The sequence below is a fragment of the Arachis hypogaea genome, chromosome 2 (assembly GCF_003086295.3).
Source record: "Arachis hypogaea cultivar Tifrunner chromosome 2, arahy.Tifrunner.gnm2.J5K5, whole genome shotgun sequence".
Taxonomy (NCBI): Eukaryota; Viridiplantae; Streptophyta; class Magnoliopsida; order Fabales; family Fabaceae; genus Arachis; species Arachis hypogaea.
Window position 1 is genome coordinate 3073481 of NC_092037.1, and position 60948 is coordinate 3134428.

Genomic DNA, 60948 nt, shown 5'->3' on the forward strand with positions numbered 1-60948 from the left:
TTAATAAATATAAAACTAAATATGCTAAGATATGTTGCTAATAGTGTGTATTTTAAGAATGGCATAAAGATTTAGTGTGTGTTTGGATTTCAGTTTGTAAACAGGAGTTTGCATAAAATTGATTTTGATGAAAAGTAAATTTATGTTTGGTAATCTTTATATCAAAATAGATTATAGTAAAGTAAATATTGTTTGGATTACACTACTCAAAATTACTTTTAGATAAAAAATTACTAAAATAGACGTCAACTTAAATAAATTTTTTATATTATTCTATCATTTTAATTTAGATATTTAAATAGATATTATTAATTAATTTTATAATAAAATTAATATTTACTTACTAAAATAAAAATAAAATATAAAAATTGACAAAATATATTTTTATATCAAAAGCAAAAATAATAATGAAAAATATATCAAAATATATTTTATTAAATTATATTACTTATAATTTTTTTAATACTCTCAATACTCTTTTATTTAATATTATTTTAAACTATAAATTTTAATTATTCATGACTTTATTTCTAGTTATAATTAGTTTTTTATTTATTTTGTTCTTTTTAATGGGATCAATAATTTATATTATAACAAAATTATAATAATAAATTAATATATAAGAATTACACTTACAAGTTTTAACAAAGCTAAACAAAAATATTTTTTCATATAAAATCAAAAGTAAAAATTTAATAAAAAAATATAATTATATATTTAAAATATTTGAATACTAAAGAGACTACAAACAAGGAAATAAAAGGTAGAATTGATAAAACAAAATAAATTCAATTCAAACGTGATTTTCTAAATGCGAAAACTACAATTTCTAAGTTCTTATATTTATCTTTATCTTTATAGTAATACAAATAGGGAGCCAATTTGCTGACGTGGCGCTCATACGTTAAGTCTGGGAGTTTATTTGCTTACGTGTCGTGACTAGAAACTTTTAGATTTATATTTATAAATTATAAATTATTATTTACTTAAGTTGTTATTTTCAAATTTTAAGTTTGGGTTGTTTTACATAGGTTGTTATTTTTTAAATTTTAAATTATTTTATTTGTTTGGGTTGTTTTAGTTAGGTTGTTATTTTTTAAATTTCAAATTATTTTATTTAAATTGTTATTTTTTTAATTTTATTTAGATTTTACTTAGGTTGTTCTTTTTTATATTATAACACTATTTTTTAAATATCTGTTAATTCTTTTTAGCATTATTTTTTAAAATTTTAATTTTTTTTTAAATTGCAGCTACATAAATTTTTTTAAAGAAATTTAGAGTTTTAAAAAAATTTACGTTAATTATTCTTCGATTGTTACGTACTAATATTATTATATTATTATATTATTATAAAAATTATTATATTATTATATTATTATAAAAATTTACGTTATGTTAGAATTTTTAAATTATAATTTGTTTAAGTTGTTATTTTTAAAATTTAAGTTTTGGTTGTTTTATTTAGTTTGTTATTTTTTAAATTTTAAATTAAAGTCAACCAAATTTAAAAAATATTAGTTATGATGCAACTATAAAAGTATAAGTTACGAGAGATGTAAAGCACCACAATTTAAAGTACATCAATCCCTTTCTTTACATATATCTAAAATCTCTCTATTTATTCTAATGGCTGGTATTCACAAAATTGCTGACATCAATCCTACAATCGACAATTTGTGTGTACGTATACGAGTGATACGGTTATGGACACTGCCAAGTTACGGAAATTCTCCATTGCCATACTCAATTGAGATGGTTTGGCTCGATGAAGACGTGAGTTTTCTACTAATGTTTTTTCTATTTTATTTAAAATTTATATTATTTATATTTTAAATTTATTTGTTTATTCCCATCTAATCGTTTTTTTGTTCATTAATTCTAGGGAGGAAAAATACACGCCTCAGTTAAGAAGGCTTTTGTGTCTCGATTCGTGAATTTGCTGGAGGAAGGAATATCTTACCAAATAAGATATTTTGGTGTTGGACTCAATAAGGGTTACTTCAAGACTACACATCATGAATACGTGGTTAATTTAAACCAACGTACTGATGTGCACAGACTTCCAGAATCGTCGAGTATCCCACGATATGGATTTAAGTTTGTGAGTTTTGACACTCTCAATGCTCCTGGGTATGATTGCACCTATTTAGTTGGTAAGTTTATTATTTTAGAAAAAGTATAATTATTTATTTTATTGATAATTTATTCTGCGTTTTTTTTTTAACAAATTTATTGACAATAATTTTTTTTATTTTAAATCATTTCAGATGTTGTTGGATATTTTGCTGGAATTGGGAATGAGAAGACTCTTGAAAAGGATGGCAAATCTACCAAATATACTGTTATCGAATTAGAGATTGATGATGGGTAATTATCTATTTATTTTTATAAATATACAAATTTTGCTAATCTCATCTTTTTAAATTATTATTTTAACTTATTTTATTATAAATATTTTTATTAATATTAATAAGTAACAAATGTATCTTAACTAACATTAAGCTTAGTTAAAATGTTTTAGATTCAAAGCCACCGTTTTTAAACGTCTAATTATTTAAATTTAAATTTTTTTAAAAAAAATCACTTCGGATTGATTTAAAAAAAAGATTCAAATTTAAAAAAATAATAATAAAAAGCATTCTTTCCGCGGTTTATTTGTTACAAATTTAATATAATTAATTAATTATTAATTTTTTAAATTGTATTTGATATTTTAATTTTATTATTAAATTTTAAATTTTAAAAATATAAAATATATATAATTTGATATTATTTTATTGGTAGTTACTTTTTTAACACTAAACATTCTATTTGATATAGAAAAATAATGGAGTGAGCACTTTTTGGCAACTATGCACATGAATTAAATGCTTTTCTGAGATCTGGCAATAAGGATGGAGCTGTTGTCGTCTTACAGTTTGTTAGAGTGAAGTTATTTAACGGTAATATTTATCCATATTTTTTTAACAATATATTTTTATATGTGAGCTTTTACTTATTGTTTATGTGAATTTTTACTCATTTTGTATTAAAATAAATTTTTCAGAAAAGATTGTTTTACAAAATTCCATGTATGGCACAAAGATGTTCTTCAATCTTGAAGATACAACTGTCATCCAATCTAAAAATAGGTGGGTATTTTCTTTTTAATTCTTTAGTTCCATACTATGTGTGTGTTATCTAACATAATTTTTTTTTAACTTTATTTATCAAGCTTTGTAAGATTTGAAGAATCTAGAGGTAACATCGGCGGAATTCCAAATGAGGCTGCATTCTTAAAAATTTATCAAGGCAAAACCATCGAGCAGTTAAAAGAATTCGAAACGGTAATTTTTTTTTTTAAAAAATGGAGAAAAAAATAATTGAAATCCGTTGTACATAGATTATTTTTATTTATTCATCTTATTTATTTAAAAAATTCACCAAATTTAGGGAATTTAAATCATTATTTTTTTTTCAGAATTCTATTTGTATTGTCTTGGCTACTATAAGTCATATTATGGATACTCCAGACTGGTGGTACGGCCAATGTGAATGCAACAGGTCCACATATGCTTTTACAAAAACTTTCAAATGTTCAAGTTGTGGCCGTCTCCTTTTATCCATAACTCCAAGGTTATTTATTTATTTTTTTTAAATTAAAGTATATGCACATTGGATTAGATATTGAATAAGTCTATATTTAACTTTTTTTTATGTTATTTTTTTTAAGCAGATATCGAATAAAGCTTGGTGTCATTGATGATTCTGACTGTGCATGTTTTGTAGTCTTTGACAAGGAGGCAAAACAAGTTTTGGAAAAGAGCTGTGTAGAGATACTTGATCCACTCCTATTGGTAAGATCTAACCAATATTTATTTCTAAAAATATTAGTAAAGATATTTTTATTGGTAATTTTTATATTATTTATTATTAATATATTATGTAATACCCTGCAGAAAGGAGATCTATCGGATACACCTACACTTTTGCTCAACCTAATTGATAAGACCTTTCTCTTCATCGTTGAAGTTCAAATATCTGATAATCCACATTTTTCACCTTCTTATAAAGTTTAGAAGATGACTGATAATGTGGACCTCATAAATAAATTCAAAGAGGCTCACCCTGTTCAAATTGTGAGTATAATTATAAGTGTATTTTCTATTAAAAATTAATTTATTTTTTGCTTCCTTGGTCATTAGTAGTATCTAATTTATAATTAATAATTAATTATAATTTTAGGATGTTGACTACACCGGTGGTTTGCTTCCAATTTCAAAAACATCCTCAATCATTGAAGGGGAGAAAGTAAAAGGTGCTAAGGTATTTGTTCAAAAAATAATTTTTTTTTGTTTGTTCTCTCAAAATTAGAAATTAATTTTTTTATAATTAATAATTAATTATAAAATCAAAGGTTAGAAAGAAGTCTTTAATTTAACGTGGTATTTTGTACAGAATTTGTTGCTTGAATTCTCCAATGAAGTTGCTGCCAATGATGAATCCGAATTGTTGGAAAATGCTATTACACCAACTAAGCGATTATGCTCGGAGTCGGAAGAATCGAAGGTAGAAGGTGATACCTCAACTTCCAAGAAGATCAAGATTGAGAAAGAAACTTGAGAATTTGGATGCACATGTTTTGGAATCCCTTTTAGAGTCTATCTTATAGAATAATGTCAAGCATATGTTTGTTTTGGTGGAAACATTATCTTTTCTTGAGTTGTTATTTTTCTTTTGGTTCTTTTCTATTTTTATGTTTGGAATTTAGAATTTTTTTAAATATAAATTGAAGTTATTTGGTTATTACTTGTGGTTTTATTTTTAATTTGATTTTCACCGTTGATATTCTGATAATATCTAATTTAATATTTAATGTCATAAAGTTATAAATTTTTTCTTTGAATTATTGTTGATACAATTAAGTTAGTTATTAATTTTTAATGTGTATTTATTTTTTAAAAAAAATCTAATTATAATTTTTAATTAAAGTATTATGTTTAGAATTTTAAATTTAAATTCAAATATACTTTTTTTTTGAATTTTTACGTAAGCAATTTGACAATATTTTTTAAGAATTTATATAATTTATAAGTTATTATGCTAATTACAAAGGAGTATAATAAAGTAAATAGAATTATCAGTCTTATTAAGACGTGAAATTATTTATACTATTTAAAAAAATGTAATACTGTTTAAATTTTAGAAAAAGTATAATAAAGTTAATACTGTTTATGATGAAACTAAAAAAAAATTATTTTTAAATTAACAAATTTCTATATTCCTAATAGACAACGGACGTTTGATTAGAAAATTTTATTTAAAAATTTAAAATTTATATTAGCTAATTAGAAAATTCTATTTAAAAATTTTAAATTTGAATTTCTAATACTAATTTCTAATTAAGTAAGTTCTTAACCATTTCAATATTTAAATTTAAATTTTTTTACTTGCCATATTTATAAATTTTTATTATTATCTTTTAGATTATTTCTCCACAATAGAAGTACTTTCATCTTTTTCTCTCTTTTTAAATATTTTTTTCTAAATTTACGATATTTATAAGGTTATTAATTTTTAGATTATATTTAATTTTATTATTTTTATCGATAAATAATAGGATTAATACTATTTATGACAAAACTAATAAAAATTATTTGTAAATTAACAAATTTCTATATTCTTAATAAACAACAAACGTTTAATTAAGAAAGTTTATTTAAAAATTTTTAAATAAACTAGCTAATTAGGAAACTCTATTTAAAAATTTGAAATTTAAAATTCTAATACTAATTCCTAATTAAGTGACTTCTTAACCGTTTTGATTTTTAAATTTAAATTTTTTTGATTTGTCACATTTATAAATTTCTCTGTTTACTTCGTTTACATTGTTATTTTTTATATTATCTCAGCACAACAATAGAGGTACTTTCATCTTTTTCTCTCTTTTTACTTATAAATTATTCATTTTCAATCTCTTTATTTAAGGAAATAAAAAAAAAAAGATTTTAACTGTAAGTTGAATTTATTGATCGTGAGATTAAACTTATATTTATTTGAAAAAAGATACTTTTGAAAAAAAATATATATTATTTTCCATAAAATATGTTTAAATCCATACATTATTATTTTCCATAAAAATATATATTATTTTCCATAAAATATGTTTAAATCCATACCATGTCTTTCATCATTTTTGTCTCAGTATTCAAGCACTATACATGTATTCCTATGTACTCCCGTATCTATGTTTTGATCGATATGTATACCAAAAACAAACGCCGCCATATGTGTACTCCTGTGTACTTTATTTTTTTTTAATAATATAAAAAAATTGATAATAAAAATGTATTAGGTATAAGGTATATATATTTTTAATTAGTTAAAAAAATTATTTATTTGGTATTTCCAGGTATATATTGAAAGATGCAAGAAGTCCAAAGAGAAGCAAGATCGAAGAGAAAATTGATATTAAAAGACAAAGAAAATACAAAGCGGACCACAATTCAAGGTAGACTTCATACAAAAAATAACTAACATGTCATGAGTATTTTGGACGAATGAAAGCCCGTAAAATACAATATTTTCTATATATTATTTAGCTATTGACAAGTAATAAATTATTAATTTACATTGTTTTTGTAATATGTTACTAAATTTGTTTATGAAAAAATTACAGGAAATTCGAGTGATGGTTCCAATGATGTGCATTTTCAATCGGTGTTGTCGAACATTACAAATGGACTCAATACAGGTTAATTTTTGGATGATTTTTTTTGGAACTTACTTATGTGAATGTACATGCACTTTATGTATTTTGATTTTCCTACTATTTATTCAATTATAAACTTTAACAAAAAATATGTTCAAAAAACTAATATCTCGAGTTATCTTATTAGATAATAACCCAACACCATATCGATCAAGGTCTCCAACTACTAATCTACACTCTGTAGGTGAAAAGGAACGATGTTCCAATATTAGTGATATTAGTAATTCAGGTATCACATGCGAAGCATATGATAGCCCATGTCATCAGACAAATCAACAACAGCTTCAACAAACATCAAACAATATCGACCAGTTGCAAAGCCAGCGTATGTTAATATATGCTTTTATTACTTAAAGACCAAACATTTAACTTTTCAATTGGTCTCTTGAAAACAATCTTTGATATATGCTAAATAATTATTATAGATTCGTTGGAGTACTCAAATCGAATTAGATTGCAAAGGGATGCAAGACTGAATAGAAAGACTATGCTACTTCAAAAGAGACATGGTAAGATAAGCATGATAGATTGTAATTATCATAAAGCTAAAATTCTACTTCTTTTATCTTTAATACTACTTTCATAATATATATTCATAACTCAGCTGATTCAAACATTTAATATATATTCATTTTTCTTTTTTTTATAATATAAAGTGCTTGATTTACTATCTCTAATGATTACAGGAGCAAGTACATCTAATTCAAATTTAGATACTAAAGAATTAGAAGAAGTGTGCATAGCTGAAAAAGGAAGACACCTGAGACAAAGAAAAACATTCTTGAAGGAATTGGCTATAAATCTTTCAAAAATTTTTGAAGAAGTTGAGGATATTACTGAAAACACGACTATATTAGATGATTCTGTGCAAATTGAATACCCAGCCATATTCGATGTTGCTGAGAATACAGGTAATCTAAGAAGTAGCAATATCAGCAGTTTATTATTTACTATTGTTATGCTTTTTATAAACAAAAAATTATCGTTTAGTGTTCAAGTTTTTAAAATTCAAACTAAGATATGGTTATATATTATGATTTTTGTATTTGAACATTGATATATTGTAATTCTTATTGTTTGATTAGTGTGCATATAAAACTTAAACCTTGAGGTTGGCACAAAAAAATTGTATTATATGATCTCATCTTTTTAATCTATAAATTGCAGTATTCGGTAATCTTTTATAAATATTATTTTTATACCTAACATGGTGAAAGAAAGATATATTTTTATATAAAGTATTTTTTTCAGATATAACTGAAACATAATTTATTATCTTGGTGATTATTAGATGTGATAGATATTGGTGACCCATAATTTTTTTGTCGGCATTGCGACGCCATGATGTGGTATGAGGAGAGATCAGAAAAGTCTAAAACAGGATCCAATATTGAGTTCTCAATATGTTGTATGCGAGGGAAGGTACAATTGCCGTTTTTGCAACGTCCACCTCAGCTCTTGCAAGGTTTATTATCTGGAGCAGACCAGAGAAGCAAACACTTTAAGGATAATATAAGAACTTATAATAGCATGTTTTGCTTCACGTCCCTCGGAGGTAAAATAGAGACCTCTATCAATGATGGGACAGGTCCTCCCCAGTTCATTGTGAGTGGACAAAACTACCACAGAATTGGAAGCTTGGTACCAATTGAGGGACAAAGACCAAAATTTGCGCAGTTATATATTTATGATACAGAAAATGAGGTCTCAAACAGGATAGAGATTTTCAGGTTTGTATCATGCATTCCAAACTGATTAAAAAATTATTTAGGTAGTTCGTACTTTGATTTTGGTTAATTATGAATACTAATATTTTTCAATTGATGTTTTATACAGTTCAAGAACAAACAACAACAACATTGACCAGTCCTTAGTTCTAGATCTCAAGGACATGATCGATCAACATAATGTTCTTGCTCACACATTTAGGATAGTGAGAAACTACCTGAATCAAGGAGATATCGCAAATATAAGACTACGGTTGTACCGAAAAAGATCAAAGGATGCAAGAGTCTACAATTTACCATCTTCTAACGAGGTCGCAGCTCTAATAGTAGGAGATTTTGATTCTGGAGATGCAGGGCGTGATATTATAGTTCAATTAAAGTCTGGACATCTGCAAAGGATTCATGAGACACACACCGCATTTATTCCTCTTCAGTACCCTATGATGTTTCCTTACGGTGAAGATGGCTACCAAGAAGACATTCCTTTGCGAGAATCTCATAGGGCTGATGAAAATAGAAAGAGACAGCGTGTGAGTTTAAGGGAGTTCATAGCATTTAGAATACAAGAGAGAAAGGTCGAGTATGCAACCAATGTCAATGGTGGAAGATTATTTCAGCAGTTCTTGGTTGATTGCTTTTCTATGATTGAAGCACAAAGGTTGACCTACTACCGAAACAACCAAACCAAGGTGAGGAGTGATATATACAAAGGGATTCAAGATGCAGTTGTTAGGGGTGAGACACGTGCTTCTAAAGCAGGTAAGCGTATCATCCTACCTGCGTCCTTCACTGGTGGCATGAGATACATGTTTAATAATTGTCAAGATGCTATGGCAATTTGTAAGAAATATGGATATCCAGACCTCTTCATCACAATGACATGTAACTCAAGTTGGCAAGAGATTGGCAGGGTTAACAATCCAAGGAACTTAAAGGTTGAAGACCGGCCGGATATATCGTGTAGAGTATTCAAAATTAAGCTTGACATGATAATCTCGGATCTTAAGCAAGGAATTCCATTTGGAGTGCTAGATGCAGGTATTGCTCATCATCCGACCTTATTTTTAGAGAAATATTCATTTAGATTGTTATAAAATAAATGGCAAAATATTTTCTTACTTAACGTATTGTTGATTTTTTATTATCACCCTTAATTTATCAAAGCACATACATAAAATAGATAGTTTAAATATAACATATAAATTTTTTTTGTCTTTTTGGTATAAGGGATGTATACGGTGGAATTCCAAAAAAGAGGTCTACCACATGCTCACATTCTTTTGTGGTTAAGTGGAGACCATAAGATAACAACGACAACTCAAATTGATCAATTAATATCTTCAGAGTTGCCAGATCCTGCTCAGCATCCAAAATTGTTTAGAGCTGTATCTACATATATGATTCATGGACCATGTGGTAGAGCATTCTCAAAATCTCCCTGCATGAAAGATGGGTACTGCACCAAATATTATCCCAAGACATTCAGTAAAACCACAGTTATCGATGATAGTGGATACCCATCATATAGAAGACGAGACACAGGGGTGGTTACTGAGAAGAAGGGAGTCCATATGGATAATAGGAATGTGGTTCCATACAATGCATATCTACTGATGTCTTATCAAGCGCATGTTAATGTATAGTACTGCAACAAGTCGAATGCTATCAAATATTTGTTCAAGTATGTGAATAAAGGTCCAGACAGGGTAGCAGTTGGAGTTACAAAGGAAGCTTCCAGTGGAGAGGATGCTCAGGTTATTGATGAGATCAAACAATTCTATGATTGCAGATATTTGTTTGCATGTGAGGCTGTGTGGAGAACCTTAGCGTATGATATTCATCAAAGGTGGCCTTCAGTGATGAGATTAACCTTTCATTTGCCTGGAGAGCAAAATATCATCTTTAAAGATGATGACGATCTTAAAGAAATCGTGGAAGAAGAGGAAGGAAAATGTACAATGTTCTTAGCATGGATGGAGGCCAATAAAAAATTTGAAGCAGGTCAAACTTTGACGTATGCTGAGTTTCCAAATCAATTTGTTTATGATAGAGAATCAAGGGTGTGGCATCCACGCAAAAGAGGGTATTCTATCGGGAGGTTAAATTATGTTCCACCGGGTACAGGTGATATTTATTATATGAGAATTTTGTTAGCTGTTCAGAGAGGTTGCACAACATATGAGTCTATTAGGACAGTTAATGGAATTATATTATTTAGGTAAATTATGTTCCAAAGTCATCAACAACAAATGTCGTGTTCAAAGAGGTTTTTAATAATATTTAGGTAAGAATAATATTATTTTTATTTTAATAGCATGTTATGATTTATACTTTTGTACAAATATTTACTATAGATATTACTAATTTATCTATAACTCTTTTTTCAGATTTGAAATGAAATGTGTAACAAGGAGCACAACATCCTATGCCAATTGCTTTTCTAATGAAGTTAGTAAGATACTAGGTTATCGATCGATAAATTTTTATTAGCTTTTTATACAAAATTTAGTGTAAAATTAACATGCTATTATTACAGTTATATATGTTCTTATTTTTTTCATGTCTCCCTCCTTATGGTTTAAAAATATTATAAACTTCAAACTTTTCTATTTATATTTTACTTTGAATAAAGATAAAACAACATATTTAACACGTTTATTATATAACTACGATGATAGTGTTATACTAAATTTAAAAAAATATATAGTTATAAAATATTATTTTTAATTTAACTTATCAAATTTAAATATAAGCCCGTGCATCACACGGGTTTAACACTAGTAGTAATACAAATGGGAAGCTCATTTGCTGATGTGGCGCTCATACGTTGAGTCTGGAAGTTTATTTGCTTACGTGTCGTCACTAGAAATTTTTAGATTTATATTTATAAATTATAAATTGTTATTTGCTCAGGTTGTTATTTTCAAATTTTAAGTTTGGGTTGTTTTACTTAGGTTGTTATTTTTTAAATTTTAAATTATCTTTATAGTAGTATAAATGGGGAGCTCATTTGCTGACGTGGCGCTCATACGTTGAGTCTGGAAGTTTATTTGCTTACGTGTCGTCATTAGAAATTTTTAGATTTATATTTATAAATTATAAATTATTATTTGCTCAGGTTGTTATTTTCAAATTTTAAGTTTGGGTTGTTTTACTTAGGTTGTTATTTTTAAAATTTTAAATTATTTTATTTAAGTTGTTATTTTTTAAATTTTATTTAGATTTTATTTAGATTGTTCTTTTTTATATTTTAACACTATTTTTTAAAAATCTGTTAATTCTTTTTAGCATAATTTTTTTAAATTTTGTTGATTTTTTTTAAATTGCAGCTACATAAATTCTTTTAAAGAAATTTAGAGTTTTAAAAAAATTTACGTTAATTATTCTTCGTTGTTACATACTAATATTACAATAAATAAATATTTACGTTAGTTTAGAATTTTTAAATTATTATTTATTTAAGTTGTTATTTTTAAATTTTAAATTTGGGTTGTTTTACTTAGTTTGTTATTTTTTAAATTTTAAATTAAAGTCAACCAAATTTTAAAAAATTTAGTTATGATACAACTATAAAAGGATAAGTTATGAGAGATGTAAAGCACCACAGTTTAAAGTACATCAATCCCTTTCTTTACATATATCCAATTATAATGGGTGTTTGTGTATGACTATGTCTTTTATCATTTTTGTCTCCGTAAACAAATACCATACATGTACTCCTGTATACTCCTGTGTCTATGTTTTGATGGACATGTATACCAAAAACAGACGCTGTCATATGTGTATTACTTTATTTTTTTTAATAATATAAAAAATTTGATAATAAAAATATATTATGTATAATGTATATATAATTTTAATTGGTTAAAAAATTTATTTATTTGATATTTTTAGGTATATATTGAAAGATGCAAAAAGTCCAAAGAGAAGTAAGATTATATTAAAGAGAAAATTGATATTAAAAGACAGAGAAAATACAAAGCAAAGCACAATTCAAGGTATATTTCATATAAAAAAATAAATTAGTTATTTTATCATTTTTGTTTTTAGGTTAGAATAATATATTTTTTTATTTGGTATTTTTAAGTATGCCAGTTCTATACATTTAGTTTTTATTGGGTATACAAAATAATTAACATGTATGTCATGAGTATTTTGGCGGAATGAAAGCTCATAAAATACAATATTTTCTATATATTATTTAGCTATTGACAAGTAATAAATTATTAATTTACATTGTCTTCATAATACGTTACTAAATTTGTTTATGAAAAAATTACAGGAAATTCGAGTGATAGTTCCAATGGTGTGCATTTTCAATCGGTGTTGTCGAACATTACAAATAGCATTAATACAGATTTATTTTTGGATGATTTTATTTGAAACTTGCTCATGGGAATGTACATGCACTTTATGTATTTTGATTTTCCTACTATTTATTCAATTATAAACTTTAACAGAAAATATGTTCAAAACTAATATCTTAAGTTATCTTATTAGGTAATAACCCAACACCACATTGATCAAGGTCTCCAACTACTAATCTACATTCTGTAGATAAAAAAGGATATTCCAATATTAGTGATATTAGTAATTCGGGTATCACACATGAAGCATATAATAGTCCATGTCATCAGACAAGTCAACAACATCTTCAACAAACATCAAATAATATCTACCAGTTACTATGTTAATATGTTTTTATTACTTAAAAATCAAACATTTAACTTTTTAATTGGTCTATTAAAAATAATCATTGGTATATGCTAAATAATTATTATAGATTCATTGGAGTACACAAATCGAATTAGATTGCAAAGGGATGTAAGACTGAATAGGAAGACTATGCTACTTCAAAAGAGACATGGTAAGATAAGCATGATAGATTGTAATTATAACAAAGCTAAAGTTTTACTTCTTTTATCTTTAATTCTACCTTTATAATATATATTTATAATTCAGCTGATTCAAACATTTAACATATATTTATTTTTCTTTTTTTATAATATGAAGTACTTGATGTATTATCTCTAATGATTATAGGAACAAGTACATTTAATTCAAATTTAGATACTAAAGAATTAGAAGAAGTGTGCATAGCTGAAAAAAAAGACACCTGATACAAAGAGAAACATTTTTGAAGGAATTGACTACAAATCTTTCAAAAAATTTTCAAGAAGTTGAGGATATTACTGAAAATACGACTATTTTAGATGATTATGTGCAAATTTCATATCCAGCCATATTCGATGTTGCTGAGAATACAGGTAATTTAAGAAGTAGCAATATAAGCACTTTATTATTTACTATTATTATGCTTTTTATAAGCAAAAAATTATCGTTTAGTGTTCAAGTTTTAAAATTCAAACTAAGATATGGTTATATATTATAATTTTTATATTTGAACATTGATTGATTGTAAAACTTAAATCTTGAGGTTGGCACAATGAAATTGTATTATATGATCTCATCTTTTTAATCCATAAATTGCATTCTTCGGTAATCTTTTATAAATATTATTTTTATACTTAACATGATGAAAGAAAGGTATATTTTTATATAAAGTATTTGTTGCAAATATAACTAAAACAATTTATTATCTTGGTGATTATTAGATGTGATAGATATTGGTGACCCAGATTTTTTTATCGGCATTGCGACGCCATGTTGTTGTATGAGGAGAGATCAGAGAAGTCCAAAACAGGATCCAATTTTGAGTTCTCAATATGTTGTATGCGAGGGAAGGTAAAACTGCCGTTTTTAAGCACTTGATCGGACGCTCAGGAATCATATGTCAGTTACCGATCAACATAAGACACATCAACCATTTGGTGGTAAGATTGTTGTTCTAGGAGGTGATTTCAGACAGATACTTCTGGTAATTCCGAAAGGAAGTAGACACGATATATTAGCATCCGCTATTAACTCATCCCATCTGTGATCATTTTGTAAGGTTCTGAAACTGCATACGAATATGAGGCTTCTAATGTCTTCTTCGGATCAAGATGAAGGTGAAATGAAGATATTTGCTAATTGGATACTTGATGTTGGAAATGGAAATATTGGCTCTGTTGTTGGTGATGAATCAGAAGTTAAAATTCCAGATGATTTATTGATTACAACTACTGATGATCCTCTCTCTCATTTGGTAGACTTTGCATATCCAAATTTATTGCAAAACATGTTAGATTACAGGTATTTTCAGAGTAGAGTAATTCTTGCACCCACACTTAAGAGTGTCAAGAAGGTAAATGATTTTGTCTTGACAATCTTTCCAGGGATGAAAAAGGAGTATTTGAGCTCTGACACAACATGTCAAGCTAATGAGAATGAAGATGTAAAACAAGAGTGGTTCACACCAGAGTTTCTAAATGACATCAAATGTTCGGGACTACTCAATCACAAGTTGACTTTGAAGCCAGGAGTCGCTGTAATGCTACTGTGAAACATAGACCAAATTTCCGGTTTATGCAATGGGACAAGATTAATAGTTAACAAACTTGGCAGCAACGTAATTGGAGCGACGGTAGTGACCGGTAGAAATATTGGAGGTAAAGTGTATATTCCAATAATGAACTTGATCCCTTCAGATTCAGGATGGCCATTTAAGTTCCAACGGAGACAATTTTTATTAATAGTATGCTTTGCAATGACCATTAACATGAGTTAGGGTCAATCATTATCACATGTACGGCTTTATTTGCCAAAATCAGTGTTCACCCATGGACAACTTTTTGTTACTTTGTCAAGAGTTAAGAGTCGCAGTGGCCTCAGGGTTTTAATTATAAACGAAGACGGCAATCCAAAGTCATCAACAACAAATGTCATGTTCAAAGAGGTTTTTAATAATATTTATGTAAGAATAATATTATTTTCATTTTAATAGCATGTTATGATTTACACTTTTGTACAAATCTTTACTATAGATATAACTAATTTATCTATAGCTCTTTTTTCAAATTTGAAATGAAATGTGTAACAAGGAGCACAACATCCAATGATTTTCTAATGAAATTAGTAAGACACTGGGTTGTCGATAAATTTTTATTAGCTTTTTGATATAAAATTTAGGGTAAAATTAACATGCTATTATTACAGTTATATATGTTCTTATTTTTTTATCTCCCTCCTTATGGTTCAAGAATATTATAAACTTCGAACTCTTCTATTCATATTTTACTTTGAATAAAGATAAAACAACATATTTAACATGTTTATTATATAACGATGATGATAGTGTTATACTAAATTTAAAAAATATATGATTATAAAATATTATTTTTAATTTAACTTATCAAATTTAAATATAAACCCGTGCATCGCACGGGTTTAACACTAGTAGTAATACAAATGGGGAGCTCATTTGCTGACGTGGCGCTCATACGTTGAGTTTGTGAGTTTATTTGCTTACGTGTCGTTACTAGAAATTTTTAGATTTATATTTATAAATTATAAATTATTATTTACTCAGGTTGTTATTTTCAAATTTTAAGTTTGGGTTGTTTTACTTAGGTTATTATTTTTAAAATTTTAAATTGTTTTATTTGTTTGGATTATTTTACTTATGTTGTTATTTTTTAAATTTTAAATTATTTTATTTAAGTTGTTATTTTTTAAATTTTATTTAGATTGTTCTTTTTTATATTTTAACACTATTTTTTAAAAATCCGTTAATTCTTTTTAGCATAATTTTTTAAAATTTTATTGATTTTTTTTAAATTGTAGCTATATAAATTCTTTTAAAGAAATTTAGAGTTTTAAAAAAATTTACGTTAATTATTCTTCGGTTGTTACATACTAATATTACAATAAATAAATATTTACGTTAGTTTAGAATTTTTAAATTATTATTTATTTAAGTTGTTATTTTTAAATTTTAAATTTGGGTTGTTTAACTTAGTTTGTTGTTTTTTAAATTTTAAATTAAAGTCAACCAAATTTTAAAAAATTTAGTTATGATACAACTATAAAAGGATAAGTTATGAGAGATGTAAAGCACCACAATTTAAAGTACATCAATCCCTTTCTTTACATATATCCAAAATCTCCCTACTTATTCCAATGGCTGATATTCACAAAATTGCTAACATCAATCCTACAATCTACAATTTGTGTGTACGTATACGAGTGATATGGTTATGGACACTATCAAGTTACGAAAATTCTCCATTGCCATACTCAATTGAGATGGTTTGACTCAATGAAGACGCGAGTTTTCTACTAATATCCTTTTATTCATGACGCCAAGGTTATTTATTTATTTATTTAAATTAAAGTCTATGTACATTGGATTAGATATTAAATAAGTCTATATTTAACTTTTTCTTATGTTATTTTCTTTTTTAAGCAGGTATCGAATAAAGCTTGGTGTCATTGATGATTCTGACTGTGCATGTTATGTAGTCTTTGACAATGAGGCAAAACAAGTTTTGGAAGAGAGCTGTGTAGAGATACTTGATCCACTCCTATTGGTAAGATCTAACCAATATTTATTTCTAAAAGTATTAGTGAAGATATTTTTATTGGTACTTTTTATATTATTTATTATTAATATATTACGTAATATCCTGTAGAAAGGAGATCTATCAGATACACCTACACTTTTACTCAACCTAATTGATAAGATCTTTCTCTTCATCATTGAAGTTCAAATATATGATATTTCATATTTTTCACCTTCTTATAAAGTTAAGAAGATGACTAATAATGTGGATCTCATAAATAAATTCAAAGAGACTCACCCTATTCAAATTGTGAGTATATATAAGTGTACTTCTATTAAAAATTAATTTATTTTTTGCTTTCTTGGTCATTAGTGGTATCTAATTTATAAATAATAATTAATTATAATTTTAGGATGTTGACTACACCGGTGCTTTGTTTCTAATTTCAAAGACATCCTCAATCATTGAAGGGGAGAAAGTAGAAGGTACTAAGGTATTTGTTCAAAAAATATTTTTTTTGTTTGTTCTCTCAAAATTAGATCTTAATTTTATTCAAAAATATTAGTGAGATAAAATCAAAGGTTAGAAAGAAGTCTTTAATTTAACGTGGTTTTTTGTACAGAATTTGTTGCTTGAATTCTCCATTGAAGTTACGGCCAATGATGAATCTGAATTGTTGGAAAGTGTTATTACACCAACTAAGTGACTATCCTCGGAGTCGGAAGATTCGAAGGTGGAAGGAGATACCTCAACTTGCAAGAAGATCAAGATTGAGAAAGAAACTTGAGAATTTGGATGCACATGTTTTGGAATCTCTTTTAGAGTCTATCTAATAGAATAATGCCAAACATATGTTTGTTTTGGTGAAACATTGTCTTTTATTGAGTTATTATTTTTTTTTGGTTCTTTTCGATTTTTATGTTTGGAATTTAGAATTTTTTTTAAATATAAATATAAGTTATTTAGTTATTACTTGTGATTTTATTTTTAATTTGATTCTCACCGTTAATATTCTGATAATTTTTAATTTAATATTTAATGTCATAAAGTTATAAATTTTTTCTTTGAATTATTGTTGATACAATTAAGTTAGTTATTAATTTTTAATGTGTATTTATTTAAAAAAATCTAATTATAATTTTTAATTAAAGTATTATGTTTATAATTTTAAATTTAAATTCAAATATACTTTTTTTTTAATTTTTACGTAAGCAATTGGGTTTGAGAATATTTTTTAAAAATTTATATAATTTATAAGTTACTATATTAATTACAAAGAATTATAATAAAATAAATAGAATTATCAATCTTATTAAAATGTAAAATTATTTATACTATTTAAAAAAAATGTAATACTGTTTAAATTTTAGAAAAAGTATAATAAAGTTAATATTGTTTATGATGAAACTAAAAAAATTATTTTTAAATTAACAAATTTCTATATTCCTAATGGATAACGGATGTTTGATTAGAAAATTTTATTTAAAAATTTAAAATTTATACTAGCTATAAATTGTTTTACTTGCCACATTTATAAATTGTTATTATTATCTTTCTAGATTGTCTCTCCACAGTAGAAATACTTTCATCTTTTTTTCTCTTTTTAAGTATTTTTTCTAAATTTACGTAATTTATAAGGTTATTAATTTTTAGATTGTATTTAATTTTATTTATTTTTATCGATAAATAATAGGATTGATACTATTTATGACGAAACTAATAAAAATTATTTTTAAATTAACAAATTCCTATATTCTTAATGAATAACAAACGTTTAATTAAAAAAAGTTTATTTAAAAATTTTAAATTTACACTAGCTAATTAAAAAATTCTATTTAAAAATTTGAAATTTAAAACTCTAATACTAATTCCTAATTAAGTGGCTTCTTAGCCGTTTTGATTTTTAAATTTAAATTTTTTTTATTTGTCACATTTATAATTTTTTTCTATTTACTTCGTTTACATTGTTATTTTTTAGATTATAACAATAGAGGTACTTTTATCTTTTTCTCTCCTTTTACTTATAAGTTGTTCATTTTCAATCTCTTTAACTATAAGTTAAATTTATTGATCGTGAGATTAAAGTTATATTTATTTGAAAAAAGATACTTTTATAAAAAAATATATATTATTTTTTGTAAAATATGTTTACGTAACTAAATAAACGAGAATAAAAAAGAAATTAAAGCAGCCATCGAAAATAAAATCTGTGCAATTTTACATAGATATAAGAAGGCATTAATTTCATATTCTATTTGGTAAGTTAGACATGAGAAAAAATTGTAAAAAAATTAGTGTCTCAAGTTAAAAATTAGTGTTTTCGCATTTTAGAGAGACACAAAATACATGTTTTTAATGGGTGTTTGTGTACGACTATGTCTTTCATATTTTTGTCTTAGTAAACAAACAACATACATGTATTTCTGTGTCTATATTTTGATGGACATGTATACCAAAAACAGACGCTGTCATATGTGTACTGCTTTATTTTTTTTAATAATATAAAAAATTTGATAATAAAAATGTATTATGTATAATGTATATATATTTTTAATTAGTTAAAAAATTTATTTATTTGATATTTTTAGGTATATATTGAAAGATACAAGAAGTCTAAAGAGAAGTAAGATTATATTGAAGAGAATATTGATATTAAAAGACAAAGAAAATACAAAGCAAAGCACAATTCAAGGTAGATTTCATATAAAAAAATAAATAAATTATTTAATCATTTTTGTTTTTAGGTTAGAATAATATATTTTTTTATTTGGTATTTTTAAGTATGTCAGTTCTATATATTTAGTTTTTATTGGGTATACAAAATAACTAACATGTCATGAGTATTTTGGCCGAATGAAAGCCCATAAAATACAATATTTTCTATATATTATTTAGCTATTGACAAGTAATAAATTATTAATTTACATTGTCTTCGTAATATGTTACTAAATTTGTTTATGAAAAATTACAGGAAATTCGAGTGATAGTTCTAATGGTGTGCATTTTCAATCGGTGTTGTCGAACATTACAAATAGCATTAATACAGATTTATTTTTGGATGATTTTTTTAGAACTTGCTTATGGGAATGTACATGCACTTTATATATTTTGATTTTCCTACTATTTATTCAATTATAAACTTTAACAGAAAATATGTTCAAAACTAATATCTCGAGTTATCTTATTGGTAATAACCCAACACCACATTGATCAAGGTCTCCAATTACTAATCTACACTCTGTAGATAAAAAAAATAATGTTCCAATATTAGTGATATTAGTAATTCGGATATCACACATGAAGCATATGATAGTTCATGTCATCAGACAAGTCAACAACATCTTCAACAAACATCAAATAATATCTACCAGTTACTATGTTAATATGTTTTTATTATTTAAAGACCAAACATTTAACTTTTTAATTGGTCTATTAAAAATAATCATTGGTATATGCTAAATAATTATTATAGATTCATTGGAGTACACAATCGAATTATATTGCAAAGGGATGTAAGACTGAACAGGAAGACTATGCTACTTCAAAAGAGACATGGTAAGATAAACATGATAGATTGTAATTATCACAAAGCTAAAATTTTACTTTTTTTATCTTTAATACTACCTTCATAATATATATTCATAATTCAGCTGATTCAAACATTTAACATATATTCATTTTTCTTTTTTTATAATATAAAATACTTGATGTATTATCTCTAATGATTACAGGAGCAAGTACATTTAATTCAAATTTAGATACTAAAAAAAGAATTAGAAGAAGTGTGCATAGCTGAAAAAAAGACACCTGATACAAAGAGAAACATTTTTGAAGGAATTGACTACAAATCTTTCAAAAAGTTTTCAAGAAGTTGAGAATATTATTGAAAATACGACTATTTTAGATAATTCTGTGCAAATTTAATACCCAACCATATTCGATGTTGCTGAGAATACAAGTAATTTAAGAGGTAGCAATATCAGCACTTTATTATTTACTATTGTTATGCTTTTTATAAACAAAAAATTATCGTTTAGTGTTCAAGTTTTAAAATTCAAACTAAGATATGGTTATATATTATAATTTTTGTATTTGAACATTGATTTATTGTAAAACTTAAATCTTGAGGTTGGCACAATGAAATTGTATTATATGATCTCATCTTTTTAATCTATAAATTGCATTCTTTGGTAATCTTTTATAAATATTATTTTTATACTTAACATGGTGAAAGAAAGGTATATTTTTATATAAATTATTTGTTGCAGATATAACTAAAACAATTTATTATCTTGGTGATTATTAGATGTGATAGATATTGATGACCCATAATTTTTTGTCGGCATTGCGACGCCATGATATGATATGAGGAGAGATCAGAGAAGTCCAAAACAGGATCCAATTTTGAGTTCTCAATATGTTGTATGCGAGGAAAGGTACAACTGCCGTTTTGAAGCACTTGATCGGACGCTCAGGAATCTTATGTCAGTTACCGATCAACATAAGACACATAAACCATTTGGTGGTAAGATTGTTGTTCTAGGAAGTGATTTCAGACAGATACTTCCGGTGATTCCGAAAGGAAGTAGACATGATATATTAGCATCCGCTATTAACTCATCCCAGTTTTGGTCATTTTGTAAGGTTCTGAAACTGCATACGAATATGAGGCTTCTAATGTCTTCTTTGGATCAAGATGAAGGTGAAATGAAGATATTTGCTAATTAGATACTTGATGTTGGAAATGGAAATATTATCTCTGTTGTTGGTGATGAATCAGAAGTTAAAATTTCAGATGATCTATTGATTACAACTACTGATGATCCTCTCTCTCATTTGGTAGACTTTGCATATCCAAATTTGTTGCAAAACATGTCAGATTACATATATTTTCATAGTAGAGCAATTCTTGCACCCACACTTAAGAGTGTCGAGAAAGTAAACAATTTTGTCTTGACAATCTTTTTAGGGATGGAAAAGGAGTATTTGAGCTCTGACACAACATGTCAAGCTGATGAGAATGAAGATGTAAAACAAGAGTGGTTCACATCAGAGTTTCTAAATGACATCAAATGTTCGGGACTACTCAATCACAAGTTGACTTTGAAGCCAGGAGTCGCTGTAATGCTACTGCGAAACATAGACCAGACTTCAGGTTTATGCAACGGGACAAGATTAATAGTTAACAAACTTGGCAGCAACGTAATTGGAGCGACGGTAGTGAGCGGTAGAAATATTGGAGATAAAGTGTACATTCCAAGAATGAACTTGATCCCTTCAGATTCAGGATTGCCATTTAAGTTCCAACGGAGACAATTTTCATTAACAATATGCTTTGCAATGACCATTAACATGAGTCAGGATCAATCATTATCACATGTACGGCTTTATTTGCCAAAATCAATGTTCATCTATGGACAACTTTATGTTGCTTTGTCAAGAGTTAAGAGTCGCAGTGGTCTCAGGGTTTTAATTCTAAACGAAGACGGCAATCCAAAGTCATCAACAACAAATGTCGTGTTCAAAGAGGTTTTTAATAATATTTAGGTAAGAATAATATTATTTTCATTTTAATAACATGTTATGATTTACACTTTTGTACAAATCTTTACTATAGATATAACTAATTTATCTATAACTCTTTTTTCAAATTTGAAATGAAATGTGTAACAAGGAGCACAACATCTAATGATTTTCTAATGAAGTTAGTAAGATATTAGGTTGTTGATAAATTTTTATTAGCTTTTTGATATAAAATTTAGGGTAAAATTAACATGCTATTATTATAGTTATATATGTTCTTTTTTTTTATCTCCCTCCTTATGGTTCAAGAATATTATAAACTTCGAACTCTTCTATTCATATTTTACTTTGAAAAAAGATAAAATAACATATTTAACATGTTTATTATATAACGATAATGATAGTGTTATACTAAATTTAAAAAATATATGATTATAAAATATTATTTTTAATTTAATTTATCAAATTTAAATATAAGCCCGTGCATCGCACGGGTTTAACACTAGTAAACACACGTTACGTAAAATCACATTGGCATTTAAAAAAAAAAAGCATCCAAACATAAAAAGAAGTATTTAATGTACTCAACCGTATTTCTCTTTTTTTAACGCAAAACCAAACACATCATTAATTCTCAATGTAACAAATAGTAGCTCACGCCCCCATTATTAGTCAAGTCAGGAATTTCGAAACTCAACCATTGACAAATGGGTCATTTACTTTTACTTCAAAGGATAAAATTATCTTTTAAGTTCTTCACTACAAGATAAATACATAATAGAAATCGAATAGTACAAAAGAACATAATATTCTACCCTAGGACAATAGAACATGTGATAATTTTCCTATGTTTTATAAATCTAAGATTTCTTTCATGTATTAGAGTTTTAGAGCATCAATTAAACACTGAATAGAGAATAGAGATTTGGAGTATCAATTATGATTGGACTGGACTTGTATTTTAAATGTTTTTAAGTGGCTAGTAAAGTAGTGTTGCTATAGAAAATAGAGATTGAGAGTGTGACCTTTGTTTATCACAGTCTGCTTCTAGTCTTCTACATTGCCACAGGCTCATCATTCCAGTACAAGTTTGAGCCTACAACTATAGCAAAATCAATTCTATTAGACAACGTTTGGAAGAGAGATTGAGACTGAGACGGAGAGATAAAAATTGAAATAAGTTTTAGTATTGTATTTGGTGTAAAGTAGGAGAAAGAGATTTAAATGAAAATGAAAATGAAATTCTAATTTAATTTGCACAAAAAATAAAGTTGGAATTAATTAATTGAAATGGAAGTATTTTAGGTATAAAATGTTATTAAAGTTTTAGTTTCTCTTCTAAAAAATTTTAGTCCCTTGTATCCTCATTTTTAAAAAGTACTGAAATACTAAAATTTTAAAAATAAAAACTAAAATTCTAGTACTAATTTCTAAGCCAATAAATATGATACTAAATTCCAGTATCCATCCTAGTATCTTAAAATAAACACTATCTAAATAATCTTCAATGGACCTGCAATTATCAGGCATATATTAACAAGTAAGTTCTAATGTGACTACTCAAAGAATTGCATTTATTATTGGTTGCATATTTCACTGTTGGTATGGGAATGCACTAATAACTACTTATTTCAATATGCTATTGGTTGTTGTTTTTGTAATAACTAAAAGAATTAAATATTAATAATTTTGTTTATTAATTTTTAATCTTTAATTATGATTTACTAATATTATAGGAACACTTTTTCATTTAATTATAAAAAAAATATGATAAATAAATTCAAACATTTGTTATAAATATTATATAAAAAAATTAAATTTGTCAATTAAAATAAATGTGAAAATAAAAATAAATAAAAATATAATTTTATACAACTGTAATATTAATAACTTTTATATTATAAAATATTTTAAATAAAAAACACATCAAATTTAATATTAATTTATATATATATATTTTAATAAATTTTTAAATAATATAATATTTATTAAAATATATTATATACTATTATTGATTTACCATCTTGCGCGTACAGAGCCTCACTCTAATTAGTATCCGTTCCAAACAAAATAAGCCTATAAGATATCAAGACAGCTCTTAAGTTTAATCAATGTCTAAAGTCCAAACAGTAAACACTATTAATTGCCACCACACTTCAACCCCACACCAGCATTATTGTTCTTAATAATGATATGCATTGATATCAAGATATGATTATGTCCTACTATAATTATATAGTTAATTAATTAATTTCCACAACGATTAGTTTTCATTGGTCCCACTTTTGCTTTTTAAATACTTTGTTTCATTCTTCAAATAAAAATGAAGTGCAAAACCAGCTATACACTTCACTCCTTATGGGCTTATTTGGATGGATTTGTAAGAAAATATTTTTTTTAATTATATATTTTTTAAAAAAATTTTATACAAAAAATAAAAAATATAAGTAATTTTATATTTAAATATTTCATACAATTTTTTTTATTTATCAATTATATTTAAATATAACAATATAAATATATTTTTTTATTTATTTATTACATAAAAATATTTTTATTTAAAAAAAATTTAAAAAATATAAATTGTAACTTTTTTAAAAGTTATTTTTTTAATTTTTTTAATATTTTTATTTTTATTCTTAAAAATTTACTAAACACATTAAAAAATAAAAAAATTAAAATATTTTTTATCAAGATAATAACATCCAATTAAAGAATTTTTTTCTCATATAAAATAAAAAAATAAATATTTCCCCAACCCGAATTTCAAACTTTATTTTTGAGGATATGATTTTTTTTTTTGGTAAATAGGGAGAGTTCATCGGCGAACTCTACCGTACCCCGACGAACTATATATTGGATTTCGATGATAAAAGCATGGCTGTTGGAGAGTAGATGCAAAATACACTATTGGTTTTCATTTTTAAGGTTGACATTTTCACTGCGATGTCAAAGAATTCACTGTTATACATTCAGTATGATGGTGAAATAGTGTATGACAAAGAGGGTTCTATAATTTTTAGATCAGGGCAACCGATATTCACCTACATGACATCAGAAGTTGACAGTTTAACAACTTTAAAGAATTTGATATTGCATTCCGTCGGACAACAAAAGAAAAAGAGGGTTTAAAAAATTTACTACAATATTCGACCGGAGTAGATGACAGTTTGTTTTCTAAAAGGTATATTACACTCGTATTGTATTTGTTACTATTATGTTTGCTATCAAGCCTACCAGCGTGATCTAGTCTATACATGTCATTTTCGTAACCCAATAGCTACTGCTCCATCTAAATATAATATAGTAAAATGAAAACACACTGAACTCAGCTCATTTTATGTTAACCAAATTATTAAATATATATATTTAATAGTCTAATTCGGCTTATAAATTTAATAATTCTAATTCTACCCTTAATCCTAACTGACGCAGTCAACTACCTAATTAATTAGTAAATAAATATCTGAACTCTAAATTTATCGCAATAAATTTTTTTCGATTCCAACTAAACCTAATTAATTATTCCACTTTCTGAGTCACAACTTAAACTAACGGCTCATACGAAATCAACTAAACATTAAGTTCGGCAAACTAACTAACATGATATAGTCCATAAACACCAACTATACTTAAAAATAATACCATAAAAAAATTTTACTAACATAAAAAATAGTTAACAAAAAATCTAACTAACATACAATCAGTTAGTTTGTCATTCTAATTAACATATAATCTATAACTAATTATTTTAACTAACATGTCAACAGTTACTCTAACTAAGCTAGAGAAAACTAACTCTAAGTAAGGTAAAAAAATTAATTCTAACTAAACTATTATTCACTGACCTGAAATTGAGAAAGTTGTCGCAATAAAACGTCCAAAATACAAGATAAAAGAGGAAGAGAGTGAATTTAAAAGAGAGTGAAGAAAAAGAATACAACAAATACAAGTGATCTCACTAAAATTTTATACTGCACCAAACTCAACATAGAATTTGTGGAAAGTGTGGCGAACTCTAGAATTTATATAGAGTTTGCCAGATTGGGCGAACTCCCTTAATTACAAAAAAAAAAATTGTATCTCGGAAAATAAAGTTTGAATTTCGGGTTTGGGAAAAAATAGTTTATTTTATTTTATTTTATTTGAGAAAAAAAATCCCCCAATCAAGCACTTAGAATGATTGCACTGAGGGTCATACCAACTTCTTTTTGCTGAGGAAGAGGAACTTTCGTGATATCTCACTATATGCCTATTATTGATTAATGCTTTGCAAGCATTATTGCAATACTATTGCTCTCTCTTCGTTACATTCTGAAAATCCAATCACTCACCGATTAATTTGCTGTTGTTGTTATCTGCATCATATCATGGCTGAAGCACTTGTTGTTGGAGCTTTAGTTTCTGGCTTCGCCAACGTTGTTCTTGACCGGCTCATTTCTTCTGAGTTTGTCAACTTGGTGGTGGGCAAGAAGCTGGATCGGAAGTTGGTTGACAGGCTGAAGACTGCTATCTTGGCTGCTAAAGTTCTGGCTGCTGACGCTGAGCAGAAGCAGTTTGGAAACGAACTCGTCAGGGAATGGCTTGATAGTCTCAGGGATGCTCTCTACACTGCTGATGACTTGCTGGACCGTGTCTGCACCAAAGCTCAAATTCGCAGCAAGGTACGCACTCGGCTTCCTCACTTCCTTGATCTGTCTAGTAGGGAGATGGTGACTAAGATAGAAGAGGTGGTTGAAAGAATAGAAGATCTTGAGAAACGCAAAGATACCCTTGGTCTCAAAGAGATTTCAACGGATAGCTCCTCATGGAGACCTCCATCCACTTCTCTTGTCAAGGGGAATGTGTTCGGCAGGGATGGTGACCAACAGGCACTAATCCAGATGCTCAATGACAACAATCATCATGGCTTGTCCGTCATCTCTATTGTTGGTATGGGCGGGGTTGGTAAAACTACTTTAGCACAATGGCTCTACAACAATCAGGATTTGATGGACGGGGTTGATCTGAAAGCATGGATTTGTGTTTCTGAAAATTTTGATGTTGTTGAGACTACAAAAGATGTTATAAAGGGGATCTCTTCGGGTGTTTGTAGTCTTGACAGCTTTGATTTACTTCAACGAGATTTGAAGGATAAACTGTCACAAAAGAAGTTCTTCGTTGTGATGTATGGAGCGAAGATGCTGATAAGTGGAATAGTTTTATCACCCCTTTTCAACATGGGAGTAAGGGAAGCACTATTCTTCTAACTACCCGCAAGGAAAATGTTGGTCCAACAGTCCAAAATTATAACTCTTACTCTCTCAAGGGACTGTCAGATGATTATTGTTGGTCTATTTTTGCGTACAATGCATCCTTTCCTGAATCAAATGGGAGTTTAGAACTTGAAGGAATTGGTAGAAAGATTGTCGAGAGGTGTGATGGCTTGCCATTAGCTGCAGAAACACTTGGACACTTGTTGCACTCGGAGCATCGTGTTGAAGAATGGAATAAGATACTATTCAATGACATTTGGGAATTTCCTGCGGCAAATTGTAAGATTGTTCCTGCATTGTTAATAAGTTACTATCATCTGCCTGCTCATTTAAAACACTGCTTTGTTTATTGTTCATTGTATCCCAAAGATCATAAATTTGATAAAGATGAATTAATCTTGTTGTGGATGGCTGAAGATCTTTTACGACCACCAAGGAAGGGAGAGACTTTAGAAGAAGTTGGTTGCGAGTGTTTTGAGGACTTGGCTTCAAGACTATTTTTCAAGCAGGACACGATTAATGGGAAATATTTTGTGATGCATGATCTCATGCATGACTTGGCAACATTTCTTGCTGGAGATCTTTATTGTAAATACTCAGAACTCGGTGAAAATGAAGAGATGAGAATTCTAACTCGTCATTTGTCATACGATCATTCAATCCCGGAGAAAATATGCTCCTCTCGTAAAATAGAATCTTTGAGACATTATTGTATATCAATGGTTGGAAAGTACAGGCAGTGTTACCATGTGATATATTGTCAAAGAATATATACTTAAGAGTTTTGTCCTTTGGTAGACTCGATATATTTCCTGATTCAATAGATAAATTGATCCAATTGCGCTATTTGGATCTTTCTAAGAGTTGTATTAAGGTATTGCCGCAGTCATTATGCAACTTGTGCAATCTACAAACTTTAAAGTTAGAAGATTGTGCAATGTTGACTATGCTGCCCAATGGCATGTATAAGCTTGTGAATTTGCGGCATCTTGATATAAGAGGTACTCGTCTGAAAGAAATGCCAAAAGGAATGGGCAAATTAAAACTGTTGCACATTTTAAGTTACTACATCGTAGGCAAGTCTAAAGACAACGGAATCCAAGAGTTAGGAGGGATTTTAAATCTTCATGCATCACTTGAGATTCGGAAGTTGGAGAATGTGGTTGATGCCAATCAGGCAAGGAATGCAAGGATAATAGATAAGAAGCACATTGAGGAGTTATTGTTGGAATGGTCTCTGTCTTCAGGTGATGATATGGTTTCAGATGCACAAACTGAAAGAGATATACTCCACAGTTTGCAACCTCACAGTGGCTTGAAAAAGTTTAGAATCGAGGGATACAAAGGTAAAATATTTTCAGATTGGATTGGGCATTCCTTGTACCAAAACATGACAAGTGTATCTCTCAAGTCTTGCAAGAATTGCTGCATGCTGCCTTCACTTGGACAGCTGCCATCTCTTAAGTCCCTGAGCATCAAAAGTTTTGGTGAGCTGAAGAGCATTGGCAAGGAGTTTTACAAGAATGAAGGCCATCAACATTCTTCGCCTATTGCACCGTTTCCCTCACTCGAGACATTGGAATTTGATGAGATGTCATGTTGGGAGGAGTGGCACTTACCTGACTCAGAAGCCTTTCCACAGCTTAATAGCCTTCAAATAAGAGAGTGTCGAATGTTAAAGGGAGATATGGTTAATCAGGTATTGATGAGAATTGTTTCTTCCTCGTCGAATGTTTCCAAAGTGCGCCAACTGGAAATACGAGAAGGACTGCATCAAAAGATGACACTTGATCGGGATAGTTTATCAATTAGAATATTTAAATCTGTGGTATCGTTAGGGGGAAATTGTTTACCCAAATCTTTGCAAACGCTCAAAATCCGGGGCAGACAAATTGAATTATTCCAGCAACAACACAAGTATGATTTGGTAGATCTACGAATATATTCTAGCTGTGATTCACTGACCTCATTGTCGTTGGATGCTTTTCCCAATCTCGAGAATCTGGAGATAATAGAGTGTTCAAATCTGGAATCAGTTTCAATGTCAGAGCCACCACACGCTGCTCTTCAACGTCTCACCATCTCTAACTGCCCCCAATTTGTGTCATTTCCCCAAGAAGGACTGGCTACACCCAACCTGACTGATCTCGATGTTAACGGGTGCTCGAAGTTGGAGGCATTACCACGTGACATGAATAGTCTTCTCCCAAATTTACAGTATCTTGACATACGAGGTTGCCCAAACATTTGTAGGTTGCCAGATGGTGGTTTGCCGCCTAACCTGAAAGAGCTTGTTGTAGGAGATTGCGAGGAACAAGAGAGGGGTCTATCATGGTTGGGCAATTTAGACAACCTCACTTATCTCATGATTGTTGGTGGCATTAAGAGCAGAATAAAGTCATACCCAGAGGTGGGTTGGCTGCCTCGCCTTCCCTCCCTTACCACTCTACATATCCAAGACGTTTTCACTCTGGAGACATTGGACTGCAATGAGCTTCTCCGCCTCACCTCCCTTCAACAATTGCACATTGAGAACTGTTGGAGGCTGGAGAATATGGAAGGAGAAAAGCTCCCTCCCTCTCTCTTAATACTCGAAATTGACTGCTGTGGTTTGCTGGGCAAACACATCGAGAACAAGCATCGACGAATTTGGCCCAAAATTTCCCACATCCCCACCATATCATTGAATAAGAGGATTCTGGATTCGAATACGCTGGAGTTGTCAAAAGCAGAGGGAAGCATTGAGGAGTGCGCTTTTTCCAAATTCTGGAAGTCTGTTAAGCAGCACTTTTCAGCCTCATCATCATGTTAAGAATGAACAATGGGATGAAGAGAATCTTGACAGAGAAGGTGAGGACTACTACCCTTCAGATGCTGTTCATGGGTATCCAGATGTTGATTTGCGTAGTCCTTTAATGTCCACTTGTGGCAGTAGTATGTTCAACAGTCTCTGTGTGAAGGTCCGGTGATGGCGAGGGAGGGATTGGTGGTGCCCGGCAGCTAGCATGGAAATGGTCGGAAAAAGGAGGATGATTTAAAAGAGTTTTATTTGCTGGCCATTTTAGCCAAACTGCTCTTTATTCCAAGCAAACAGTTGGATCCGCAATGGTTCATCCATCTCAGGCTGCTTCAAAGGGTCCAATTTGGAAAGATCTCACTGAACCTGGGGTTAAGCATGCGTTGATTGTTGAGATTGGGATACAAATTCTTCAGCAGGTAGTGTATATATATATTCATGTTGTTTCAAGTTTCTTTCAGCAACAAATGGCCATCAAATTCTAAACATTTAACATCTATGCAGTTTGCAGGGATAAAGGGTTCTGTATTACACTCCTCAAATTCTTGAAGAGGCAGGTGTTGAAATTCTTCTTAAAGATATTGGCATTAGCTCCAAATCTACATCATTCCTAATCAATGATGTCACAACCTTGTTGATGCTTCCTAGTATAACTTTAGCTCATAGATATCTTTGGAAGAAGGTATGCTTTTTCTTCCTTTTTTTGGGTTTGGTAATAGTAGTCTTTCCCGTGAAAACAAAGTAATACTAACATTTTGTATTTATTGAAGCAAATGGTAATCTTCCCGTGTTTCCGATATGTGATTGGACATAGACAAAGCAGAGGCAAACTAACAGAATTTGTGTATTTCTGTTATCATTACAACAACACGCTGGAGTTGCCAAAATTTAACCCTTCAAATTGGCCACTATACTAAGCTACATACCTGCAGCATGAAATGGAAGGTTTAATTATGTTTTAGGAATTTTTTTTTTTGGAAAAAAGTACACTTTTTAAGCATCTTCTATTTGCTTTTATTTGTTCTCTACTTGTCACAAACAGATTCCTTGATGTGCAGGCAACTACTACTCACCACGATTCTTGTGTTGATCGTCTCACTTATGCTTTTGGTTGTTGGAAACACCTTAGAGTTCAGCCTCATCATCAATTTAATTCTAAGTTCATTTGAAGGGGTAATTAAGCTGGATTGAGGTTTTTGGGAACCGAAAAAGTGTGTTTTCTGATTTTGGCTTCATACATGATGGAGAAAGTTGGAGTGGCACTTATTATTGTTGTTGGTATTTTTCTCTATTCCTCTCTATAATTTTATTTTCTGTTTGGAGCAGTGAGAAAATGGATGATAGCTCGATTTGTGGAATATAAAATGTTGTTTCTATCTTTGCCAATTCTTTATGATAATAGAGTCAGCTGTTGTGTTGCAAGATTCATATGGGACAGTAAAAGGAATCGGAAGGATCAAGTTATTGATGTATAATCTTTTTTTACCATAGATAAATCCTTTGTTAATAGTATTAGATGCCTATAATAAGCTATTTCTAATATAAAGGTTCTGTAATAATAACTATTTCTTCCTTTATGGATTTTGACTCGTTATCAAACAGATTTCTGAGGTGATGCAAGTATGTAGCTAATGCAGTCAAGATTCAAAGATTATGCTCTCCACATTTGAAGATGACAATCATGTAACTGAAATGATCATTATGAGAAGGTGAAGTTGTATAGTGATGCCGTCAGCAACAATTTCATTCCTATCAGCTTCACTCAATGGTGTGTGCAGTTTGTACATATATCAAACCAATGGGTGTCATTTCTTTTCACTGTTGACTCTAAAACCAAACCAATGATCCAACATTGTGTTCATGAGGTTTTCACATAATTGTGTGTGTGGTTTTTGTGATGACAAACACTTTAAGTCTTGAAATGTTTTTTAATGTGTTTCAGAAGATCCACTGGGAAAGGGAAGTACATTTGAGGTTTAGTAACCAACCATATCTAAATTATCTTCGTTCAATCCAAAGTTCAACAGAAGATGTGCTCTGTTTTAGCTTCAGGTTGGTATAGTTACTCTATTCCTCCTTACAATTTACTTTTCCTATTTTTGTTGGGAGAAAGAAAAAGAGATGATGATAGCTTGATTTCAGAAGGAAGTAGTTATATGTAGTTCAGGGAAAAATGGTGTTTCTACCTTTCCCATCTTTTAATGTATATGCTAAACTAAATGTACTATAAATATCAACTTAATTTTGGTTCCTTAACTGCTGCCAAAGCTGTTACAATGCCAAAACTGCAATTCAGTGGTGGAGCTTGTAAATTTAAACAAAAAGATGCAACGTTTCTAATGCATTCAAGTTTATTACATGAATTTATAAATACATCCACTTTTGAAACATGTCATGAAGAGGATCATACTTTTACTAAATTGATAATTTAAATTCTACAATTTTGTGATCAAACTATTGTTGAAATATTCTTTTAGAAGAATTTCATATCATGTAAATACTTGCCTAAAGTTTTCATGTCTCTTTTGACATTTAGTCCTGCTAACTACTTGAATAATATGCACTGGTATGGATTAATTTTGATGTAATGGACCTCAATTTTCATTACCATATTGTCACTGGAATGATAATTTTTTTTCTTTTCCGGTTGATTATGCAGTCACTATAAATCTGCAGTCGGAGAGTGGTCCAATCTTGGTTTTGGCTAAAATTTTGATAGCAAGTTCTGGATTTACTTTTTCATTCTGAATGGTTGGACGAATAAGATAAGATTTGGAGGGTGAGATATGGCCTGCGCACGCAAAGTAGCTCTGGTTTTGTAAATTTTTCATGTTTTTGGCTCCATTTATATGCATTGGTGCTTGGTTGTTTTGATTTACTATAAGCATGATTTGTGCACTCATTTGAGCTTCTCTTGTATCCTTACTTGATTACAATGGTACTTGTTTTTTGGTCTGAATGATCCGTAGTTTTTACCTCTCACATTGAGATAATTTTCCATGTTAAAATTTCGGTGTCTTGTCCTGATTTTTATTTTTCTGGTTTCTGTTATTTGTTGGCTGCCACTGTTTTGTGTATTGTTACGCCAATTATTCTCTCAAGCAGCTATTCCAATTGATGATGTATTTGCCAAATCAATGTTTTCTTCTGTTTCTAAAATTGGGAAGTTTTACCTTTAATATTTGGAATTTGTGTGCTTTTGCAACAGAAAAAGTACTTCTTTTCCCAAAAGGAAGAAAGAATGAAATTTACACAATTTGCTATGAGATGTTATCTATGTATTCATGAAATTTCATATGAATAAATATAATAATTATTGCCTCAGAGGATTCCTATTTGCTAGGATGTATTTCTTGAGAAGCATCTTGTACAATAGATTAATCTTGAGGATAGGAACAAAAACATGGAACTATACTTGAAAGAAATTCTAGAAAGAATCAGAGAGAACAAGGAATTTCTGAAGTAAAAATGAAATGAATTCAAGCTCTCTATAGTAGTACGTTGGTATCATTATGCTAAGAATGAAAATCCGTAATAGCATTGATTCGCAAGAAGATAATTGTTAGGATTAGCCTAATTTCATCGCCATTCCGAGCTCAGTGGGCTTTCACATGAGTTATAATGTCTGTATATAGAATTCTAGTTCTATAACTTCAATGAATTTTGAGGTTATTATTTGCTTCATAGCTAAAATTACTACAAAGTTTCACACATGCACAGATGTAGCACACTGGATATGAAACTGCAAATGCAATTTTGTGCACTGTTTATTCTAGCCCAAACTGCTTATGATATTATTATAAGGGCATATCCTAAACCTGCATGATATTATTATGGTGCATTATTAGTTAATTGCTGTGTTCATTTAGTAGAGATGACAGCTAAATGCATTTAGAGAAGCAATGATATTTGAAGAAGAAGAGATCAGAACTAAGACAATAGAAGCTGCTAAAGTTGTTTCAGATTTGAAGCTTCACTAGATTGCATGGCTGCATTTACCAAGTTTCTTAAATAGATAAAGTTTGTCTGCACTCGTATTTTTGGAGAAAATAGTGTAATCAGTTTCTTAAGTTGAAGAAGTAAAATAAAGCTTTAGATTATGTAGGCTTAGTTTGGAAAAACTTTTTAAAGAGGTATTTGTATTTTTTAAAAGCACAAACTCTTCGTTTTGTGCTTGGTAATCATAAATAGTCTGTTTGCAATTTTCGAAAGATAGAGATGCTTTTGAAAGTACTTAAGGTGGAACTTTTCAAAGTTATATAGTTTGTGGCTTTGTATTTATCAAAATTAAAAAGTCTAATATAATCTCATACATTAATTAATTTCTAAATATAACTCTTACATTTATGTCTATTATAGTAATTTAAATTTTAAATTTTAAATTTTTTTTATCAAAAATAGTTGTTTGTATTTATTGAAAATTATTTTTAGTTTGATTTACTTAATATAGATGTTACAACTCTTAAAAGGTTATCTTTTAAAAATTAGACTTCATAAAATATATTTAAAAAAAATGTTACCAAACTAAATGGTAGTTAGTTACCTGCAATTAAGCATTGTATCAACTATGCAATGAATGATTCTACTTGTCTATTTTTTGGAAGAGGCAAATACCAAATCGATACTCGAAAGATTCTGACAAAATAGTACCTGACTTTTGTGATTGTCAAAATAATCCTTGAATAATAGCATTGATTCACAGGAAGATAATAGTACCTTACTTGTGCAGCAAGCTTCTCTTCATTCTCAGCTTGTTCCTCTTGCTGTGTTAACTTCTTTTTGTTTTCCTCTTCCCTGTGGACTAACAAAGAAGAATATGATATTATACGATGATCCTACTTTAGATTATATAGTTAATTAATTTCCATAAAGACTAGTTTCCGAGTTTGCTTTGGTCTCACTTTTGCTTTTTGATACTTTGTTTCATTCTTCAAAGAAGAATATGAAAAAGAAGTAAAGAGCAAACCCAGTATTGCACTCCACGCGATGCCAAAGTCTTTTTGCTGAGGAACCTTTATGTTTGTGATATCTCGCTATATGCCCATTATTGCTGAATACCTTGCAAGCATTATTACAATATTCCTCTCTCTTCCTTACATTCTGAAATTCCAATTACACATTGATTAATTTGCTGCTGTTGTGATCATCACATCATGGCTGGAGCACTTGTTGGTGGAGCTTTTCTCTCTGGCTTCATCAACGTTGTTTTTGATAGGCTCATTAAACGTGAGTTTGTCAACCTGGTGGTGGGTAAGAACCTGCACCGACAGTTGGTTGAGAAGCTGAAGACTGCTCTCTTGGCTGCTGAAGCTCTGGTCGCCGACGCGGAGCAGAAACAGTTCGGAAACGAACTTGTGAGGAAATGGCTTGATAGTCTCAGGGATGCTCTCTACACTGCTGATGACTTGCTGGAACGTGCCTTAATCAGAGCTGAAATTCGCAACAAGGCACGCATTCGCCTTCCTCGCTTCTTCCTTAATTTGTATGATTGGAAGATGGAGACTAAGATAGAGGATGTGGTAAAAAGAATAGAAGATCTTGAGAAACATAAAGATACCCTTGGTCTCAAAGAGATTCCAACGGGAAGCTCCTCATGGAGACCTCCATCCACTTCTCTTGTCAAGGGGAAAGTGTTTGGCAGGGATGCTGACCAGCAGGCACTAATCAGGATGCTCAATGACAAAAATGATCGCAACTTGTCCGTCATCTCTATTGTTGGTATGGGCGGTGTTGGAAAAACAACTTTAGCACAATGGCTCTACAACAACAAGGATTTGATGGACGGGGTTGATCTGAAAGCATGGATTTGTGTTTCGGAAAATTTTGATGTTGTTGAGACTACAAAGAATGTTATAAAGGGGATCTCGTCGGGTGTTTGTAGTCTTGACAGCTTTGATTTACTTCAACAACATTTGAAGGACAAACTGTCAAAAAAGAAGTTCTTCATTGTTTTGGACGATGTTTGGAGTGAAGATGCTGACAAGTGGCATAGTTTTATCGCCCCTTTTCAACATGGGAGAAAAGGAAGCACTATTCTCCTAACTACCCGCATGGTAAATGTTGGTCGAATAGTCCAACACTATAACTCTTACACCCTCAATCAACTGTCAGATGATGATTGTTGGTCTATTTTTGCGGACAATGCATCCTTTCCTGAATCAAATGGGAGCTCAGAACTGGAAGGAATAGGTAGAAAGATTGTTGAAAGGTGTGATGGCTTGCCGTTTGCTGCAGAAGCACTTGGACGCTTGTTGCGCTCAGAGCGTCGTGTTGAAGAATGGAATAAAATACTGTTGAGTGACATTTGGGAATTTCCTATTACAGACAGTAAGATCGTTCCTGCGTTGTTAATAAGTTACTATCATCTGCCTGCTCATTTAAAACATTGCTTTGTTTATTGTTCGTTGTATCCCAAAGATTATAAACTTGATAAAGATGAATTAATCTTACTGTGGATGGCTGAAGATCTTTTACAACCACCAAGGAGGGGACAGACTCTAGAAGAAGTTGGTTGCGAGTGTTTTGATGGCTTGGTTTCAAGACTATTCTTCAAGCAGGTCGAGAATGATGACGAGAAGTATTTTGTGATGCATGATCTCAAGCATGACTTGGCAACTTTTCTTGCTGGAGATCTTTGTTGTAGATTTGGTGAAAAAGAAAAGATGAGTATTCTAACTCGGCATTTGTCATACAATCATTCAATCCCTGAGGTAACATGCTCCTCTAGTAAAATAAAATATTTGAGGACATTATTCTATATCAATGATGGATCTCATATCGGGAAAGCACCTGCAACATTACCATGTGACATATTGTCAAAGAATAAATACTTGAGAGTTTTATCCTTTGGTAGAATTGATATATTTCCTGATTCAATAGATAAATTGATCCAACTGCGCTATTTGGATCTTTCTTGGAGTGATATTGAGGTATTGCCCGAGTCATTGTGCAAGTTGTGTAATTTACAAACGTTAAAGCTAAAAAATTGTTTTTCCCTAACTATGCTGCCTAATGGCATGTGTAAGCTTGTGAATTTGCGGCATCTTGATATCAGGGGTACTCCCCTGAAAGAAATGCCCAAAGGAATGAGCAAATTAAAACAATTGCACATTTTAAGCAAGTTTGTAGTGGGAAAGAAAGAAGACAATGGAATCCAAGAGCTAGGAGGGCTTTTAAATCTTCATGGATCACTTGAGATTGAGAGATTGGAGAATGTGGTTGATGCCAATGAAGCAAGGAGTGCAAGGATAATAGATAAGAAGCACATTGAGGAGTTATTGTTGAAATGGTCTCTGTCTTCAGGTGATGATATGGTTTCAAACACTCATACTGATGAACAAGATATACTTGGAGGCTTGCAACCACACACTGGCTTGAAAGAGTTAACTGTTGAAGGATTCAAAGGTGAAATATTTCCAGACTGGATTGGGCATTCCTTGTACCAAAACATGACAAGTGTATCTCTAGAATGTTGCTGGAATTGCTGCGTGCTGCCTTCACTTGGACAGCTGCCATCTCTCAAGTCCCTGAGCATCAGAAGTTTTGATGAGCTGAAGAGCATTGGCAAGGAGTTTTACAAGAATGAAGGCCATCAACATTCTTCGCCTATTGCACCGTTTCCCTCATTGGAGACATTGGAATTTGATGACATGTCATGTTGGGAGGAGTGGCAATTACCTGACTCAGAAGCCTTTCCTCAGCTTAAGAGTCTTCAAATAAGAGATTGCCCAATGTTAAAGGGAGATATGCTTAGTCAGGTATTAGTGAGAATCGTTTCTTCCTCATTGGATGTTTCCAGAGTGCACGAACTGAAAATAAAAGAAGATGCTGAAAGATGGGATAAAAAGATGAGACTTGATGGGGATAGGTTATCAATTAGTGGATTTGAATGTGTGGTGGAGTGTGCATTTAAGGCAAGGATCATCCACCATCTAACTTCCCTCCAAGAAATACAAATCTCATACTGTTCATCTGTTGTATCCTTGGGGGGCAATTGTTTACCCAAATCTTTGCAAAAGCTCAAAATCTTTAATTGCCGCCAAATTGAATTACTCCAGCAACAACACAAGTATGATTTGGTACATCTACAAATATATCAAAGCTGTGCTTCACTGACTTCATTGTCGTTGGATGCCTTCCCCAATCTCGAGAATCTGGAGATAGAATGGTGTTCAAATCTGGAATCAGTTTCAATGTCAGAGCCACCACAGGCTGCTCTTCAACATCTCACCATCTCTAACTGCCCCCAGTTTGTGTCATTTCCGGAAGAAGGACTGGCTACACCCAACTTGACTCATCTCAATGTTAGCAGGTGCTCGAAGTTGGAGGCATTGCCACGTGGCATGAATACTCTTCTCCCAAATTTAGAGTCTCTCGACATAGCAGGTTGCCCAAACATTTGCAGGTGGCCAGAGGGTGGTTTGCCGGCTAAACTGAAAGAGCTTAGGATAGGAGAATGCAAGGAACAACTGAAAGGTCTATCATGGATGGGCAACTTGGACAACCTCACTCATCTCACCATCTCAGGTCATGGCAGTGACAACATAATAGAGTCATACCCAGAGGTGGGTTGGCTGCCTCGCCTTCCCTCCGTTACCACTCTACATATTCAAGACTTTCATAATCTGGAGACATTGGAGTGCAACCAGCTTCTTCGCCTCACCTCCCTCCAACAACTACACATTTCATACTGTCCAAAGCTGAAGAATATGGAAGGAGAAAAGCTGCCTTCCTCCCTCCAACAATTACACATTTCATGGTGTGAGAAGCTGGAGAATATTGCAGGAGAAAAGCTGCCTCCCTCTCTCTTACTACTTCAACTTGATTTCTGTGGTTTGCTGGGCAAACACTGCAAGAACAAGCATCAACAAATTTGGTCCAAAATTTCCCACATCCCCACCATTCAAGTCAATGGCATACAAATTCTCTGAGTAGATCTTTCTGAACAGGTAATTCTCTAACCTTCATGTTTGTCATGGTATCACAATGAAATTCACACATGCATAAACTTCCTTTTCCTTCCAAGTCAATTTTTTTCTCTTTCCTTAAACAACATTAACCACTTGAACTCATATGCCAACTGGAAAATTGGCATCCTTTCCTTTCATTTATCGGAAAGCTCTCAGTTTGCAGTTGTAGTTAAACAAATATCCTTTCTTACTCTGGGAAACCGTCATTGTTATCTGTAATACTTGTTAACTCTCATATTTTGGGTGTTTATTTTTAAATAAATGGATGTATCAAATTTAATATTTTTTACAATCTTCTGCAGGTAGCTTGTGCACATATCGAGATGTAATCCTATACATTGGCTACACATCTTCATTTAATTCTGTGTTCATTTGAGGTAGTAATTAAGCTGGATTCATGTATTAGGAAACAGAAACTCTGTTTTCTGATTTTGGCTTCAAGTTATTGAAAAGCAAAGACATGATGGAGCAAGTTAGTGGCACTTATTACTGAAAAGGTTTGGTTGTTGTTGGTATATTTTTCTATTCCTCTCTATAATTTTCTTTCTTTTTTGTTTTTTGCACAGAGAAAAAATAAATCATAACTTTATTTGTGGAAAGAAAATAGTTACAAAATTGTGTCTGTATTTATCAATTCTTTATGATCATAGAGTTAGCTGTTGTTGCAAGATTCATGTAGGATAGTATAAGGAATCAGCATGCATAAGGTGTATAAGTTTTTTGCTCATAGATTGAATCTTACATAAAAAATAGTAGTAGATGCCTATAATAAGCTATTTCTAATATTAAGAAAAGGTTCTGTAATAATAACTATTTCTTCCTTTTTGGATTTGGACACGTTATCAAACAGATTTCCCAAGGCGACGAAGGTATGTAACTAATGCAGTCAAGATGCAAAGAATATGCTTTCCATATTTGAAGATGATAATCATATACCTGAAGTAGTTGAAGAAGTTGTAGTGATGCCATCAGCAACAATTTCGTTCCTATCAACTTCACTCAATGGTGTGTGCAGTTTGTACCCAGTGGGTCTCATTTCCTTTCACTGCTGACTCTAAAATCAAACTACTGATCCAATATTGTGTTCATGAGATTTTCACATAATTGTGTGTGGTTTTTGTGATGACAAACACTTTAAGTCTTGAAATATTTTTTAATTTGTGTTTCAGGAAGTACATATTGAGGTTTGGTAACCATATCAAAATTATCATCATTCAATCCAAAGTTCATCAGAAGAGGTGCTCTGTAATTTTAACTTCAGGTTGGTATAGTTACTCCCTTCCTCCGTACAATTTACTTTTCCTATTTTTGTTGGAGTAAGGAAAAAAGATGATAATACCTTGGTTTGAGAAGGAATTACATGTAGTTCAGGGAAAGGTGGTATTTCTACCTTTCTTATTTTTAAAGTATATGATAAACTAAATGTACTAAATATCAACTTAATTTTAGTTCTTTAACTGCTGCCAAAGTGGTTACAATGCCAAAACCGCAAATCAGTGGTGGAGCTTGTAAATTTAAACAAAAAGATGTAGCATTTCTAATGCATTCAAGTTTATTACATGAATTTATAAAGACAATCTTGATAAACTTTCTCCTCGTTGAAGAAAATATTAGGTCGGGGATTTAACTGTCAACTCTTTTGAAAATTATGTGAATTCTTAAACTACACGTCTAGTCTAATAATTAATTTTTTTTTGTTCAAGCATTTTATGAAGATGATCATACTTTTACTAAATTGATAATGTAAATTTTTACAATTTTATGATCATACTTTTTGGGTTGATTATGCAGTCTCTATAAATCTACAGTTGGGGAGTGGTTCAATGGTGGTTTGGGCTGAAATTTTGACAGCAAGTTCTGGATGTACTTTTTCGTTCCAAATGGTTGGAGGATTAAGATAAGATTTGGAGGGTGAGATATGGCTTGTGTGCGCAAAGTAACTCTGGTTTTGTAAATTTTTCATGTTTTTGGTTACATTTATATGCTGTGGTGCTTGATTGTTTGACTTAATGTAAGCATTTGATTTGTTTACTTATTTGAGATTTTCTTGTATCCTTACTTAATTATAGTGGTACTTCTTTTTTGGTCCGAATGACCCGTGGTTTTTACCTCTTATGTTAAGAGGATTTTCCACGTTAAAATTTTGGTCTCTTGTTTTTATTTTTATTTTTTTTACTTCTGTTATTCGATTGCTGTCACTGTTTTGTATATTGTTATCCCAGTTATTCTCTCAAGCAGCTATTCCAATTGATGAGGCATTTGCCAAATCAATGTGTTCTGCTTTCGAGTTCCTCTTCTTTCGAGATCTCAACCTTCACCCAGCCTGATGATTCCTCAGAAGATTGAACCTCTTCCTGCTCTTCCATCTGCTGTTTGGGCTCCGGTTGAGTGTCTTTTGCAGCAACACTACATTCCTCTTCTACAGTGGGTGGAACTCTTTCAGCTGCAACATGCTTCACAAGTTCGGACTCTATTGTTCCTTCTTCATCAAGAAACCCCACTGGAAGCTCCATCATACGTTCCATATCTTTGTCATTCACAGATTTAGACTCTACTGTTTCTTCTTCATCAAGCAATCCAATTGGAAGCTCTATAATAGGTTCTACTTCCTCCTCTTCATGATCTGGTTCACGCTTTAAAATTTCTGTTCCACCATCTGCTGCCACGTTCAATGCCGGATCAAGTGGTGACTGAAACAAAAAAATAACGAAACAAATACATACTTCATGCAACATTTTATTACCAAATCAAGGTATATTGAAAAGAAATTGCTGATTTGATATTAAGTAAACAGCATCAATAACACATATCTGAATAATTTCCAGCTTCAGCAAGAGCCTCATTATATTCTCTCCAAGTGCAATCCTCTGCTTCTCATCATTTTGTAGATCAGAAGAGTGCTCAAACGCTTGAATAGAAGTTTTGACATTAGTCAACTCCTTACTTACTTCGGCTATCTCCTTCAATTTCTCCAATGGCTCTGATCTCCTCACTTGGTAACTGTGATACACAGCTTGAATTCAAATGGCAGCATCAACATCTGATAAAGCCTTTCTCTCCTATCCGCCTTCATCAGTTGGCTTACTAGCCTCTTCCATCATCTTCTCTGCTCCATTTTGTGCCTTCTTTTCTTCAGTATCTCCAACTGAACAATTCTCATCTGCACCCTTGTCTCCATCGGTCTTATTGTCAGTCACCTGAATGGTTTCCTCTTTTGGTTGAACTTCCTTGCTGATGTATGCTACATTCGGAAGGCTTGAATCCGGCTGCGCTGCGCTACAATGCAGAGAATGAGAGACACTATATATAGCAAAGGTCACCTAACAGCCTAACGGCTAGTTATCAAATATAATAGCATAACAGCAACTAACCTATTGCTAACTACCATTTTCATTCTCTTCACTAATAAAGACATCACTGAATTCTTTGCTGCCGGTTCAAGAGTAAGACAGGCTGCTTCTGCCATGAATCTGTGATATAATATTGATCCCATTCTCATAAGTTTAGCATGTATGTATGCATGTCAGTTTGTTAGTTAGTTAGCAGAAAGATATCTTGCTTGTAATTCAATTTCAAACATACCCAATGTACCATCCATCCTAAGGTGTAATGCAAGTTTATGAGTACATCGGAAGTGCATTATTAGTTTATTGTTGTGTTCATTTAGAAGAGATGACGGCCAAATGACTTAGAGAAGCAATGATGTTTGTGGTTGCTGGAAGCTGGCATGGAATACAAATGCTTCAGCAGGTAGTGTACATATATGGTCATGTTGTTTCAATTCTCTTTGAACACCAACTGACCATGAAGTTCTAAACATTAAACATCTGTGTAGTTTGCAGGGATAAACTGCACTCCTCAAATTCTTCAAGAGACGGGTGTTGAAACACTTAAAGATATTGGCATTAGCTCCAAATCTACATCATTCCTAATCAGTGCTGTCACAACCTTGTTGATTCTTCCTGGTATAGCTTTAAGCATGAGGCTCATAGATATCTCAGGAAGAAGGTACGCTTTTCTTTTTTTTTTTTTTTTGGTTTGGCAGTTTAATACCTGTTTAGTTGTGTATTTCTGTTATCATTTTGAAGACACTCTGGAGATCTCAAAATTTAACCCTTCAAATTGGCCACCAGAGTTGGCTAAATACTTGCTTCATGAAATGGAAGGTTCAAATATGTTTTAGGATAGTTTGAAAAAAGTATACTTTTTAAGCATCTTTCTATTTGCTTCTATTTGTTGTCTACTTGTCAAAAACAGATTCCTTAATATGCAGGCAACTACGACTCGCTGCGATTCCTGTGTTGATAGTCTCGGTTATGCTTTTGTTTCTGGTGCTTTAAGATGGCCTATGGACCAATTCCAAACTTACTCTGCTCTGAGATTTTTCCAACAAGGGTGTGCGGCCTCTGCTAGCTATATGCGCTCTAGTGTTATGGATTGGAAGCATAATTGTCACATACACACTGCCTGTGATGCTCAGCTCAATCGGACTCGCCGGTTTCTTTGGCATATATGCTGTTGCTTGTTACAACTCCTGGATATTTGTGTTCCTGGAGGTTCCAGAAACAAAGGGCATGCTTCTGCCAAGAATCTGTGACAAAATATTGATCTCATTCTCATGAGTTCAGCGTGTATGCATGCATGTCAGTTAGTTAGAGAAAGATATCTTGGTTGTAATTCAATTTCAAACGTATATGCACCATCCTTCTTAAGGTGGAATGCAAGTTTATGATTACTTAATTAGCTTGATTTATATGCACCTTATCACAAAATGATGTCTCAGTCTTTTTCACTAATTAAAGAAACCAATAATGCAGCATTTACTAATATACGTTTAAAATTAAATAATAAAAATATAATTATAAAAATTTGATAGGAATAATGAAAGAAGAAAAATGAAAAAAATAAATTGTGTCTCTTGTTAGTATTTCTGAACACGATGTTTGTGTTCATATCTATCTCATCTGTTAAACAGAGAAATTTTTTGTCTTTGGTGTATCCAACATTTGAGATTTTTTTTAGATGTATTGAACAAATGGATGATTCAAATTTATTGTTTCTACTATCTTCTGTAGGTAGCTTGTGTACATGTTGAGATGTAATCCTATACATTGACTATATTTCTTCATTTAGTTCTAAGTTCATTTCAGGTGGTAATTAAGCTGAATTGATGTGTTGGGAACCAGAAACTGTGTATCTCATTTTGGCTTCATGTTATTGAAAAGCAAAGATGATGGAGAAAGTTGAAGTGGCACTTATCATTGAAAAGCTTTTGTTGTTGTTGGTATATTTCTCGGTTTCTCTCTATAATTTTATTTTTGCTTTTTTGCATAGAGAAAAAATAAATGATAGCTTGATTTGTGGAAAGAAAAGTTATAAAATGGTCTTTCTGTCTTGCCAATTCTTTGTGAGCCAGCTGTTATTTGAAAGATTCATGTCGGATAGTAAAAGGAAGCAGCATGCATGAGATGTATAAGCCTTCAAAATAGAAGGATCAAAATTAAACCAATGATCCAACATTGTGTTCATGAGGTTTTCACATATCTGCATTACTAAAAATGGTATAAAAAATAAACAAGAAAAGAGAGAATGTAGAACAATAAGCGTGTGTGGCTTTTGTGATGACAAACACTTCTTGTAATGTTTTTTAATTTGTGTTTCAGGGGATACGTTGAGGATTAAGCAGCAATTGCCATGAGAGCATTGCAGTTCTGGACAGAATCTTGAATTGCAGTTTCAGTAAAGAAAAAGCAACAGAAATGCAGAGTCATTTATGACTTCTACCTTTTTTCATATATATATATATAAGATAAAAAGATAACTGATGTCATTATGAAAGTTAGATATCCTTTTATCTTATCATCCAGAAACTCTATACTTAACTGAATTTGCAATGTATTAAAGATATGCCTTTGATTTGATGTATCTTTCAGTGACAAGCAATAAGTGTGAGCTGAATGATTGGAAGGAGCAAATCTTCATCTCAAATTAAAGAACTGCTGTGTGATGCAATGTAGATTTGAGCAAATCTTTAGACTGCCTTTACCATGTGTGTTGTTCAACTGGCAAATCTGGGGTGAGAATATTGATATGATTTTCTTTCTCCCCTGAAATGATCTCTACAAGGATATATTATTGAAAAGTAAGCATAATGGATTATGTTAACCTTATTCATGCATTAGAGCGTCAATTTAAACACTGAATTTCTCAATGATTGGACTGCACTTGTATTTAAAAACTTTTTGTAGTGTTGAAAATGTGACATTTGTTTATCACCATCTGCATCTACATTGCCACAAGCTCATTCTAGTACCAGTTTGAGCCTACCACTATAGCAAAATCATTTTCTTAAGTAATCTGCAACGGACCTGCAATTATCAAGCATCATGACCTTAACCAGTTCTAATCTGACTGCTCAAAGAATTGCATCAACTATGCAATCATTTAGCTTCGTTGTTGCTTGGAAATTTTCTTTAAAGGGGATGATAACAATTACCATGAAACAAAAATTGAAACACTGGGAATATCCTTTTTCCATGTATCCAACATTTGAGATTTGTTTTTAGATGTATTAAACAAATGGATGAATTAAATTTACTTTTTTAGTGTTTTTACTATCTTCTGCAGGTGGCTTGTGTTCCAGATGTAATCCTATACATTGGCTATATATCTTCATTTAATTCTAAGATCATTTGAGGTGGTAATTAAGCTGGATTAAGGTGTTGGGAACCAGATACTGTGTTTTCTGATTTTTGCTTAATGTTATTAAAAAGCAACGACATGATGGAGAAAGTTAGAGTAGTGGCACTTATGATTGAAAAGCTTTTGTTGTTGTAGGTATATTTCTCTATTCGTTGCTATAATTTTATTTTTGCTATTTTCCACAGAGAAAAAGTAAATGATAGCTTAAAAGGAATCAGCATGCATGAGGTGTATAAGCTTTCAAAATAGAAGGATCACGTTGTTGCTGTGTAATCATTTTTAACCATATATTGAATCATTGGATAAAGTCAATATTATTAGATGCATATAATAAGCTATTCTAATACCAAGAGTAAATGTTCTGTACATATATTAAGCTGCGGTGGAATTCAAATTATTCAACAAGTATTGTGATAGAATATTTGATCTTTTGGACTTAATTAAAGAGGTTATTGCCATGTAAAGTGAGTGTATTATGTATATTGAAGTCATCACCAAATTCTTTGCTGTTGGTGCAAGAGTAAGACAGTCTGCTTCTGCCATGAATCTGTGACATAATATTGATCTCATTCTTATGAGTTTAGCGTGTATACATGCATGTCGTATTAAACTACCCTTCCACCTTATTCCATGACAACAATAGAGAAGTCTCGCAGCCCACAAATGCAGGCCAACAGAATACATAAATTCAACGTGATAAAACCATGAAAAAATGATATAAGAAAAGATGAAGAATATTGTATTTTTTTTTTAAGAAAAAATCCACCTGAAATAGAATGGTATAAACATAGAAGTCGAACTAATTGTTCCATTATGTACAATTGCAATTTCAGTAGCATAAAAATTTAACTATCAGTTATCAACACAGATCCGAACACATCACAACACTTAAACATTATATGAATCTGGAGCTCAAGACATGGAAAAAGCGAACCCTAAAGCCGCGATCGGCATTGACTTCCACCACTCCCTGTTGTTCTTGTAATCGTCGGAGGGTAAGACCACATTGAGTTTCTTTTGTGGTTTGGTAACAATAACCTCGTTGTGGTCGACGCTGCTGTCACGACGATCCTTTGTGATGCGGCCACTGGACGGTGGACACTTTGATAGCTTCTTCTTATTAGTAGTTGGATGTGGACAGTAGCACGATTTTAATTTGGTGAAGAACTTCTTCATCTTTGAATGTGGAATTGAATTGTTTGTGGATAGTAGCTCTGATACCATGATAAAACTATAAAAGAACCAGATAAGAAAAAATGAAAAATATTGTACTTTATATTTCTTGATTGATTGAATTGTATTGTAAATTATGAAGGCAAAACTAAATATATAGAGAGCATTGGCTTATGAAAGATAAAAGCAAATAAAGATAAGATAAGAACAGATAAAGATAAGATAAAGATAAGATAAGATAATAAAAGTTAAAATTGCAATTGAATTTATGTCTGTTGGGCTGCATTTGTGGGCTGTGAGACTTTATTATTATCATGGGTTAAGGTAAAAGATTAGTTTAATGTGTCAATTAGTTTGTTAGTTAGTTAGAAAAAAGATATCTTGCTTAGTTCAATTTTGAACATGTTTATTGTACCATCATTCTTAAGGTGGAATGCAAGTTTATGATTACCTTGATTTATATGCACTTCATCACAAAACAATGTCTCTGTCTTTTCCGCATGCAGCATTTACTATTATACGCTTGAAATTAAACTATTTTATCTTTTTTAATAAAAAAAGTGCTCTCATTTTTATTCTTTTTTTTTTTTGTGCATCACGGCCACGCACACTTAAATATAGTATATGATAAATTAAAGCAAAGTGGCGGCAGCACATAAAACATAACTAAGAGGATCTTCCAGGCTACCAGAAACTGAAAAAGAAGAAGTAATTAATGGAAACCATGGTGTGCCTTCGGCCACTTAATACCATTTTTCCAACTTTCAATATCCATAGCAAAATCTGGTATTCATGTATGTTGTCTCCTTTTTCATATCAACACCAAGAAACATTCAAACGCTATCTATGCCTCATCATCAAATATTTTCCCAGAAGTTGCTAAGCTATTATATGATGCATAAGTAAATGAATACATGTTTTGGTTCTAAAAAATGCACTTAATTTTGTATTCCAAATGCGCACTGTTTACTCATACTCAACCAATTTAGTTGCTCAAAATACACATGATTAGGAGGTATGATATTGTGTGATACAATATTATTTTTCCTATATCAAATGCCTTAGAGAAGCTTTTGTGTTGGAAGATTCATGTAGGATCGTGGAACCAGCATGAATTGTACAAGTAGCTTTCAAAATAAAAGGATCAAGTTATATTGTTGTGTAATCTTTTTTACCATAAATTGAATCATTGGATAAAAATAATAGTATTAGATGCCTATAGTAGTAAGTTATTCTAATATCAAGAGAAAAGGTTCTGTAATAATAACAATTTCTTTGTTTCTGGATTTGGAAACGTTATCAAACAGATTTCCCAAGGTGATGAAGGAATGTGGCTAATGCGGTCAACATTCAAAGAATATGCTTTCCACATTTGAAACATGAAATAGTCATTGGAAGGAGAAGTTGCAGTGATGCCATCAGCAACAATTTCATTCCTATCAACTTTTTGGTTTTTCCATTTTTGTGATGACAAACACTTTATGTCTTGAAATGTTTATTTTTTTGGTGTCTTGAGAGGGTTTTCCACGTTAAAATTTTGCTGTCTTGTCTCTATTTTTATTTTTTTGGTTTCTGTTATTCGATTACTGTCACTGTTTTATGTTTTGTTATGGCAATTATTTTCTCAATCAACTATTCATATTGAGGAGGTATTTGCCAATTTCGGACTATAACTAATTATATTATGAATTGTAATTTTACCAGATTTTTAACTCATGACTTGAAAATGATATGCAAAGTACTTCTTTTCCAAAACAGAAGAAAGAAAATACTTACACAATTTTATGTGAGATACAATCTATGCATTCATAAGATTTCATGAGAAATATAATAATTATTGCCTCAGAGGATTCCTGTTTTCTAAAAAGGTGTTTCTTAAGAAATATCTTGTACAAAAGATTAATCTTAAGGCTAGGAACAAACACACGGAACTAAACTTGAAGAGAAATTCTAGAAAGAATTACAGAGAACAAGGAATTTCTGAAGTAAAAATGAAATGAATTCAAGCTCTCTATAGTAGTGCGTTGGTACCATTATGCTAAGAATGAAAATCCATAATAGCACTGATTCACAGGAAGATAATTGTTTTAGCCTAATTTCATCTCAGCGGGCTTTCACATGAGTTATAATGTCTGTGTATATAATTCTAGTTCTATAACTTCAATGAATTTTGAGGTTATTATTTTATTTAAAAAAAATCCTAAAAATAAACTTTATTTTAATACGTATGAATATACTTTTCTTACTAAAAAACGTTTTGCAAAAGTGTTTCCTATGGTTAGTATACGCTTAATGAAAATTTTTCAAGGCAAGTTTTCAAGTTACTGAACTTACCCGCCATTCGAATTCACAGAGGTTTTCTTCTTCACCTTCCTTCGTCTCTCGCCTTCGCCAACACTCATCATCTCCGTCTAGTGAGCTCACCGTCGCAGCTCACAATCGTCGTCTCGCGCGCTCACCGTCGCTGCTCCCAATCGTCGCAAGCTTCCTTGGCTCATCATCGTAGCTCACATCGTCGCCTCGTCGCTCACCATCGTGCACTCACTAGATAATCATTCTCTGATTCACTATCTATCTTCTCTTTCTTGCTCATTACCTCACTTCTTCTCTCGTTTCAGTGTCGAAGAAGGTATGTTTCTGATTGTTAGGGTTCTAGGTTCTGATTGTTAGAGAAGGTATATTTAACTGCATTTTATATATAATTAAGTGCTGGATTTGAGAATTTTGTGGTATAAATAACTGAATGCCCTGGTTTAGATGGTCAAACTCGTAAGGAATTGTATATTTCAGTGGAGGTGGAATAATTGAGGAAAAACATATATATAATGAAAAGTGAAAAGTGCCTTTTTGATTAAACACCCAGTCCGATTCAATACTCTTTCAAATGTCGTGATTCATTGTTGTGCAACCTGCAGGTAGCTGAAGTGAGACAGAGAGTTTCTAACATGGCAGGGGTTACGAAAGAGGAAGTTCGAATTGTGGCATCTTCCTATCGAATTTGTCCTTTAGGGGCTCATATTGATCACCAGGTACTTAAGTATATGTCTTTCTATTATGACAGTACAATTTTAACTCAATGATTGATCTTGAACACAAGTTTTATCAGAGACGTGATTAAGCAATGCATAGCAGAGCTGTTTACTTATTCAATTTCCTGGCAGCTTTCTCATGTAATTTCCCCTGAAATTCGAATGTGTTCTATTCCACTGTTTGATAAATGGTCCTTGGGATTTTATCTTGTATGTGCTACTTTTTCAGGAGATTTTGAAGAGCAAGTTCGGTTCAGGTTTATCAGTGATTATAAAGTCTTGTTGTTTTCTCCTAAGTATTTTGTTGAAGTTTTCACCCCATCACTTGTAAAATTATCCTGTCAGCTGCATTCACTCGGATGTGTGCCACTTCTGTGGAAACAATTAGTCTTACAACTTGGGCCTAGTGTCAATTGTGATACTAACTAGCTCGATGCCATTTCAACTGTCAGTTATGATCTTGTTTTATTCTCATTTTCATTGTTGTATCTTTTCTTACCTTCACTTTATATTAAAAACCTTGTTTGGCTAGGGATTTCTATGTATATCCTTGCTGCCTACTCCAATTATGCATTTTTTTTATTAATAATATGCTGAGTTACTTATCCAAAAGTGGGGAAAAAATAATTTTCTGCAGACTGAACTGAAGCAATGAGGCTTGGTATCAATGGACCTTGGATCACCAAATCATATCTTGAAATGATCCTTGATAAAAAAAGGTTGGATTTGGATGCACTTTGACTTTGTTTTTTTTTTTTTTTTGCACTCTATGACTTCTCAATTAATTGAGTTATTTTTTATTGTTTGATATTATTTCTTGTTATATGCTGATGAGTGATGACTGCTTCAATAGGATAATTGTTTTGAGGATGATGAGCCAATTGGCTAAGCATAACTTAACAAAAGCAGATTATATTAATTATCAAGATAAGAAGAAGCTCAATTTCCTTGATGATCTGAGTCATGCTAAACCTGATATTGTTTTCTTTTTACCACTTACAGGTGTTTCTCATCATAAGAAGGCGCGTGGTTGTTTTTGATAAAATCCTACAAAACATGTACACAAGGATTAACAGCTTCAATTTTTCAAAAAAAATTTTACTAATATAAGATTATCTGCTTGCTTCAGAATTGTCTGAATTGGTTAAATGTGAAACTCTATCTCATGTATCAATGTAATATAAACATTGTTAATTGTTAAGTTTTGTTATCTTTTTCTTGCATATGAGTGATTATTATTTTTCTTCTTCGGTCATAAATTTTGATATTTGAACTTTTATGAACTTGTTATGTATTATTTTTTCAGAAATGCCTTCCTCGATGCTGATTGGTCACTGATTGAGAAGACTGAAGACTAGAAGAAATACATTTGTGCCTGGAAGTCAAAGGCACTGCAATCATTGCACCAAAACCAATTCGCGCGACTCCTGACCTTGTTACCGGAGGATTTGTCTCAGCCATGGACTCGGTCCCTCAACTGATCAAATGGCTATTTGCTCGCAAAACCTCTATTAAATTGTCTTTGTAAAGTTCTAGTCCAAACACAGTAGGAGGGGGAGGGGGGGTGGAGGGGGAGGAGAGTTACCCAGAAGAGCTTGTTCCGCATTCTGTATTATACATTTATTTTTATTATACAATATTTGATTAATTTAATTAAAAATACAGAATTATAGAATTATATATATGAATTTAAGAAGCCTAGCCTCTGAGAATATTGGCAATGTCTGAATAGGCATTTTTCACTAAAGCGTCTCCAAAACAAGAAAACGTAGCCTTTGATAAAGGCTTTTTTTTCATTTTTAGCTATACTTTTCAAGATTTACTGAATGAGTGGATTTTTTTTAGTAACAAATCCTAATTGAATATAAAAACATGTGCATAAAAATTAAATTATTTTAAGATTTATTTATTTTCTCACTTTATTTACTTATTTAAACTTAACAAAATTAGTTAATAATGTGATTTTTCTAATAAAATCTTGACTTTAAATTTTCGTTTTACATTAAGAAATATATCTTTTACAAAACAAATTTAAATCAATTTTTGATTAGAAGGCAGGCAGTGGAGGAAGAGTTTGTTTCATAATTAAATCAAGAACTAAAAAATAACTACCAAAGACAACAAATCCCACATTATCATCATTCTTTAAATTCTTAGCTCAAGAATGGAACGCTTCATCAAGCCATTTCTGGCCTCAGCCTAAGTCCCTGCCTCTGCCTGTAAGCCTTTTTTGCTTTCAACTCATACGCTTCTTCATTGGCTTTCATCTCTTTCGAGTTTGAAGAGTTGCTGCTATTAACTTCACCTCATCAAGCTAGGAAAGAAGCTCCACATCCTATTAGAATACTTTCTTTATTTAGTTAAAAGTTTCCAAATTTACATTATACAAAAATTAAAAGATTTTAAAATAAAATTTTGAAGATGAAATTTTTCTGGATTTTATCCACAATTTAATGTAATCTAAACCACTTTAATTTAAGAAGTGAAGCTTATATTAAATGTAATCCTTGTGGAAGTTCCCTTAATTTAATTTAATCTAAACAACTCTAATCTAAAATGAGGATTCTATAAATGTGTTATTAAAGGATTAAACCAAACGAAAGAAACTCTCCAAGAAACCAAGAAGAAGAACAAAGAAACTAAGAAGAAGAAGGGAAGACTTACAGAACGCAGGAATGATTGCAGAGGAAATAGATGACGCAGCAATAATTGAAGAGGAGCTAAATGCTCTTTTAATGATGGATACCAAGGAGATGAAGATGATGGAAGATCTGTTTGCCTCGGGCTTGGACGACAATCAACAGCTGCATTCTTGGGATAACACTCTTTCAAACATGGATATGGAGTATAACCCAGAAAAGATGAAAGAGGAACTGGAAGCTTTTTTCATGATGGATACGAAAGAGAACTGGGAGGAGACGGAAGCTACCAAGCATTCTCAGCCTCAGCTCCAGCCGCATACAACGAACTTTGAAGAGCAATGTGCTATTGAAGTCGGTGTTAATCAACCACGTGGGCTAGAATCTCCGCCTCTGCCTCTGCCTCTGCCTCAGCTAGAATCTCCACCTCAGCCTACCTCCCAGTCTCTGCCTCTGCCTCTGCCTCAGCTAGAATCTCCGCTTCAGTCTCAGCATCAATCCAAGTCGCAGACGGATATAAGCAAGATGACAGAGCAGTTTTTCAATGACACTTGGGGTTATCAACCACCGTTAGAGATGATTGCCGCAGTGGGTGGTCATCAACAACCTCAGGTCTGGACTTGGGAGGAGAACAAAGCCTTTGAGTCGGTTATCGCAAGTTGTTTCCAGGATGCTATACACAATCACTGGAAAACCGTGGCTGCTCGCCTCCCTGGAAAGACTCCGGCACAGCTGCAAGAGCGATTCTTGAAACTGATGACCGACGTTAATGCTATCAAAAACGGTAATCCTGAGAACATGAACATCATGATACCTCTGCCTGCTACCCCATTGGAACACAGCCTTCTTTCCATTCCCGTCGTCAATGCAACACCACCACCACCACCTCCACCGCCTCATTGGACGCACCATCAGCATCACAGGTTGCTCCTTTAAATATTTTCATTCTCTTTTTATTTCTTTATTTATTTTTTTTCCCATACAGATATATGGATACCCTGTTTTTCTGTAATGTAAATATATCTTGGTAATTTATCATGGTAGGATGGAGGTAATGGCGCCAGCGGCAGACATGCCAGTGCCAATGCATATTACCTTACTCTCATCATCAATGTCAGGGGCAAGAAGAGAGCAAAACCAACATGCCAACAGCAACATAATCCAACATGAACCTTTACATGCGGCTTCTAGTAACAACAATAAACGGCAACAAACAGTTCATTGGACTTTACAAGAGCACAAGTATGTGTTCGTCGTTTAAAGCTCAGAGAGAACTTTCCTATAAATTCTGCTAATCATTCATTATATCAAACTATCTCTTTTGCAGGTTGTTTCTCCAAGGCTACGAAGAATTAGGAAAACAATGGTCAAAAATTTCAAGTGAATATGTTAAAACAAGAACTTATTCACAAGTTGTTAGTCACTCTCAAAAATTCTTTAAACGCCAGGAGAAAAGAGCTAGAGGAGAAAATCTAGGAAGAAAGAGTATGCTTGACATAACTGATTATAGTACGTGGTTTTTTCACTAATCTAAAAATTATTTAATTTGTTACTCTAAACTCTTTGAATTATTTAATCATGATAGTTATCTTATTTTAATTAATATTTTATGTAGGAACTATAATATAATATGTGTATTTTATTGGACCAAAGAAAATTTACGAAAAGAGGAGGAGACTACTCAAGCAAAAAGTTTTAGTAGTATATTTAGTTTGGTTTAATTATTACCTTAATTATTTTTCTTTTCTAAAATGTGAATGTATGCCAATTTAACATTAGTAGAGGGTAGCATATGGCTTAGTTTGATTAATAGTGTAGAAATATTGGTATGTATAGAACAATGGTGTAAGTATTGAAATATTTGATCCCCTAGCTCTCTTGCTCTAATGGCAATGCCGAAGGAGTGGTGGGCTAGGTCCTATCTAAAGTCTCGATGGCTTTGCCGAAGGAACTTTACATGGAACAATGTATCTTTTTAAATAATTATTAGTTTAAAATATATTAATTTAAGTGAAAATTCTTTGAAAGTTTTTTATGATAGAATATAGAATATTTTATATATAATTTTTATCATAAATATTATATACAAACTAAAAATTAGGAGTGTTCACGGTACAGTTTGGTTCGGTTTTTTAATAAAAAGTCATTTGATCCCATGTTATATTAATAGTACGGTTCGATTTGGTTCGGTTTTTTTATTAAGCCCATCCGAACCAAACCAAACCAATTAAATTCGGTTTAGTTCGGTTCGGCTTGTTCGGTTTTTAAATTATTTTGAAAACCTTTCCTATTCTAATCATCAAATCATATCTAGGATACTAAAATAATTAACAATTTTGCAAAATCAGTAGATACAGATGGAACAATGATCAACTTATAAATCACTAACAAATTCACAGAAGTACAACAAATTAAACTCATTAACAATTTTGTTACAAAAACAGCATATGCTGATAGAACAATAATCAACCTGAACTGAATCAAGAAAATCAAGAAATACAACCAAATTAATTCCAAAAATTTTGCAAAAATGGTGCACCAATTCCAAACTGAATCAAGAAATAGAACCAAACTAAGTAAAAAATACAACCAAACTAATTCCAAAAATGTTCATGTATGTGGTGCACCAATTCCACAAATTCTTCCATTCACCTAAGGTGTATATATCCGCCTGCAGCACAAGTAAACCCAAGAATTACATAAAATGGTTTCAAACAGATCATATGCAACAGAGGTTATGAAAAAGTATAAAATAAATGGTCAGAATCATATAATGGTGAATCTTTTACACCTTCTCATCAATCTTAGGCCATCCTTGTTCAATTTCAGGAGCTTCTCATCAATCATATAATGGTGAACAGCTTCGTGAATGTCAGCTTCGTGAACAGCTTCCAAAGTCTTCCTCTAAACTAAAAAGTTCAGAATCAACCCTAAACCAGAATTTCCCTAAATCAAAACAGAACAAAAATTTTAAAATTAAAAAACTAAATCAGAATCAACAACTCAACCATAGAATCAAGAACACGCCAACCACAAATAAATTAAACAATGATCAAGAGCAGAAACACAACAAATAAAGAGCAACAAATAATAATAATATAGCAATAGTACAAAATCAAGAGCAGAAACACAACAACAAATAAAATAAAAATAGAACAACAAATAAAATGAACAATGATCAGTGAACCAGCAATCAGAACAATGAATCAATAACAAGTAAAGCAATAAAACAATAGAACAGGATGGATGGATGTTCCGTTGTGCTCAATAACTGTCTAATCTATATCAACTACTTATTTGTTCTTATAATTATGCATTATGAGTTTGGATCAAAGAACATCTAAATCACAGGATTATTATGTTGATGACAATAACTTTTCTTTGTTCTTGTTCACCATAAACAACTACCCTATGTTGGCTCTCTACCCTTTTTTTTATGTTGAACCTTTAAATTCCTTTTCTAGTGAATAGAAGAATCTAACAATGATGAAGTTAGTTCAGAGACTGAAGAGCGGTATGATAAATATTTAAATAATTACATACCTAACTCGGAGGCAACCACCCAAAACAAGGAAGAGCTTTCTATGTTAATTGTTAAGGACATCCTCTGAGCTTGAACATTGAACCATGAACAGTGAACAACATAACAACAATCAGAATCAATTTCAGGAAATCAACAAGAAGTAAATTAAACCATGAACAACAATCAGACGCAATTTCAGTAAATCAACAACAAATAAATTAAACCATGAACAAAAACCAGCAACAAATATATACTGAAATGGAAATTGAACAACAATATACAAAAATCAACAACAAATTAAACCAAGAACAAAAATCAGCAACAAATATACACTGAAACAGAAATTGAACAACAATGAATCAATGATTATTGAACAGAAATTGAATACCTGAATTGGAGGCTCCATATCTGATTTGACTCGGTGGCTGGGTGGCAGGTGCTGTCCGCGTCTCCGCGAGACCAGAAACGATGCTGTGGGTGGCGGCGGGGGTGGTGCTGGCTCCGCGACGATGGTGTTGGCTGGTGCTGTCCGCGAGGAGGTGCTGGGACGAAGGGTTCGGCGGTGCTGTGTGAAAGACTGGAAGGGTTCGGCGGCGCTGGGAGGTGGTGAGAGGAAGGGGTTCGTCGGCGCAGGGAGATGGTGGGAGGAAGCGGTTCACGCAAGTTGGGAGTGGGTTTCGAGAGTAGAGAGCGCAGAGTGAATGTGAGGGTTGGCGGCTAGCCGGCTAGGTTAGGTCATGTTGTGGGGGGTGGGGGAGGGTTGGTTTTGTTTTTGAACCGGTTCGGTTAGGGTTTTCATTGTCAGAACCGAAAATCGAACCGAACCGCAATAAAAACAGCAAAACACAATTTTTTCGATTTTTTCGGTTTTTGGTTTTTTCGATTCGGTCAATCGGTTTTGTTCGGTCCGGATCGATTTTGAACACCCCTACTAATAATTAGTCACTAAATTAATCATCATATATTATATATAAATACATATATTGTTTAATTTAACTTTGCTTCTTAAAACATATTAATTATATACTGTTAAATGCTAACTAATAAAGTTAGAATGATAACATTCATAATAGCTACAAGTTACAGGAGATGGTTGTTCATTATGATTTCACATTTCTCTTAAATTCTATTCAAATTGATAATGTAAAAATATTAATTTAAAGTAGAATAAGTGTAACTCTTGGCAACCATTTTTTCCTTAAGTTCAGAATAATGCACTTGCTTATGATATACAATGATCACTATTATAACCAAAGTAACTATCATCCAAACCACAATTTTAGAATTCAAACTAAGATTCAAAATACTATCAACACTAATTAAGATGAAATTTCGAAGCCTTTTCCATAATTGAATCTAAGGGGTGTAAGTTATCGAATCGAACTGAAATTTACCGCAAAATCGAGCCGAAATTTACAACAACCGAATAAAAAATCGAAAAAAAATCGATTTTTTTAGTTTTTTTTCGAAGTAAACTGATCGGTTCTGTTCGGTTTTCGGTTAGCTCGGCAGAAACCTAATCAAACCAAACCGAACCAAAGAAGTGGCTTAGTAATGCATTGAAATGGAAATTTTAGACTTAACAAATGTGTTTGTTTTATATTTAGTTGTTGGAATGAATTGAAATTGTGCTGAATTTGAATGTAATGTAATGTTATTTCAGTTTATTGATTGTTTTGAACATCATTTTACTAAGATTAATTTTATATTAGTTAGGATTTAAAAATCGAAAAAACCGACCAAACCAAATTGCTTTTGATTCGGTTCGGTTGTTGTACAGACAGCAAACTGATTGGTTGGTACTCTGTGAAAACTGAATAGATCGGTTCGATTAGTTTTTTATCCAAAACCGAACCAAACCGAACCGATAACACCCCTATTTGAATCAATGTTCTTGTATAAATGGACAAGTAAGTTCATTGAACTATCTCCAAGACCTAGCTCCACTCAGATCAAACAATCAAAGGCTGAGTGAGTAGCTTTACTTTCGTGTAGAATCTGGTGTTAAACCATAGATGAAACAAAATTGTAATATATATATACTAGCGGCTCAACAGGCACTATCAGCCGCTTTTCTTTTTTTTTAAATTATTTTTATTTTTTTGTTAACTAGCGGCTTAACAGGTATGTTTCAACCGCTTTTCTATTATTTTTTAAGAAATTATTTTTATTTTTTTGTTAATATATTATTCCCGTATAAAATTTATTAAATAAGTTTTTTTATTATTTTAATATTAACGTGGCTTTATTTATATTATATTTTGTTAAAATTAAAATTATTATAAATTTTTTTTAAAATGTTAAATTATAAAAACACACAATAAAAAAGTATATATATATATATATATATATATATATATATATATATATATATATATTATCAGAAAAAAGATAGTTCAACAAATAATGATAATAATATTATCTTGATTCAAAAAGATTATATATAAACCAAAATACATATTAATTATTTACAAAAGATCATTTTTATTTAAATTTTATTGATATTTATATTTGTCTTCATCTTTTTTAAATGATAGGCCAAAATATGGATCTAAATCTAAAGAGGCCTTCATTTTCCTATAAATAATAAAAAATAGAAGAAATAAAAATGCTTATTTTTTTCGTTTTTAAATATCAAACTATAAGAATAATTAATAAACAAAATAGAAAAATATAAAAATTATGTACCTGACAAAAATTTTCATAATTCATCATACATTTCCTTATCAATAACTTCTTGAGTCTTGAAAAACTGTCAGATTTATTGACCATAAAAATAACTATATAAATGCTTCAAGATTATTCAATTAAATTGATTTCTTATCATATGGATGAATTCAATTAATTATAGATTTGATAAAATAATTTAAAAATTAAAAATAAAAAAATATTTAAAAATAAATATAAAAATTTTATAAGTTATTTCACTTTTAGGACGTTAAAATTTAAAATTTTAAATTAAATAAGATATTAAAAAATTTATCATGTTGTTATTATGTGTAATAAAATCAAGAAAAATATTTATAAAGTAATTATTTATAAATATTATAAAATTTATTTTTTAATAATGTTTAATTTGAAGCAAAAAAAATTTATATTCAAAGTATTTTTTAATTTTATATTCAGAATTTTAATAGATAAAAAAATATTTTATTTTTTAAATTTTATTTTTAATTTATTAAATTATCTTTAATTTTATTACTTTTTAAATTATTAATTTATACTTTTATTATATCTTCTTATTGTATCACACACTATTATTTTCTCTTACTATTATTTTCTATATCACACACTATTATTGTCTTGTTTTCCTTCTCATTTTTTTCTTCTCCTCTCACCTTTTCTCCATTCGATCGTAATTAATAATCATCAAATACCATTATCACAACTTTTAATATTGTCTATTAATCTAAAGGTGGCAGTACAACTTTGCTAAAAAAAATTAGATGTGTATTGCTAGAATTAACAAAAAAGTAGATTCTGTTGCACTTTAAAGTCTAAGATCAAAGCCAAAACACCTTTTGTATATGATGAAGAATAGGAAATTAAAGATATTGAAATGAAGACCGCTGATACAATGACCGGTGAATAAAATTGACTTGCCTTAGAATTTTGCTTTATACATGTAGTAATTTATTGGTTAGCAACATATCTTTAAATAGAGCTTCAATTCGCAATAGATTAATCCTTAATCTATCAGACTAGGAAATATTGTGGGTCCGTGGGTAACCAAAAAATTGACTTGCCTCTTGCTAGAGGTTGAGATTGAAAAAGAAGGTTCCTGTGTGAAAAAAATGAAGATGGGTTAAAGAGTCAACTTATCTATCTATCTATTTATATCAAATTATATAATTAAATAAGCTTGTGTCATATTGCTTGTCCTATTTGTGTCACCTAAATAATTTTTCAACTAGAATAAGACTCATGTGATATGTGGGGCGGTAAATTTTTTCATATTGATTAATCTTGTTTAAGATTTTTTATATTTGTTAAATTGAATAATTAAATAAATAATTAATTTTTGAGAAATTTATTAGTTATAAAATATTCATAAATCAGTTGTGCGAATTTTTTCGTTTGTCAATTGATATAAATTTTGTATTCGAAATTGTGCTAACCGAATAATCACTTAAAATATTATAATATAATAAGTTATATAAAATAAGATTGTGTTGTATTTGTCTCATTTAATGTATTATATAAAATAAAATTCTTTGAACTAAGAAAAACAATGAATTTAAATTTTTTTTGAAAAAGATTGTACCTTTGTATTCACTCACCAATGTTGATGTGAGTGCAACAATTTTTTTGTCCTTTATTTATGTTGTAATTCCTTTGTTTATTTGACATGAGAGATTTCTCCACAACGTGACTTTTAACACGATATTCCTAAAATCATTAGTATTTTTGTAA

At 30.8% G+C, this 60948-nt stretch overlaps 4 protein-coding genes and 1 long non-coding RNA gene across 12 annotated transcripts; 4 read left to right on the forward strand and 1 right to left on the reverse strand.

Moving 5' to 3' along the window:
• The first annotated feature begins 8095 nt into the window (after positions 1–8095).
• On the forward strand, positions 8096–25343 carry LOC114925542 (uncharacterized). The gene is made up of 8 exons (XM_029294029.2): positions 8096–8484; positions 8591–9519; positions 9826–10070; positions 10125–10434; positions 13722–13748; positions 14097–14226; positions 16832–16925; positions 25260–25343. Exons 1-8 carry the CDS (start codon positions 8096–8098, stop codon positions 25341–25343), a joined length of 2208 nt encoding a protein of 735 aa, XP_029149862.2.
• Positions 25344–26598: 1255 nt separating this feature from the next.
• On the forward strand, positions 26599–33508 carry LOC112733128 (putative disease resistance RPP13-like protein 1). Of its 5 annotated transcripts, XM_072213274.1 has the most exons (9): positions 26657–27982; positions 28121–30919; positions 31005–31182; positions 31271–31445; positions 31559–31778; positions 31903–31969; positions 32103–32268; positions 32443–32552; positions 33160–33508. In XM_072213274.1, exon 1 carries the CDS (start codon positions 26714–26716, stop codon positions 27695–27697), a length of 984 nt encoding a protein of 327 aa, XP_072069375.1. In that variant the 5' UTR covers positions 26657–26713; the 3' UTR covers positions 27698–27982; positions 28121–30919; positions 31005–31182; positions 31271–31445; positions 31559–31778; positions 31903–31969; positions 32103–32268; positions 32443–32552; positions 33160–33508. The 5 variants fall into 5 exon arrangements, with proteins under 5 accessions (XP_072069373.1, XP_072069375.1, XP_029146801.1 ...); XM_029290968.2 differs by having other exon boundaries at positions 26744–30919; XM_072213272.1 differs by lacking the exon at positions 31903–31969 and having other exon boundaries at positions 26599–30919; positions 31012–31182.
• Positions 33509–35549: 2041 nt separating this feature from the next.
• LOC112733117 (putative disease resistance RPP13-like protein 1) lies at positions 35550–41610 on the forward strand. 2 transcript variants are annotated; one of them, XM_072213267.1, is made up of 5 exons: positions 35550–39448; positions 39772–39981; positions 40320–40474; positions 40639–40730; positions 41261–41610. In XM_072213267.1, the coding sequence occupies exon 1, from the start codon at positions 35654–35656 to the stop codon at positions 39428–39430; it is 3777 nt and encodes a 1258-aa protein (XP_072069368.1). In that variant the 5' UTR covers positions 35550–35653; the 3' UTR covers positions 39431–39448; positions 39772–39981; positions 40320–40474; positions 40639–40730; positions 41261–41610. The 2 variants fall into 2 exon arrangements, with proteins under 2 accessions (XP_072069368.1, XP_025637776.1); XM_025781991.3 differs by having other exon boundaries at positions 39772–39966.
• Positions 41611–49592: 7982 nt separating this feature from the next.
• On the forward strand, positions 49593–52033 carry LOC112733140 (uncharacterized). Of its 3 annotated transcripts, none has more exons than XR_011870277.1 (4): positions 49593–49973; positions 50260–50373; positions 51011–51092; positions 51680–52033. It is a non-coding gene; the product is annotated as an uncharacterized lncRNA (long non-coding RNA). The 3 variants fall into 3 exon arrangements; XR_011870278.1 differs by having other exon boundaries at positions 49604–50019; XR_011870276.1 differs by lacking the exon at positions 49593–49973 and having other exon boundaries at positions 50169–50373.
• Positions 52034–55364: 3331 nt separating this feature from the next.
• Positions 55365–58455, reverse strand: LOC112762457 (uncharacterized). The gene is made up of 5 exons (XM_025808294.2): positions 58396–58455; positions 56924–57260; positions 56556–56624; positions 55804–55958; positions 55365–55683 (listed from the first exon to the last, which is right to left on the reverse strand). Exons 1-4 carry the CDS (start codon positions 58453–58455, stop codon positions 55885–55887), a joined length of 540 nt encoding a protein of 179 aa, XP_025664079.1. The 3' UTR covers positions 55365–55683; positions 55804–55884.
• Positions 58456–60948: the final 2493 nt, after the last annotated feature.

Excerpts from the sequence above, each read along its gene's own strand:
- LOC114925542 (XM_029294029.2), top strand. The coding sequence starts at position 8,096 with ATGATGTGGTATGAGGAGAGATCAGAAAAGTCTAAAACAGGATCCAAT. Across the intron at positions 8,485-8,590 it reads AACAGGATAGAGATTTTCAG|TTCAAGAACAAACAACAACA; the intron begins GTTTGTATCATG and ends TGTTTTATACAG. Across the intron at positions 16,926-25,259 it reads AAGTTTTGGAAGAGAGCTGT|GGAGAGTTCATCGGCGAACT; the intron begins GTAGAGATACTT and ends TTTGGTAAATAG.
- LOC112733128 (XM_029290968.2), top strand. The coding sequence starts at position 28,641 with ATGTTGACTATGCTGCCCAATGGCATGTATAAGCTTGTGAATTTGCGG.
- LOC112733117 (XM_072213267.1), top strand. The coding sequence starts at position 35,654 with ATGGCTGGAGCACTTGTTGGTGGAGCTTTTCTCTCTGGCTTCATCAAC.
- LOC112762457 (XM_025808294.2), bottom strand. The coding sequence starts at position 58,455 with ATGAACTTACTTGTCCATTTATACAAGAACATTGATTCAAATAGGGGT. Across the intron at positions 57,261-58,395 it reads ATAGGGGTGTTATCGGTTCG|CCGGCTAGCCGCCAACCCTC; the intron begins GTTTGGTTCGGT and ends GACCTAACCTAG. Across the intron at positions 56,625-56,923 it reads ATATGGAGCCTCCAATTCAG|CTCAGAGGATGTCCTTAACA; the intron begins GTATTCAATTTC and ends TCAATGTTCAAG.